Raw genomic sequence first — 56708 nt, forward strand, 5'->3', positions numbered from 1 at the left:
TTTTATTTAATAAAAATGTATTTTATATAACAAAACTATATCTTATATAATGAAATAATATAAATAAATGAATTTAATTAATTAAATAAATAAATTATTTAATTTAACTAATTAAATCAATAAATTATTTAATTTAATTAATTAAATAATTCGAGATGCATTTTTAACTAAAAAAGAGATAAATCCTGCAATGCCGAATGCAGCCTTAAACTCCAACTTTGTCATAACCTCTCATCTCTCATCTTCATCTTATCACAACATATTCGCATCTTAGCCACACATCACTCTTTTTATCTCATTACAATATCCCTTAATAGCATAATTGGATTTAATTCTCAAATGGAAATTAATTGGAACCGAAAATGACACAAGGCGGTGAAGTGACATTTAACTTTCCTCTCGTACACGGACTGCTAGTGTTAAATCAAGACAAGTAGTCCAATATTGGACTAGATAATGTCAAATAATTGTGGGATCCACATACTTAATGACTGTCAAATTGCAATCAACGTAAATTTTGAGTTCAGACATGTATTGGGCAATGGAAAGATTCCTTCACTGTTTGAAGGGTTCAACTTCTGGTTAGAAAACTGCAGCATCAACACGACATATATACGACAAGGGAATCATAGCAAATCCTGACTGAAAGTCTGAAACGAAAAGATAAGCATCTCTGATGAGAACCATGACATAAGAGATTAGACCGCATTCTCATTTGTATGTATATGATTTATATGTAAAAACAATCGTCTTTCTAGAATCTAGTCTAGTGTCTCCATTCTCAACCTCTGTAAAAGTTTTTGCTCCGACCGATCAGTTCCGGAGAAAAGTTGAGTGGATCCTCCAAAAACTTTCATGGGTCCAGAAGATCGTCAACTTCATGTCTTCCTCTTCCCTTTTATGGCTCATGGCCATATGATCCCTTTTATGGACATGGCTAGACAATTCGCGCTGCGTGGGGTGAAGGTCACCATCGTCACCACCCCCTTGAACGCCATCCTTCTTTCCAAGACCGTCGATCGTGATAGAGAGTTGGGTATTGAAATCGATATTCACTCAATCCCATTCCCTACCAAAGAGGCAGGGTTACCAGAAGGATGCGAAAATGTTAATTACATAACCACGCCTGAACTGAGTTCCAACTTCTTCAAAGCTCTAAACATGCTTCAACAACCGTTCCAGAAGCTCCTTGAAGAACACCACCCCGATTGTATTGTTGCAGACATGTTCTTCCCTTGGACCACCGATGTCGCCGGCAAACTTGGAATTCCAAGGCTGGTCTTTCACGGTAGCTGCTTCTTCTCTTCCTGCGTCCCTGATAGCATCAACCGTTATGCACCCCACAACAACGTTTCATCGGAAACAGAGACCTTCGTCGTGCCGGGTCTTCCAGACCCCATAGAGATGACCAAGTCACAGTTGCCTGATCACATGAAAACCCAGAACGACTTCACAAGGGCTATGGAGCAAATAAAGGAGGCCGAGGTAAAGAGCTACGGCGTCTTGATGAACAGCTTCTACGAGTTGGAACCAGCTTACGCAGAACACTACAGGAAAGTCATGGGAAGGAGGGCATGGCATATAGGACCGCTTTCACTTTACAACTGGGAAAAAATAGGTAAGGCGGCTCAGAGTCGGAGGGGAAACACAGCCTCAATCGATGAAAATCAGTGCTTGACTTGGCTCGACTCAAAGGAGCCCGATTCGGTTCTCTACGTGTGTTTCGGAAGTGGGCCTAGCTTCAGTACCGATCAACTAGTGGAGATTGCAATGGGTCTCGAAGCTTCTGGCCATGCATTTATTTGGGTGGTGAGGAAGGATGAGACGTCTGCAGGGTCTGAGGCAGAAGTGGAGCCATGGTTGCCTCAAGGGTTCGAGGATAGGGTTGGAAGCAAGGGACTGATAATAACGGGATGGGCACCTCAGGTTTTGATTCTTCAGCATCACGCCATCGGAGGGTTCGTCACTCACTGCGGCTGGAATTCCATACTGGAAAGCGTGTGCGTGGGGGTGCCCCTGATAACTTGGCCCGTTACTGCGGAGCAGTTCTACAATGAGAAGCTTGTAACCCAGGTGCTGAGGATAGGAGTCCCGGTGGGTGTCCAGCATTGGAATTCATGGTTGGGAAAAAGAGAACATCTAGTGAAGAGGGAGGAGATAAAGAAAGCGGTGACTCGGTTGATGGACGGTGGAGATGAAGCAGCGCAGATGAAAGGTCGAGTAAAGGAGCTCGAAGAGATGGCAAAAAGGGCTATTGACCAGAATGGATCTTCTGATACCGATTTCACATCTCTGATTAACGAGTTAAAGCTGCATGGAGATATGGGTGACAAGTTTGATCTTTGATGTGCCTAGCTACTGCCTAATACACTGTCGATCGTGGTTTCCTCTTTTTCTTTTTCCTTGTTTTTTTAAGGATACTTTAGGATCGCATTTTCCTAGTTATCCCAAGTCTCAACGCAAAGAAACGCCTCGATACGAAAAACTTGTGTACTTCCTCCTCTGTAATCGATATCTCTTTCTTTGCTTTATCATAGCTTTTCATATTTGTCGTTTTACATTGACCCTTTCGTCATCCATGATTCAGCACCCACCACCATCAGCAGATGGGTTGACAGTGTCATTATATGGACAGCATGTTGCCTCGGAGAGGTCTTTTAAATTTCCGAAGTATTATTATTCAGGATCTCGATAAAAAGCAAAGGGATTTCTTACGCACAAATATCAAAGAGAAGAAACAGCTACATCTCATTAATTGAAACCGAGTATGCCCTTTTATGCATTGGGGTGGACTTGGTCCGAAGAATGAAATCTGCTTTGAGAACAGCAATTTGGTGATTGAATGGTGGACTTCTTTGGATGGTAATGTTGTGTCCTAAGAGTCCATTTGTGAAAGAAAAAATTGTTGTTTTAATGCGTGGCATATTTGGAAGAACCGAAATAACGAGACTTTCAATAATAAAGCAATTCCCCCTCCCATAATCAATGAGAGAGCTAAAAACTCTTTTATGGAATCAATTTCAAATTTTGATTGAGACTCAATGATTGGACCTAGTAAATAGATCATCCCTGTCAAGTGGGTAAATCCAAAAGAGGATGTTATCAAAATAAACTTTGATGCTTCTTGCATTAACAACTGATACACCATTGCTTGTGTGGTCAGAAACAACCTTAGCTAGATTTTGGATTTCAAAGCCTCTGGAATAGGAGTTATGACTATTAATCTAGCTGAAGCGTGGGCTGCCTAGGAAGCTCACAATCTCGTTTTCAATTTCAACGGAGACTCCATCATCATTGAGGGTGATTCAAAGTTGGTTATTGATAGTTTGAAGGACCAAATGGACCCTCCATGGAGACTAAGAAGGATCATTGAAGGCTGTAAGTCTTTGATCGAGAGAATGGATGGCGATATTGAATGCGGGCACATCTATCGGGAAGGGAATCGGGTTGCTGATTGGCCTGTTAATTGTGCTCATTTCAACCTTTCTTCTCTTGCTTTGCCCTTCTCGTTAAAGTGTATTTCTTGTGCTGACATTTGGGGATGTGCTACCCCCCGCTGTGTGTAGCCCCTTATCATTTGCATTGATAATATGAGGGTGGCCAACCTGGACGGTTTTATAGGTGGCATTTCATGAATATTGCAATACAAGAGATATGTTGCAAAGAGCACCTACAAAAAGTGAATCGGAGAACACAAGAATGATTCTAATTTCTCGGACGTTTTATTTTCTAGGATTATTAGGTATTAAAATCATTCAAAAATCAAAAACACTAAAAAATATATCCTCTATTTAAATCACGCCGATTCTTAAACCAGAATGTAACCCCAATTTCACTCTCCAATCTGGATTATGCTTTTGCATGAGAGGCCCACTGGAAAAATGTGAAAATCAATTTAATTCCTATAAGGCAGTTTCATAAGGACAGAGGTCAGTATATCTGCATCAGCATTAAACCATACAAAGGGTCAACCATGAACCAACCACTCGTAAGTCATAAGTCAGAACACACCCACACCCACCAGGCCCCAAATTCAAGCTTTAATAAGAACTGAAAGAAAATTTACTTAAACTTCTATCCTTTTATATAATGGCTCTTGAAACACTTCCAGCTTTGTAGAAATAAGCCTTAAACATCCCCTAGCATAGATTCCCATTTGAAAGTTTGAAACATTTGTCAATGTTAATAAGCTTGCATTTAATCAATTCGGCTGTGTTCGATTTGAAGCTTGGGTGAGGAAAGGTAGGGATAGAGGTGTAAATTGGGCCGTGCCATACGTGGCCCAATACAATAGATTGTGGGCCATGCCAGGCCTGGGGTTTCAAGCCCATGAACTGAAAAAAAAAATCATATAAAATAAAATTTTACAATCTTTTTTATGTTAAATTTTTATTATTTTGTCATTTAAAAAAAAAACACGACTTAACCTGATCCGCAGCCCAGCCTAGCCCAAGTCTCATCCCACGGCATAGCACAGACCTGTTCAGGCTCAGGCAATGAGCCGTTTCGGGCCGATCCCCCAAAATATCCCAAGAGAGAAGCACGGCCCAATTTATACCTCTAGGCACCTAGAGCCAAAGAAAAGAAAAAGGTAACAGATATCCAAGCAAGTCTGAAGTCTGGAAAACAAACATAAGTGAAGAAAGATGTCCAAACTCCAAAGTCTATTTCGAAAAGCAGATTAAGTTTCAAACTTTCATCTAATCTCAAAAAGTATAGTAAAAATCACCTAAAATAGCATCACCGTCTAGTTCAGCTTGGACGGATTCTACTCACCTGGATCCCACATATGTCGGGAAGAATATCTGTATAGAGAGATGCTTTTAAGTTTCAAATGAGTTCGATATCATGCGATTGGGGAATGAGATTTTCCCGTTTTGAACAGTTTAATTTTATTATAAATTGATGAAAGCAAAATCATTCAGGTTAGCAAAGACGCCCTTGATTATAGCACCTTACAATTTCGACTAGTTGATGGTTTCGGTTCCTAGAAGTTAGAAGACTTGAACATTAACACGTTGTTTAAACTTGGGACGCATCTCCATCATACTTCTGCCATCATGAGAGGAAACCAAATTTGCCTAGATGTATAAATCTAACCTAAACTGCATGGGCAGGAAGGTCTGATCTGCTCTAAATTGCATGTTAAAGCCAACCTAATTCCAAGGCAAATCTTCAAATGAGCGTTCTTTTGAGTTTTTGACGACACCCCATAACTCCCTCGTCCCTTTGGTTTCTAATACCTTCAGGGTCCGTTTGGTTTGCAATCGGAACTGGAATCAAAATCCTCAAAAACCGGAATCGGAATGGTCCATTCCCATAATCTGTTTGGTTCAGACAAAAATAAGAATGAGAATTAAAATCAGCAGAAATGGAATTTCATTCCCAAGGGAGGGGCAAGGAATAGCCATTTCCTCAAATGGGGGAACACCATTCCAGAAGCAATAGGAATGGAATTCCGATTTCACCCAACCAAACAGTTGGAATCGGAATAGCCCATTCCGATTCCGATTCCAGACCCCTATTCCCGTGAACCAAACGGGGCCTCAAAATTCCGTGGCTTTTAAAATTTTAAAAGGGTAAAAAAATCAAATATAGGGCTATTTAAGTTCACAATCAATTTACTTTCAACTAATCATTGCCTTTTATTTATGGGAATCTTATAACATTAGTCTGTCCATCAGAACACAAACCATAATAACACTATTAGTCTACTACACAGCCAGACCACATATACATCCATCAGGTGAAAGGAGAGTTCACAAACCATAATAACCATTGCAAGGACATGAGAACTCTAGTAAAATTAATGACAATGAAGCATCCTTTTTCTCATTTTTCTTTCTTAAGTTCATCTATTGTCAATAGAGTTTGTCCACTACCATAAGCGTTTCACATACCCCAAAAAAGCGTATATTATGCAATCTTTAAATACATAAGAGAGATCAACAAATGTACCAATTATCTTTAACCAGCATAGTTCAGCAGCAACATTAGACAAGAGGCGGATATTGCTTCGCCTGCTGTCGGACCCTTCTCTTATACTCAACTGGTTCCTGCAAAAATTAGTATCACAATGTCACTTGCCAATTAGAAACAGGAGCAGCACACTTGTGCTGCTTCCGGTGAAAATTGACACAACTGGTAAGAACCCTCGTTTATTGGTGGCAACATACCTGAATGAACAGTTGATATCCATCTGTTTGTGCAGGATCTGCGGGGTTTGGCTGGTCCAGCAAATCCTGTATGCCCACAAGAATTTGCTTCACTGTGATAGCTGGTCTCCACCCCTACACATAATACAAAGATGTTCAAAGTAGCCAACCGACTGGTACTATATAATCAGCAATCATAATTAATATTATTTGGTTTTGGTTACTTACACTGTCTTCATTGAGAATTGATAGGCACACAGTTCCCGAGGGATAGACATTGGGGTGAAAGAAACCTTGAGGGAACTTGCACTTTGGTGGTTTACTAGGGTAGTCTTCACTGAAAAGGAGTGTAATCGGGAAGTAGCCACCCTCCCAGTCAGTCTGCACAGGTGAAGTTGTTGATGGCCCTCAGAAGTCAGAACCAAATCAAAATTATAGTTACAGGAATTAATGAAAAGAAATGAAAAGGTATTTTCTTTTTTTATATGTAAAAAGAAAAGGAAGATGTTTCCAGTAATTTCACAAGTAGGAAATTGAAGAGATATCAAGTGACAAATATATCCACTAAATATCTCAAGCATGTTCTACTGCTTTAGTGTATACGCTTCATATGAAAGAATAATTAAAGGAAATGTTCCAGATCAATGGAGAAAAGAAATAGAACTGGAGCAACAATATTACTAGTGGAAACAAGTAGGTAAGTTGCTGACATTTGTATATAAGAGACTAAGAGAGCAATCTCTATTAAACCCAAATATTTGTTCAGGAGACAAGCAAAAAAATCATTACATTAGTGGAAGTAAACTAATAGAAGAATAAGGTCCATCATCCTCATAGAATAGGTTAATGTTTCTGTTATTCTATTCTCGTTGGACAAAGGAGAATAGAACTATTTATATTGTGCTCTCAGATCTACAACATCTATAACAAAATTTGTAACTTCTACAATTTCGTGTAATCTATCACGCTCATCCATGTACCCCATCTGACTGACAAGCTAGACCTAGCATCAACATAATGCAGGTCTCCCTCCTAAAAGAAATACCTAAAAAACAATTATAAACCATGAGCAGCAGAGAAGGTTAAATTAGTAGACCATGAACCCAAGGTAGGTTTATCTTGGGGACAGAATCCACAAGAAATTGGTCAAACCAAGAAGTCAAAACAACTAATGTTGGCTGAGCTGAACCAAGAAATAGACCAGTTTTGCCTTAGAACTTGTGAAAAATATTGAAGATGTCAACAGCCCCACCCAAACTGTGTCAGTTATGAAAACTGTGGTACCAAGTAGATCCTACAGATTCACATAACTTTCACAAATCTGTTCTCCAATACATATAATAAGTATCTTTACCATGTTCTCATACCTTCCTCCCACCAAAAGAAGAGAATGCATCCCTTCACAAAACTGCACCCGATGCTGGCATGGAAAAGGGGAGAAAGAAACCATAGAAAAAATCATCCTTTTTTTTTGAGGGAAAAAAATCAAGACCAACTGCTGAACAAAAAACAAAATAAATCAAGACGAACTTTTGTAGCATTCTTTTACCAAAAAAAAATGGCAATTCGATTGGAAGTTGGAACAAGTTTAATTAGCCTAAAGAGTCAAAATAGTTAAAAAGAAACTCTTTTAAAGGTAAGATTTGTATAATTGCAATGCCAAAAAGGGGAACAATCCCAGAAATTACAATGGAAGCCCCCATAAGGAGGGGGCTCCCAGACAACACAGCATAATCAAAAAGCCGGACAGGGTTAAAAGGAATCTTATTACAAGCTTTTACATTTAAAAAAAAAAAAAAGGAATCTTATCCCTACTATCTTTCATAAGGGGTGGACAGGGTAGTTCAACTTCCATCTGGTCATGGTTAATTGGAATAAGGTGTGCATACCAAGGAAAAAGCCAAAATGGTGGTCTATGGCTGAACCCATTGAAGACAGTTGATACTGCCACTTGGCAAATGGTTTTGAATGTTCAATGAGGATACAGGGAGTCCATAGAGGTGAGTCATAATTGCTAGGTATGGCAACTAGGAATCTTGAATTGGTACCTGGAATTGGATAGCTTATCTTTTGAATGCATGGTTTGGAAAGGAATTGAAAAGTCATAGCAACAATATGTTGAAGTGAACAAGTATAGAATTAGGGATGGCTCGAGGATGAGCTTTTGGAAAGATCCTTGGTGTAATGATCGTCCACTCATGGAAAAGTTCACATTTGTTTATGGCTGCCAGAGACACAGAGGAATCAGTGGCTGACTTCTATGGGTTACAAAATAATGAAGCCATTTGGACTCTACAGATTAGAAGGGATTTGAATGATGAGAAGTTGAACCCATGACTGAACAGCTGCAGAAAAGTGAGCACCATGTCAGTCATGGGATGAAAAGTGAATCCATTCTCACACCAAGATAGAAGAATGCAGTCATGGGATAGATTAGGGTTGACTCGGTATGGTCTTTCTTTAAAAAGATGAACTCCCCTACAAACAGGTACATTTCCTAATGCAAGGATAAAATCTCCAGTCCCAAAGGTGGTTTTCATAACATGGATAGCAGCAGCAGAGAAATGTGTAATGGCTCCTAGCCTCATATGGAGAGGTCTGACATTGGACAGAAGCAACTGAGTACCATGTGCAGATGGTACATGTTGAAGGCCCTTTGTAAACAGTTGATTTTTTATGAATAACAGAAATTTTATTAATAAAAGCATAGAAGTACAAACAGAGAATTTATGTTCATCTCATTACAAAACCCATAGCTCATTACAACCCTTTGAAATCTTTAAAGAATTCCCTACCCAAAATTTACAAAATGGCCCGAAAAAAGATGTTCTCTATTAACCTCTCAAGTAGTATGACCAATTTAAATTAGAGTGCTAATCTGTTACAATTTACGAATTTATACTCATTGTTTTTGATGAATGTTAAACATTATTCACCATCCATAACTGATCTTTATCTCCTCTCTCCTGGAAATTCACGCCACTAAAGCTTCACTACAAGGATTAAAATATCAATACACCTGATACCCTAAGTTGCATATCGGTGTGCATTGACATAACCAATTCTCACTTTCTTTTTTTTCCTATTACGTTTTTATTTAACAATCATTAGAGGGTTCCAACCAAGTATTTTAAAGTTTAAATGTTTAAAAATGCCTTTGTATTGGTGTATCCATGCGTATCTGGATGCACCAAGATGGACGTATCGTATCAATATTTTAATCCTTGCTTCACCATTAAAGCTCTAGGTTATCTCTTCCTTTTCCTTTTTCCTAAACTTGTCTGTAAAATAAGGACTTCCCCCAACTGCTCTAATAACTGTCCATTTCTGCCAATTTTTGAGGAAAACTACTAGACTTTTAATTTGGCAACAACAGCAACGCACACAAAGCCAACACAGCGAAACATCTTACTAAGTTGCTGACATATGGATCACTTTTCAGTTTCCTAAATCCTAATATTGTGGTACTGAAACCTTCTTCCTTTGATTAGACCCAAAGATTTACAACTAACCTTTTGAAATGTATTTGCATCACTTTGTCTTTCACATTGGCTCATCCTAAACAGTACAAACATGAAACACAGCCCTTATTATCTAATGAAATTATTAGACTAATAAATATTACACACACATACATGATTTTGACAGTCAGAATGGTCTTATCTAATCCTTATTTGTCATTGTAAACATAATGGTGTTAACCCTATACCAGAAAATGATTATGAAAGTCTCCTTCCTTGAAAATATCCAGCAATATGGGGCTTCCTATGTGAACCCCACTTCCCCATTCCACTTAGTGTCATATCCATTGTTAAATTATAGGCCTTCAAAATCATTTCTCACTACTCCAACTCATTTCATTTTGTCATGTGCCTATTTCTTCTAGACCCTTCAGCTCACTTCTTCTCACTAGTGCTGTAGATGGTTTCCTCTAATGTGACTAAACCATCTTAATAAACCTCCCCTCATTTTATTATCTACTTGGGCCACTCCTTAGTTCCTATAAATATGTTTATTCCTGATCATATCCTTTCTAGTTTTCCCATTCATCCATCTCAACATTCGCATTTCTGCTACACTATTTTCTAGACATGTTTTTTGACTGCCACAATCTAAGCACCATATACCTCAAAAGAAGTACTGAGAAATAATTGGCTTCCCCATATTTATTGTTAGTCAGCAATTGATCTCCCAAGTGTACAATCACATACTATTCCAACTTCCAACCATTATTTTAGTGAGACTCAAGAGTCTTCCAAAGTTGGCATAACAAAAGAGAGAGGATAGACAACTAATGTTAAACAAATTGGATGCACACACTTGATGGGTCAATTCTTGATTCTCATAGATCACTCTGAACGTCGATTTCTTTCAAAGAAATATCATATACGTCACTTGTTCTTACATCTGATCTTATTCTTTTTAATTGATGATAAACAAAAGGAAAGCATTAAAATAATGAAAATGATATCCTACCCCACTAATGAGGGGATTGGAAGAGCATGAAGATGGAAGGCCTCACCTGAGGCACCTACATACAGATTAACCAACGGAGCAACCAAACAGAAGGAAACAGGGGGAAATCAAAAGAAACAAGTATCCCTTGGGCAGGGCCCCAACAAAACAATTCTCCAACTCCTCCCTCAGCAGCTCACCTGCAGAAGGTAGTGGCCGAATGTTTGCATCCAACCAAAGAGAAGTTCACCATAGATAACAGATAATATGTACCCTTTCTAATGAGATGACAATGAGTCCCAAGGTGCATTTGCTGCCTGTCAAAGCCATTCTAATAATAAGTTGAGAACCACCTTCCAGTTCAAGGTGATCTACATCTAATGGAAACACCAGCCTAAGACTCTGAACCAATGGCTCAGTTTCAGCTCAAAAGTACCCCATGCCAAGGGCTCCTAAAAGTGCCTTCAAACCCCAAAAGTCAATAATTAGCAGCCTGTTACTCAAATTACAACAGTGAAATAGCTCTAAATTTTGCCACTAATTACAAGCCAATATGGAACCTTAGAAATCAGTACAAACATACCACAAGTGCAAGTTATCTAAATATAACTTACAATGTAGACTCTCCAGTCTCCACACAATGCCCTTCCTATAACTAACCACTACTTCCCCTTCAGTTTCTATACTCTCTTCCAAAATAACAAAATAAGCTTCTTTGTTGTCTTTTAACCCTACCAGTGTGAGCTTGTCTTACACCACCAGTCCAAATCCCAGATAAAGGAGGAGGATTGCATCAGGTTGGTAGCTGGGATAAAACTTCTGCCAAACTCTTATGGTCATGGATACTGAATTGTGTTTGGAATGGTAAAGTGAAACAGGATTCATGTAGCCAACTGCATATAGTTGGGATAAGGCTTAAATGATGATAATGATGATGATCTCCTTTGCTATTTTTATTGCTGAAATCGGGTCAGTTTTCTAATATAACAAAATTATAAAATATATTATTTGAAGATCAATTTAAACATCATATGGAATGTAGACAAGGCAATGGACATGATAAAAAAGGCATTTTTCTGCATCTAGAGAAGAATATAAAAATAATGCTTCTGAAAGTAGCTTCTAATGCCAGGTTCACAGGAATTCACCTCCTTACCGAGGAGATAGTGATTCCTTGCACTACCCAACAACAAAGAGACACAGAAAACAATTCCATGTCAGAGATAAACTATTACTCACTACATTGAAGTCAGTACTGACAAATTTGTACTCCAACAAGATTGGGTGACCACAGTTGACTTCCTAGGATCAAGGAGTAAAGGTAGTCAACATGCACACAAACACATATGCACATAGTACTACCAACAATATGCATAAAAACATGGGCGTCTACAATTTACATGCGTGCAGACATATGTAAAGTTTAGCCACCATGACATTATAGACGACAATAATAAAAACAGAAGGCCCCAACTATACTGTTAACATTTAGTTTATAGAATCCCCAATACGAGTAGAATATTTAATAAAACATTGTATAATGTTCGATTTAAACCCTAAACATCCAATGATCCAAAATTAGGTTATGGTCCATCACCACTACCAAAGAGAGAGGGAGAGTCACGCGCAAAAAGTAAACTCCAATAATGATCACGGTCAACTGATCACTGTGAGGTACTAAAACATATTGATTAACATTAGAAACAACACAACAATAATTGGAAAACAAGTAAAAAATGACTAAAAAATGAAACCACATAATCGAAGATAAAGAGAGAGGAAAACAAGAATTCCAGATGAAAGGTTCGCAGAGGAAGAAGACGACTTACCCCAGGCTTACCAGGGATTGTACAGTTCCACACCATCAAATTAACAGAACCATCTGGTAGAGTCTCTGGCTTAGCAACGAAACCCTAGAAAGAAATTCATAAACAAAAAAAAAAAGAAAAAAAAATTAAATAAAATCAACAAGGCAAATGAAGCAGAGAGGGAAAGCAAAATAAAAAAGAACCAAAGTCCTCGACGAGAGAGATGTACGGACATGAGGATGATTCTTACGCCAGGCTTTTCGCTCCTCGGCGAGACGTCCACGAGCAATACCTCCCGACATGTTGTCTTCTTGTCACTCTCGCAGTCTCTCTTGCACTTCTCTGTGTTTTTGTTTTTTTCGTGATTGGAGGGATGAAATGCGAAAACCCCTGCGTCTCCTGAGACCAAACCACTCGTCTTGTGATTCTGCCACCATCCACCACCCTCTTTACCTCTTTATTATTTCCTCCGTGGGGAAATTACAAGATACCACCAGTCATGACTCATGAGCGTGGAAACATATACAACTATATTCCATGTTTTCATATATTTTTTTAAAATGAAAAACAATAATTTTACAATTTCCTCTGCTAAAAGTCAACTGCATCTTGAGCGTGAGAATCACGCATACTATCTGGTCCCACACCAGATGAACGGTTGGTGTTCTTTGTACGGCTTTACGGTTTCTGGAATCAAAGCACAAACGAATCCCGTGCCGCCCGAAGTACGAGATACGAGAGCGAATCTTTTCCTTTTCGCGAATTCGTGTGGATTCCACCCAAATTAACGCCCACAAGGATTCAATCTCACTTAACGCACCTCACACTGACCTCAATTCCCCATCCTATTATGTATGCCATGAATAATAAAACACGGTGGGATGAAGCTGTGCGGTTCTTGTGCGGTGCGTTGTGTAAATAGCAGATCCCGTCTTGGGTTGGTGGCATTTTTTTCAACAACCTCTAGCTTAAAGGCGTAAAGTTTCTTCTTTTCTACTTCTGATTTCAAATTTTCTTTTTTTTTTTAATAATAAAAGCATTTAAAAAGCAAAAAAAAAAAAAAAAACTGGATTCCTTATTAATACAATGGGTATGACATTATTTCATATAGAAAGTTTTACCTTGGACCCTACATTGCTTTCCTTTTCTTTTCGGCTCAGCATAAAGTAGTTTCCCTTCTCATATTTCCCAAAAGAAATGGGGCGCGGCATGACATGGGCTTAGCACTTTATTGGATTACTAAACTTTGTTCAAATGCTTTTTTTTCTTCATTGATGAATAATTTCCCCCACAAGGCCCCAAGATAAGTTATCTTCCTAAGCTCGTAATGTGAAAAAAAAAATGGAGGCAATTGCAGACGGACAGAATAAATATCACAGAGTGGATTTTATGTTAATGGGTTGGAGTGAGCATCATTATGAGAAATTATATGGGAGAATTTGTCATGAGCCGAGCTGTATTGGTAATTGTGTAATGGGTTTAAGTGCAACTCAGCTAAGGATTTTATTTATTTATTTATTGGGTAAATTGCTAAAACCTTTCTCAAGTTTAATCCTCTCCTGAAGTTTGGCAATTGCATCACCTCCCATTAATGTTTTAACGCACTTACAAGTAGATGGTCAGAATCCTCCAACAACGGGCATAAAATGTCCAAAATACCTATGTAGTTATTATTATCAAAATGTTTATTTTCTAAATTTTTTCCTCATATCAATCGCTACACCAACCTTTGTAATCTCTTCTCCAAAATTGATTTATTTTTCAAATTTGCCCTTCATATCAAATTATCAATCACTCAAAGGTAAGGCTACAACTTTAAAATCTCTTTTTTTTGTTGTTCATAATACTTGTATTGTTTTTTTTTTTTCTTTAAAAACCATGCTCAATAGTAATTGCATTGGTATCTTGGACATTTTTGTGCCTCGTTAGAGGATTATAATATAGAGGATTTACTTGCAACTATGTCATAAAAGCTCAGGTGAGGTGATTGCAATTACCAAACTTTGGGGGAGGTTTATGATAGCAAAAGACATAATACGGAACTCAAAAGAGGTTTGACACCCCGTGAATTTTGATTAGTAGCACCTGTTTGGTCATCTCTTTTATTATGCCAGTTGATGGCTATGAGTTTTTATGATATCATGTCTTTCTGCTATTGTAGTCAAACCCATTTATTTCACACAATGGGAGCAACCGACAACCCATCCCCAGGGTCCATAAGGCCATAACCTATCAGGCTACCAATTGAGCCACTATTAGTTGGTAGCGAATGAGATTGAGGTATTGGAATTCACATAGGGTTGCAAGTCGGGTAGATTGGGTCGGGTTTATCGTTAACCCGAGCCTAACCCTAGAATTTGGGCTTAAGGCTCAATCCTAAGATCAGACCCGATCTTCTCAACCCGAGCCTAGACGCACTGTAATTTGATGCACTTGGGTTGGGCTTGGGCCTAGACTATGAGACAAAGATTATTTCTGATTTGATCTTATCTATCGAGGGTCCATTTCAGCGTCACAAACTTTTTTGTTTTCACATCAAAAGTACTTTTCCAATATTTATGTTAGGTTCTCGAGTTGGTCATATATATATATATATATATATATAATATCTATAAAAGTGCGAATAGAGGCATCTTGGCTTCTCGAATTTTTATTGGATAGCTTTATCTCTATATCTTGAGGTTTTTGGAGGGCATACATGTAACTATAATTTAATAAAATGTTGCACATTAATTGACATGATTAAAGAATGAATATAATTGGCTTTCGATTTTGTCTAAAAAATAGCCAATTAATAAATATAGTTGGCGTTACTTTTTTATTTATAATTGATATAATTAATTGAGACTGGTCGCTTTAGCATATGAAGCTAGGAAGAAACACTTAATCAGTTTTTACACCCTCAACTCTAATACAGCTACTAACCCTCCTAGAGAGAGAACATCCGTTTACTAAACCTCCTCCCTGCTCAGGAAAACATGGCGATGCTTCATCTCTACACTTCTCCAACACTGGCACAAAGTACCGACCCACCAACCGCTTTGCCTTCAGCTTCAAGCCACATTGTCTCGAACGAGTTGGCCACTCCTTGTTTAGCGTAGTTTGATCTTACAAGGTGACAATTGAGCACGACGGTCGCGCCACAACCATCGATGTAGACCTAGATGAAACTATCCTCGCCAAGGCACTAGACTCTGGCTTGACCATCCCACATGACTGTAAGCTTGGTGTGTGCATGACGTGACCGGCTCGACTGGTGAGCGGCGAGGTTGATCAGAGCGAAGGCATGCTCAGTGACAATGTCATTGTGTACCTGCTGCTCTGTGCTTCCTACCCTCGATCTGATTGTCACATTCGAACCATCCCTGAAGAAGAATTGTTGTCGCTGCAATTGGCAACTACAAATGATTAGGTGCAAAGCAGCGGATGTCTGTACCTATTACCTTTTGTAATTTGGACACTTGGAGTGAATAATAGAATGAAGCTTGTTATTTTAATTCTACAACCTCTACTACAGTTGTTTATGAGTTTTGAGAGAGAAATAGATTGATTGAAGATTATTAGTTTTGTTCTTACAAAAAAAAATCCCCCTTGCAACTCACACAGAACAATCTATATCCATATAAGATTTTAAAATCAAAGAGAGAGGACAAAACTTAATAAAATCATTGCAAGGTTGACCTTGAATCTGACACTGTTTACCCCTTCATCTTAAGACCCGAAACTGGAATCAAATCCAATTGTCCGATCGAAGGCATTTTGATCTTAAACCTCATTCTATGTCAAATCAGAAATCCTAAAACACAAATATGTATATTTCATAAATCCAAATCCAACGACACCAAGATCACCCCGTTTACCCCATCATCCTAAGACACGAAGCCAAAATCAATTCCGGTCATCCGATTGAGATTATTTTGACCATGAACCTCAGTTCATGTCAAATTAGAAATTTGACACCATAGGTACATAGAGCCTAAAAATCCAAATCCAACGACACTCATATCACTGAAATCCGACACCATTTACCTCTTCATCTTAAGACCTGAAGCCAGATTTGATTCTGAGCATCTGATCAGAGTCATTTAAATCATAAACCTCATTTCACGTCAAATCATAAATCCAAAATCATAGGTACAGATCCCAAAAATCCAAATCCAACGACACCAAGATCACCCGAATCTGACATTGTTCACCCCTTCATCCTAAGACTCGAAGCCAGAACCGATTCCAATTGTCCGATCGAAGTCATTTTGATATTGGACCTCATTTCACATCAAATCATAAATCCAAGACCACATGCACATGGACCCCAAAAATTCAAATCCAATGACACCAAAATCATCTGAATCCAACATCGTCTACTCCTTCATCTTAAGACCCAAAGTTGGAACCGATTTCGATAATTCGGTTGGAGTTATTTTGATACTGAACCTCATTTCACATCAAATCTTAAATCTAAAACTATAGGTAGGGAGAGCCCAAAAATCTAAATCCAACACTAATTACCCCTCATCTTAAGACCCAAAACTAAAATTGATTCTTTTCGTCCAATCGGGATCATTTTGATCCTGAACCTCACTTTATGTCAAATTAGAAATCTGACACCATAGTTACATAAAGCCCAAATCCAAATAACATATATATATATATATATATATATATATGTGTGTGTGTGTGTGTGTGTGTGTGTGTGTGTGTGTGTGTGTGTGTGTGTGTGTATTATTTGGATATGTGTGAATAGGTGTCTTTGATTTTTGAAAATTTTATTGGACCACAAATGCCCCTCTCTAAAGTTAGAATTGGAAAACAATATAAGTAAAAATTGTTATTTTACATCTTCATTTAAAGCTTTTATACTATTATTAAAAGTGTGAATAATGGTATGGAGCTTTTGTATTAGAATACCCTTATTTTTTATTTTAATTCCTCTGTAATTGTGAGGGCACAAAATGTAATTTGAACTAAATTTCTTCTCATTAAATTCCATCTCATTAAGTTGTATTATTAACTCCCATTCCTTTATTGAATCCCATATTTAAGATATTATTTTCACAAAATAAAAGAAATATAAATTTTGTCAGTTAGATTTACATGCAATGCTTTTAACGATATAAATACATGTTTTTTTTTTAATTTATCCTAAAATGGAACTATTTTTCCATCATGGTGGTGAGTAAGCAATTCAGCCATCTAAGTCAAGTGGGCTAATCCATGAAAAAAATAAAAACTTAATAGAAAACATTTGGACACATGTCTAATATTTATATTAATCATATTAAAAGTTAGACACAATAAACAATAATTGTTTTTAACTTTTTATTGATGATATAAATAAAATTCAAAAATCAAAATTAACTAACTGGTGAAATTGTTTTCTCATTTGATGGTAGATCAATTCAACACTTCAGATCAAATGTATTAACTTGTGAAGTTATAATTAAATAATAAAATTTTGTTTTAAAAAGATTAAACACAAAAGTATACAAAAAATATATACATTATATAGAAAACATCTAGGTATATCTCTATATTAATAAACCATAATAAGTGTGACAAATAAGAATAATTTTATACACATAAAAATATAAAAAATTATAAAATTTTAGAAACATATTATATATTATCATCATTATAAAATTTGTCACGTGCAAAGCACGTAAACAAATACTAGTACTTATAGAAGTGTGAATGAGGAGGTATTGGCTTCTGAAATTTTTCTTTACTGAAATACCCCTCTTCTTGAATTTAGTTCATCTCCATTGAAATGGCAGATAATGTAATTAAGAGAATAACATTAAGTACATTCAATTACCTCTCATTAAGTCTCACATTTAAGTCATTAAATAAATCGCATTCTCTCTCATTGAACCCAACATTTATACTTTTTTTTATCATCATTAAATTCCATTAATAAATCTAATGTTGTGCAATCCAAACACTCCTAGCTGGCGGACGTCTGGCTCCTAGCTAGCCGCGGATGGTACTTGAGAAGAGGAAGGTGAAGGATTCCCGGGGGACTTGCCCGGTGGAAATACTCCGATGCTTAAGTTTGAACACTTAAGAGAGCTGTAAGGAATGCAGAGAGAGCCAAGAGTGCAGGTCACGCTAGATCAGTTAAAGTTCAAGATTAATTCAAAATCAATTCAAGATCCCTTTGCCCCTTCGACACAGGGGCCTTTAAATACAGGTGTTCTTGTTAAATCAGGCGTAACCGCCACTAGACCTCTGTCACAGCCGTTAATTGCCAGGGCTGCGCAGGTAACCGTTGCAGAGTACTGCCCAATCGAATGAGAGACACGACCCAGAAAGGACAGACACGCCACCATCTACCGAGAGACGTGGGTGCAGTCTGCTGGGCTGGTAGGGACTGCATCGTCAGTCAGGAGACGTGGTGCAGTCTGACAAGTACAGTCTCGTCAGATAAGAAGCTTCCTGAAAATGTTGTGTCGCTTTGTAGTGAGCTATCCCATAGTGAGCTGCCTTGTAGCGAGCTCCTGAAGGTATCCCAAGGTGACTCCACCTTAAGTTGCCTTTGAGGCAGTCTTCTTGCCCAAGTATTGGAGCGAGTTAGTTATTTGTGCTCGCGAGCTGGGATAGACTTGACTTGGAGTATTCCCTTTCAACATACTGGGGTCCTTGAGCTCGCGCTATAGCGAGCTCGTTCCGTGACGAGCTGTAATGTAGTGAGCTATCTTGCAAGGATCTTAACAAGCTTGTTACTCAGTCGCAACCAAGCTGTCATGCTGAGTTGTTGCTTATGTTGAGTCACGTCCATGTGTCGCCTTCGTAGGAGGTCGGGGCAAATCACCCTCCTTCAATTGCCCCCCGCTCCTTGGGCTAAGGATTCTACCTTGGTGCGAGGAGTTCATGGAGTGTGACGGTGGATTTGACCCAAAATTCGAACTTGATTGACTGATCACATTAAATACACACGTGGATGTCATGCGATTTCTAGACTTTTCGAATGCCAAAAAATGCACCAAAACGGCTCTCAGTTTCGAAAGACGTGCAGCCGGCATTACCTTAATCATGGAAGACGTGCATCCAGTCACATTTTGGTTTCAGAAGACGTGCGATCAGCTTGACTGCGAACCATCAGATTCACCTTAATCCGAGTTGTCGATTTGTTGGCATAGTGGCTATAAATAGGAGGGCCCCATGCCTCATTTCCTTTACGCCAACTTGCCTTGCTTTCGGATTCTGTGGTCGCGCCTTCATCTAGTCGCTCAAGCTCTTCTCCTGTTCACACCTTCTTTTCAATTCAACTTTTCCCTAGTGATTCTTATCACTTTGTCAGCATGCCTGGGTATCCGTACAACGTCTTTCCCCAAGGCGGTAACCAAGATGACGCCCCTTCGAGTTCAGGGGGACCTTGGGGGTAGGCTCTAGAGGCTTGGGAGGCCTCCGACGAGATAGCTTCCACCTCCTAGGGCAAGGAGCCGAATAGCTTTGGTCTTTCCTCCATGTCAATGGAGAGACTTAGGACCTTGGTTCTTCAATTCAACCTTCCTAGAAACCTCATCTACAGTCTCCCATCCGGTGACTACCCTTGGGAATACGATTACGATGAGATCATGATCTTCCAAGAACAGCTCATCACTGGCCTTCGTCTCCCTCTGCATCCTTTGATAGTGAAGGTTTTAAACCATTTTAACGTTACCATAGACTAGCTTCACCCCAACTCAATCCGAAATGTAGTTGGGACAATTTCTTTGTTTTATGAATACTGTCTTTCTCTTGACCTCGACACTTTCTCCACCATTCTTTCTATCAAAAATGCTTCCCCCGGAGCGCCTCCGGAAAGGCGTTCCTACTACTTTTCTCCCCGTCCCGACTTCAAGCTCTTACACGAGCTGTCGAACAAGATCCCGGTTTGGAAGCGGGATTATTTTGTAGTTCGCAACCCCGAAGGGTGGCCCTTCCCAACCCATTGGAGGGCCGCCATCCAGGATTCGGGGGCTGACTTGGATCCAAAAGTTCGGGAAACGCTACAATCCTGGGCAGCGGTTGACTTCCATTGGTCGGACTACTTGACCAAGGAAAAGCTCGCGCAGGCTGGCCTAAGCCCCGGTAGGTTGCCTTTTAGTTCACGCAATGCCTTGTGATTTTTTTTTAACTGGACTAATGCCTTGTGATTTTTGGCAGCCAACATGTCTGGTGTAGGTGCGCGCCGCCTTCTATCGAACAACCAAAAGTGCAGGGCGAAGAGGTCGTGCCCTGATCGAGCTTCCACTTTCGAGAGTGCTGAGTTCGAGGCTGCTAATCCAGCCTTCATTCCACCACTACCTGAGGTCCCACCGGTCCCGTTTGAGGGAGTAGCCACGGAGGGTGGCACAAAAGAACATGAGGTCCCGACGCAAGGGCAGTACCCTCCGTCTGTGCAGTCCCACCCCTTCGCCTTCCCGCAGTTCCCTACCAGAGGGTGGGAAAGCGTCACCGACTTCACCGTGGCTTCACGAAGGAGTCGGAAGGTGGTCACCCACGAGGAGGTCGCCAATTGGGGAGGGATGGACCCTAAGTAGCTTGCCAGGCTGGCCTCAGCCTACTACATGGTGGTAAGTGGCTGCTTTTTGACGACAGATGAACTCCGCCATTCACGCCATGGCCCTCCAGACCAACATTCACTCCACCAATGCTCTCGCTTAGAGGTCAACCGAGCAAAAGCTCCAGGGCGAGCTTGACTGGGCCCGAGGTGAAGTCCTTCAGGCTCGAAAGGGGAGCGAGGCCTAGGAACTGCTCGTCTAGGACCAGGAGGCACAGATCGCCCGACTGTCTGAGGAGAGCGCTCGCTACAGAGAGGAGTCATCGAGGGTGGTAGCAGAGAGGTTGCTTCTTCGCCAGCAAGTCCAAGACTTGGAGTCCACACTTCAGGATCGGACTCGGAACTTCGATGCCATGGTGGAGGCTGAGCGAGCTAAGGCGGTGTGGGACTTCAATGACTCACAGGAGTACCACGACCTCCAGGCAGAGTAAGGCTCTAGCTCCTACCGTTTTGGATTCAAACTCTATCGCTGGCTAGTCCGGAAGAAGTTCTCTGGGCTTAACCTTGAGGGCATAATGATGAAGGGTCTGGATCTAGAGACGGCGAACATGGCGGAGGAGGAGGAGCCTGACTCTCCGGAGGATGATGAGGACGTGGAGGCGGCGGATCCTTGAGGCTGGTTGCTCTTGTTTTTCTTTTCTTTGACTAACTTTCTGAAGTGGTGGTTCCCGGGTGTCTGAACCTAGTTTTAAGTATTTGTCTCTTGTTTTTTGATGAACTCTTTTGGGTGGTTGGGCCCAGTTTTTTTTTCTTGTCATTTTTGATCTAGTAATGAAATGTCTTTTATTTTCTGCTAAGTGTTGTGTACTCTTTACTTTCTATCGAAGCAACTTTATCACTCGAGCTGTTAGAGTTACATACCCGAAGTAGGGCCTTTCGGTAGTTGCTACCCCGAACTGTTCCCTAGTACTTGAGGTAGTTTTATAGTGTACCCCAAAGTGTTTATCATATATGCCCGAACTGTTCCTCCCTTATTGGGTTCAACTAGTATACCAAGGCGAGCTACGCTCCATAGGGTCCACACCCGAGCTACTTGTGCCTTCGGTATTAATACTTAGCCTTTGTCGATGAAACAGTTGTCTTACACAGTGCTAAGGTCTTAGTTAGCTCGGTGTTTTAGCCCTTAGGCTAAGGGAGTGACATATAGTCCACTCTTTTAGTTCGCCCATGCCATGGAGGCAACTGGGTCTTATCGCGCCGAGGCCTTCGTTAGCTCGGCATTTTGGCCCTTAGGTTGAGGGAGTGACTTATAGTCTACTCTTAGAGTCCGCCCATGCCATGGAGGCGACTGGGTCTTATCGTGCCGAGGTCTACATTAGCTCGGCATTTTGGCCCTTAGGCTTTGTGAGTGACTCGTGGTCTACTCAGTAATTTATAGGTAATATTGCCTTAAGTTGACAATATTCTATGCCCAAGGTACTTGTTTCCCTTCTAGGGTTTCGAGCTCGTATGTTCCTTCCCGAGCACCCACTTTACTCGGTAGGGTCCTTCCCACTTTGGCCCGATCTTACCAGCACCGGGCTCAAGCACCATAACTTTACGGAGGACCAAGTTGCCGACGCGGAGGTTCCGCTTCTTGACCCTGGCGTTATAGTACTGAGCTACTCTCTGCTGGTAGGTCGTAGTCCTAATATATGCGAGGTTTCGTACTTCGTCAAGTAGGTCGTGGTTGGTACACAACTCGTCTTCATTTTCCTTGTCATCATACGTTTCTAGTTGTAGCGAGGAGACCTCGATCTCGGCTGGGATGACTGCTTCAGTGCCGTAGGTGAGGTTGAAGGGGGTCTCGCCTGTAGCGGTCTTCACTGTGGTCCGATAAGCCCATAGAACACTGGGTAGATCATCTGCCCATAGTCCTTTAGCTCGGTCTAGGCGTGCCTTCAGTCCGCGGAGGATAGCTCTATTCGTGACTTCCGCTTGACCTTTTGCTTGAGGGTGTATTACTGACGTAAAGTTCTGTCGAATTCCCATGTCTTGGCACCAGTTCTGGAATTTAATGTCCTCGAACTGCTTACCGTTGTCGAAGATCAGTACCCGAGGTAACCCGAAGCGGCACACTATACTTTTCCAAAAGAAGTTCTGCACGTTCCGAGCTGTGATTGTTACGAGGGGTTCAACTTCTACCCACTTAGTGAAATAATCAACTGCTACCACTAAGAACCTCCTCTGGCCTGTTGTTGGTGGAAATGGTCCAAGTATATCGATCCCCCACTGTGCAAAAGGCCACGAGCTGGTGAGATACTTTAAGTCAGCCACATGTTGATGGTGGATATTGGCATGCTTCTGGCACTTGTCACACTTTCTAACGAGCTCGATCGCATCTGCTTTCATTGTTGGCCAGTAGTACCCCTGTCGTAGCGCTTTTTGGGCGAGGGCCCTGCCCCCCAAGTGTCCACCGCACAGGCCCTCATGAGTGTCATGGAGCACGAGCTCGGCTTCAGAAGGTCACAAGCAACACAGGTAGGGGAGTGTGTAAGATCTTTGGTACTGTCGTTCGTCTATCATGACGTATTTGGCCGCTTGACGCTCTACCCTTTTGGCGGATCAATCCAGCTCGGCTCTGCTTGAATGACAAGAGCGACCTCCTTTACCTCCCCTGAGAATGCTAGGCCGAGGCAGGTTCTCTATGTACACGGTTCTCATGGTGTTATCACTAGTGCTGGCTAACCAGGACAGGGCGTCAGCCTCGTCATTCTCCGACTTCGGGATTTGCTTGATGAAGTATGACTGGAAGTTCAGCAGAGCCTCTCTTACTTTGGCTAAGTAGACAATCATAGTTGGTTCACAAGTTTCGTATTCGCTTGTGACTTGGTTAACCATGACCTGGAAATCGCTGCAGATGACGATATGCTTGGCTCTTACTTCTTTGTCTAGAGTCAGCCCGTCAATTAACGTTCGTACTCCACTTCATTGTTGGATGTCGCAAACTCGAAGCGTAGTGCGTACTCCAGTTTTGTAACGCTTGGGCCGTATAGAACGATTCCGTCTTCGCTGCCCTACTGGTTTGAGGAGTCATCTATGTGAAAGATCCAGGGCTCCTTGTCCTAGTTCGCGCTTGGCCTAACTAGGAGAGATGCCACACTGGCTGCTTGCTCACGGTGCTCTAGCTCAAACGGCCTGAGAGCTTCGGGCTCGCCCGAGCTGGGGGCCTCGTGCTCAACCGGCCTAGGGACTTCGGAGCCGAATGTGCATTCCGCGATGAAGTTTACTAAGACTTGGGCTTTGATAGCAATTCGCGGCTTGTATTGGAGGTCGTACTCGCTGAACTCAACGGCCCACTTCGTTAGTCTACCAGAGACTTCGGGCTTGAGCAGAACTTAGCTCAGAGGTTTGTTGGTGAGGACGATGACAGTGTGAGCTTGGAAGTACGGACGAAGCTTCTGGGCTGCAATAACTAGTGCATAGGCCAACTTTTCTATCTCTGGATATCTTGTCTCTGCTCCCTGCAACACTTTACTACATAGTAGATAGGTCGTTGGACCCGATCTACCTCTTTTATCAATACCGAGCTGACCACTTCATCACTTGCCGAGAAGTATAACTCTAAAAATCGCCCTCCTCGGGCCGGGTTAAGACCAGTATACTAGCGAGGTACTTTTTGAGCTCGTCAAATGCGAGCTGGCACTCTTCGGTCCATTCAAAACCTTTGTTTTTAATTGCTTTAAAGAAAGGTAGGCAGTGGTCTGCCGACTTGGACATGAAGCGGCTCAGAACAGCTATTCGGCCATTCAGCCTTTGAACCTCCTTTAGTTTTCGGGGTGGTTTCATGTCTAGGATGGCCTTTATTTTGTCCGGGTTGGCCTCAATGCTGTGCTGGTTAATGATGTACCCCAAGAATTTATCCGAGATGACACCAAAGACACTTATTCGGGTTCAATTTCATGTTAAATCTACGCAAAATTTAAAAAACTGAATGTAGGTCTTGTATTAAATCATGCAAAAATTGGGTTTTGACGACCATGTCGTCTACATAAAATTCTATTTTTCTGCCAATCAGTGGCTCAAACAATTTATTTATATGTCTCTGAAAGGTTGCTCCGGCATTCTTTAGCCCAAAGGGCATGACCTTGTAACAGTACAGGCCAAGCTCGGTTATGAAGGCAGTCTTTTCTTCATCGGTTTGGTCCATCCTGATATGGTTGTAACCTGAATAGGCGTCTAGAAAACTCAACAACTCGTGTCTTGAGGTCGTGTTCACCAGGCGGTCGATCCTGGAGAGTGGGAAGCAGTCCTTTGGGCAAGCTCGGTTAAGGTCGGTGTAGTCGATGCACATGCGCCATTTACCGTTAGCCTTTTTTACCAGAACGGGGTTGGCCACTCAGCTCGGGTAATGGACTTCCCTGATAAAATTGACTGCAAGGAGCTTCTCGACCTCCTCGTCAACTAGCCTCCACCGCTCTGGGGCTAAGTTGCGTTTCTTCTGTCTAACGGGCCTAACTACAGGATCAATATTAGGCTTATGAGTTATGATGCTAGGGTCTATGCCGGGCATCTCTGTCGCGGACCATGCAAAAACATCTAAATTTTCAAGTAAGAAGCGTACCAGTTTAGATCGCAGAGGCTCCTCAATGGAAGCACTGATCTGAAGTGTCCAAGTTGGGTCCTCCGTCAATGTCGGGATGGAGAGGGACTCTTCTGTGGGTGCAGCTTGTTCCTCGCACTGCTCCATAGGTCGCTCCAGCTCGAGGTTGTTGCCCACCTTGGCTTTCCCTTTGAGGGTGACGACGTAGCATTTGCGAGACTCAAGCTGATCACCTCGTGCTATCCCGATTTTGAAGTCCGTGGGGAACTTCATTGCCAAATAGTAAGTGGAGACCATAGCACGTAGGGCATAGGTGATCGGCCAACCTACTATGGCATTATACGGGGAGGGGGTTGCGACAACTAAGAAGTCGTGGTTGAGCCTCACTATGCTAGGCCAAGTGCCGACTTTCACAGGTACTGTAATCTTTCCCAGGGGCCTGACTTCCTCTCCATTGAAGCCTACCAGGGGAGTATTTGCGGGCTTTAGGTCGCTTTCTTGAGCTGAAGTTGGTTTAAGGTTGCTTTAAAAGAGGATATCTGCTGAGCTGCCCGAGTCGACGAGGACACGCCTGACTTCAAAGTCATTGATCTTTACCCTTATGATGAGCGCGTCATCATGGGGGTAGTGGACCCCGCATGCATCGTCCTCTATGAAGAAGATCGAGTCTTTCGTCCTTGGCCGCTTCAGGGGATTCTGTTCTTCCCTGGCGGCCTCACGAGCTGATGTCCGAGCTCAGCTGAGGTGCAACCCGCCACAACCGAACCTCCGACAATCACGTGGATGGTCCCCCGAACTGGTCTCTCTTCAGGGAGCTGCCTCTGTGGTTGTTCTGCCTGCCTACTGGAGTCGGGAGCATCTCTACCCTGCTCCCCCTGTCGACCTACTTTATTATTATTATTAATACTTTGTACAAAATTTCTCAAGTATCCGCGATGGATAAGCTCCTCTATCTCGTCGTGGAGGTTTTTACAAATTTCAGTGCTATGACTGTGGTCTTTATGCAAACTACAATACAAATTTTTATTTCTTACATTAGGATCTGCCTTTAGCCGAGGTGGTCACTTCACATACAGGGCATCCTTGATCGCCATGAGTATCTCAGCCCGCTTCGCGTTCAGGGGCGTGTAGTCCATTCTTTCGGCTGCTGGAGCTTGGAAAGGCTGACTCGGCCTTGCCCCCCGAGCTTGGTCCTTCTTCTTCTTGCTATCACCTTGAGTTGAGGGCTCTATTTCCCTTTTTCTTTTCTCAAGGGCCTGTTCACCTTTCTGGTTGATCTCCTCCTTTGTCCCTATAAATTGATCCACGGGCTTGAGGAACTCGGTCATAGTCTTGGGCTGATTGACAACCACGTGCCACTTGAATTCTTTGTGGGTAATGCCTCGCTTGGCCGCAGTGAGATGAACTGCGGGGTCCAGATCGGGTATTTGTAAACAAGCATCATTGAACTGCTTGATCTAACTCCGAATGGACTCCCCTTCCTTTTGAACTATGCCAAGGAGGCTCTCTTGAGTTCTTGGGCATCTCTTGCTGGTGACAAAATGGAAAACGAAGACTTGCACGAACTGTGCCCAGCTTCTTATCGATCCGGGCGCAAGGATTCACTGGCCCTTGCCTGGTGCATCTAGGATTGGAATGCATCCACATGGTCATTTGGATCGAAGGATCCCTCATACTTATCCAGAGGAGGGAGCTTGAAGTCTTTTGTAATAGGAACAACAAGAAGTTCCGGCGACAGAAGGGAAGGAACTGAAAGGAGAGGAGTAGCTTTTACTTCATATGAACTTACCTCCTCCTTACCCCTGAGCTTAGGTAGGACGCGAGTAGCAGTTCGGCAAGCTCGTCGGCGCCTCCGCTGCTGCTTCGTTGGCTCAGTATTGGTGTTGCTTTCTTCAGTATTACCGAGCTCGATGGGCTCAGACTGCTGGTGATAGCTGTGAACCGAAAGGCCCTGCCTGTAGTCTGCAGTTAAGACCTCAAACTGGTTTTCTGCGAGCGGGAGCTTGTATTGAGAGTGCTGGGGTGATGCAGGCTTGACCGGCTGGGAGGCCCCCAACCTGCTTGCAGGTTGCGAGGCGGGGGTGACTGGTCTCTCCTTCTTGCCGTGGGATGAGGCTTGGCTCTTGGAAGGATTCTGGGTTTGAGAGGCCTCTCCCTGGCGAGGACGTTTTCTTCAATGGGAGGCCTTGACTTGCTTCGTGGCCGGATGCCGAGGAGGAAGCGGCCGCTGGGCCTGAGGCAGTGAAGGGAATTGCTGTTGGTACTAGTACTGAGAAACTTGATGCAGCACTTGCTGTTGGTAGAGTTGAAACAGTTGGAACTGTTGCATTTGAGCTTGCATAGCTCACATGCACTGCACCAGGTCTTCCAACTGGTTTTGGTTGGTTACTGGGGGAACAACGAAAGGTTCAGTGAAGGTTGCTCCAATCGTGGAAGGGAATGGAGCATTCGCAGGTGCCACTTTGTGAGGCACGTTCAAGGTAGGAACTCCGTCCATAGAGAGGGGGATTGTGAACTGTCCAATGTAGACAGTGGGGAGCTGAGGTTGTTCCCCATAAGCATTCTGGTCGGCACCACGTCTGGCATTGCTAGAGGAAGCCATGAATGTTGAGTTCTTAGAGAAAGTTGTTGAGATTAGAGGAAGGCTTTTTGAAGCGTTTCCCACAGACGGCGCCAAATGATGTTGGGCAATCCAGGCACTCCTACCTGGTGGTGGACGGCACTTGAGAAGAGGAAGGTGAATGATTCCTGGGGGACTTGCTCGGTGGGAATACTCCGATGCTTAAGTTAGAACACTTGAGAGAGCTGTAAGGAATGCAGAGAGAGCTAAGAGTGCAGGTTGCACTAGATCAGTTAAAGTTCAAGGTTAATTCAAAATCAATTCAAGATCCCTTTCCCCCTTCAACACTGGGGCCTTTAAATATAAGTGTTCTTGTCAAATCAGGCATAACTGCCACTAGACCTCTGTCGCAGCTGTTAATCGCCAGGGCTGCACAGGTAACCGTTGCAGAGTATTGCCCAATTGGATGAGAGACACGACCCGGAAAGGACAGACACACCACCATCTGTTGAGATACGTTGGTGCAGTCTGCTGGGCTGGCAGGGACTACGCCGTCAGTCAGGAGACGTGGTGCAGTCTGATGGGTACGGTCTCGTCAGATAAGAAGCTTCCTAAAAATGCCGCGTCGCTTAACAACGAGTTACTTTGTAGCGAGCTATCCCATAGTGAGCTGCCTTGTAGCGAGCTCCTGAAGGTATCCCGAGGTGACTCCACCTTAGGTCACCTTTGAGGCAGTCTTCTTGCCTAAGTATTGGAGTGAGCTATTTATTCGAGCCCGCGAGCTGGGATAGACTTGACTTGGAGTATTCCCTTTCAACATACTGGGGTCCTTGAGCTCACGCTGTAGCGAGCTCGTTCCTTGGCGAGCTGTAATGTAACGAGCTGTCTTGCGAGGATCTTAACGAGCTCGTTACTGAGTCGCAACCAGGCTGTTATGTTGAGCTATTGGTTATGTTGAGTCACGTCCACGTGTCGCCTTCTTAGGAGGTCGGGGCAAATCACCCTCCATTAAAATCTATACACAATAATTATTAATAGAACAAAATTTTATATTTTTAAAATAAACATAGAAATGAAAACATATTTTTCATCTAGGTGATAGGTAAGTAGTTCAACCATTTGGGTCAAATGGATAATTTCATGATGTCATAAATAAATAATACAAATTTAGAAATATGAAAAATACTTTTGTTTATCATCATTAAATTCCACTAATAATCCATACACAATACTTATTAATAGAATGAAATTTTATATTTTTAAAATAAACCTAGAAATAAAATCATATTTTCCATCTAGGTCATGGGTAAGTACTTCAACCATATAATACAAATTTAAAAATATAATAAATACAAAAATATAGAAAAAAATGAAATTTTGAGAAAATGGACATGTTTCTATTATTATATATTTGTCATAATAAAAAATAACTATGATAAAATAGGCATAATTTTATTAATGATGGACATCAAATATACAACTTAACACTAATGAAAAATTAAATCATCTTCCTATCTAAGGGTGGGTTAGTGGTTCAACCTTTTCTTGTCAAATAGGTTAACCCATGGTGTATAATTAAAAATATTTTTTTTTAAATAGAACGATACAAAAAATATGAAACAATTTTAGGCAAATATATAATATTATATACTAATAATGTAAACAAAAATAAGTATGATAAATAATAATTATTTTATCAATGATATAAAGGAAGAATGACCAATCAGCCCAGATCAGAATTTTATAGGCCCATAGTACAGGTGGAATGAATCCTTACCGTGAATTGATGCCAAATTCATGAGTAGGATGTGGTTTATAGGGGGTAGAGGGCTATTAGTAGGGGGGCTGGAATTCCGAATTCTGCATTGGGTGTATCCATATTTCTCCGATGATATAAATGAAATGCAAAATTTAAAACCAGTTTGAAAATGAAACCATTTCCATATCTAGATGGCAGGTAGGCCAATGATCTAACATTCTGGGTCAAATGGGTCAATCTATGATGTCATAACTAACAAATATTAAATACATACATACATACATACATACATACATACATACGAGAAGAAGGGAGGCAACGATGTCTGTGAGAGGGCTCTTGACAAAATTTTCTTGCCCTTTTTCCTTTCTCAATGGGGTCTCACCAAATTAGTGCGACCCCGATTACTGATTTTTGGGAACCCCCATCCTTGGTGTTTGCTTTCCTTTCCCATGTTTTCATTTGAAATAAACAAATGGAAAAAAGAATATTCTTCAAATATGCTTCCTTTCCCATCTGTTTCTCAGAAACCAAACACACCATAGGAGAATGGATATTAGGAAACGTCTTTCATCTTCTAATAGAAAAAAAAAATTCAAATTGAATATGGAAATTGAGAATAAATAAGATAAAATTCCACAAAAGGGGATTCGGTTTCTAAAACCAATGCCTTCTTTTGTGGGAAGTGGAGGAGAGAATATAGGGGAATTATGAGTGGGACTCTAGTAAAGAGGAGTGGTGCCACATGGCCACATGGGAGAGGTTGAGAAGAGGAAAGGAGGAAGAGTTAATGAGGAAGGTGGTTGAGAGTGGGAGGAGCTAGGGGTGCTGAGATGGCAAATTGAGAATGGTGGGAAGGGAGAGAGGAGAGAGTCAAGGAGAATGCAGGATTAGGGTAAGCTAACAAGGAGAGGAGAGAGTCAAGGAGAATGCAGGATTAGGGTAAGCTAACAAGGATTAGGGGTCCCTCCCTCTCTCTTTATCTCTCTCCCTGCATCATCCGAATCGGTCCCCTCATTGCCCTACTCTATCTCTCGTCTTCCCTGCAATTCGAATCAATAGCGACGCTAGAAACCAACCCCCATTAGTTCTTCTCTCTGGCTCATTTTCCATTGGTTCCTTGTGATTTTTTTTTTTTAATTTCCCACATTTTCCTCTATCCTGTAATAACACAGTCGCCCATTCATTATCAACACCTCCTTGTTCTCCAACTTCCTCAGTTTTGCTTGTTGCTACAACCCAAATGAGCAACAACTATCGAATTTTTTTCTCTCTCTAGTAACTCGATCATTTACCATCAAGAATTGATTCTAATATGTTCTTGTCACTGTTGGTGTTGTTTAGAGGAGGGACACAAGATTCAGGAATTTGGTGGAGTCAAGACGCTAGTTCAAGATTCTAATGGCAGTTTAACTATAGAGGAGAAGAAGAAGAAGAAGAGGGGGAGAGAAAAGAAGGGGCAATCACCGAACTGATTCAATGGTTACCATGCTTGATAGTGACGATGGTGAAGAAGAAGAAATAGAATGAGAGAAAGGAAGAGAGAAAAATCAGAATTGGTGAGGGTAATTTGGTCCATAAAAGTTAACTTTTTCCCCGCTCACTGTTTTTGTAATTTGTTTGTAAACATATTTGATTTTGTTGATTGAACCAACTTTATTATTTTTTTTTTGTAAAAAGCCCTTACTATTATTATTGTTGTTGTTATTATTAAATTTTGTATTCCATTTCTAGCATAAATAAAAATATTTTTTTAGTAATTATTTTTATTTAATATGATGAATATACAACATTCGAAATATTCCCAAATGTTTTCCACAAAATTCTGTACTTTTTCATTTTTTTTGTTCTATCTTTTTGTTTAAATATTTAGTATTCAATTATGACATCATGACTTTTCTTTGAAAAGTTGGATCTTTGACCCACCGTTTACATAATAAAATAGCTTTGCTTTCTGATCAGTTTTAAAATATATATTTCATCTATATTATATAAATAATTACTTATCACACATGATTTTTGTTTGATATAATTAATATATAATTTTTTATATATTTTTTTATTACTTGTAATTTTTTTATTTTTAAAATATTTATTATTTAACGAATATATCACGATTAATCTATTTGACCTAAAGTACTAACCCACCACCCAAAAAGAAAAATAGTTTGATTTCTAGTTTAACATTAACTTTTGTATTGCATTTCCATCATTGATAAAATTATTTCTTATGTATAATGCTAATTTTTGTGAAATATAATGAATGCATAATATTAGAGATGTACCCAATATTTTATTTTTTTATATAACATTAGATATGTGCCCAAAATATTCTCTATTTTTTATTTTAGTGATTCTTTGTATTTTCTATTTTAAAAATTTTATTATTTGACTATGACATCATTTTATTTTTATGTTGATTTTAAATTTGACATTCCATTTTCATCGCTAATAAAAATCCTTCTTACATTTCATACTTATTTTTTGTTCAGTATAATGAATATACAATGTTAGAGATATGACCAATTCTTTTTTTTTTGTATTATACATTTTATTTACTTATTATTTAATTATGACATTGTTTATTAACCTATTTGACCCCAAATGGTTGAATACCTGAATAGCTTATCCACCAGTGGGAGGGAGGAAAACAGTTTTGTTTTCAAATTACTTTTCAAAAAATATATATTTTTATACCATTAAAATTAATATTTTAGATTTAATTAGTAGAATTTAATGGTAAGAAAAATATATCTTAAATATAGGATTTAATGAGAGAATATACCTTAGATACGAGATTTAATGAGAGAGAATAGGAAAATAGTTTTATTTTCAATTGGTTTTAAATTTTACAATCCATTTCCATCATTAATAAAAACATTTATTATTTTTCATACTTATTATTGTTTAATATGTTGAATATATGATGTTAGAAATGTTTCCAATTTTTTTTTTTAATTTTAATAGCTTTTTACATTTTATTTATTATTTAATTATGACAACATGGATTGTCCTATTTGACCCAAATGGTTTAATTTCTTACCACTTTGACAAAAATACTATCTTTTCTATGTAGATTTTAAAGTATAAGTTTTTTATGTTATTGAAATTATTAGTTTATTATGTATGAATTTAATTAATAGAATTTAATGATGAGAAGAAACAAAAATACCTTAAATATATGATTATGTGAAGGTGAATGCAAGTTAATACCTTAAATGTTGGATTTAATAAAAGGGAATTGAATGAATTAAATATCTTAAAACTACCTCTTTTCAATTCCTTTAATATCAGTAATAAATTACCCTAATTGCTCTCATTTTTCATCAATAAATTTAAATATGGAGGGGTAAATTTTGTCCTCTATAAATTCCAGAAATGTTCTTGAGACTATTTGTTCTTTTTAAAGTAGTATAAATATAAATATGAAGAAACTTAACTTGTATCAAGGAACAATTGTTATGTACTAAAAAAGAACTTCCTAGCTTGTAAAATTTCAAATAAAATAAACTCTTACAACCTGGAAAATGCGACCACTAGTCTCTATAGAAGCATGACCACCTATTTTTTAAAAGGTTTTCTCCAAGATTCTCTGGAGAAATTGACAAAAATTAGAGTTCAAGCCTCTTTATGCTTGATTTTTCACACGAAAAATGTCATATCTGCTTATTTACTTGGTATACAACTATAGGAAGAGAGGGACTCTGGTTGCTAGCTGAAGTAGAAAGCCTTGCTGCTACTTCTGATGGACAAAAACAAAATACACAAGATGATATTCATGCCCATAAACTAAAACACTCGAGACCCAAGTGATAATTCAAGCTCCTGAAAAACTGGTGAGTATGTTATCATGATCTTGTTCAAAATTTTGAAACAATCGACAATTTATATACTTGAGATTTTGCATCTCAAGAATAAAGAAGAAAGCCAAGTTGAGGTTTTAAAGCAAAAACAAAGGAGTGATTAAGCAGCTAGCAAAGCGATTGCAAGATGAAATACAATTTATCAAGGCACAGAAGGTTGGCTCTAATTTTAACCTCTAGTTATCATGTCCTCTTGTATTACAACTTATCATGTGATTGTGTTGTTTGCTAATTGGTTCTGAAATTATTGTAGGCTCAACCACAAGAGAAGATAAAACAAGAGGCTGAACAATTTTGGCATCAATCTACGGGTAGGATTCAATCTACCCCTAGAAATCTTAGCTCCACCCTGGTGGACTGAACTATAACCCCCCCTTTTATTAACTGCCTTCAGCAAAAGATACTTGGTCCCTCATGTTTGCTCTTAGAGAAGCTAATGCTCTAGAGGCCCTCTTTAACCGCTCGTTCAGGTAGATCCCTAGATCAATTAATGCCTTAGCTGAGTTTCTGTTTCCATTCAAACTTGTTCTATTTTCTGTTCCCTGCAGGGGTTTTGCTTAACATTAATAAAATCAGTTTATGATCATTATTGATAAAAAAGTATTCTTTTCTCTAAATTTAACATTTTCACTGGACTTCTACTACAAGTTTCTGTGACAAGTGCCTTACTCTTAACAATTGTGAAATCACAATAGAACTTTTTAGTGTAATAGTTCCACTTCTAAACCTAACCACATGAGGAATTTGGTATCCATGACATTTCATGTAAAGAATTGTGTTTATAGGAGAGAATGTGCTGATAACAAAACATCATCTATCAAAATTAAATTTCGTTTCCAAGGGAGTTTCTTTTCAAGATATAGAACATCTTTGGTCATCTTACCCTATTCAACATGTTTTTAGCCATACCAATACCTTGCATGCAAAGATTTTTGAACTGCCATATTTCTTTGGTTTCACCAAAGAAAAGTGTAACAGGGCAAACTACACACATGATAATGAGATTCCCAAGTTGATTAACTTATCAAAAAATGGGTATCAAGACCAATTTAGCATGGGTGAAAAAATGAACATATATCTAACTATTTGTATAAAATCTTGATGAGAGTTCAAATTCTTGTCGTAATGCATTAATAAGTGGAGAGAGATACATATAGCTAGAGATTACAGAATAGAGAACCCACTAAGTGACAGTTGGTAAGAGGGCAAGTGGGCCCGATTGTACAAGTAGAAACATAACAGCCTAACAAATCTTAATGAATTCCAGGTAAGTTGGCATAGGAGGAGGCCGAACGTCCAACTTGGGTGATAGGAAAGCAAACTGGTCCTAACCTATAGCCTTAGTTAAGAGATCAGTCAATTGAAGTTTGAATGAGATGTGAGCTGTAGTGATGGCGCATGATTGAAGATGAGTATGAATAATTAAGTGGCAATCTATCCTTATGTACTTTGTTTGCTCATGAAACATTAGCTTAGTAGCAATATGAAGAGCAGCCTGATTATCACAACAGAGCTGCATGGGGCAGAGGATGTTGAAGCCCAAGGTCAGCAAATAAATGTTTGGGTCATAGCAATGGTGAAACAGTTGATTGTTTCTTGGACTTCCACGACAAAGGTGAACTTCCCAAGGTAACAATGTATCCAATAGTAGAACGGAATGTAGATGGACAATTAACCCAATTTGAATCATAGTAGGCCTGAAGCACAAGAACAGATGATGAAGGGAAAATTACTCTAGGTCAGGAGAAGACTTGAGATACCAGAGAACATTCATAGAAGTATCTAAGTGACGCTGTCGTGGATCACTTAGGAATTCAATAAGGATGTGAACTAAGTACATGATGTCCGATATGTGATAGTCAAATATACGAGATGTCCAACTAATCTCTTATACTGGTCAGGCTGAGTGACTGGTGGTTTATTATCAGGTCCAAAGTATTGTTCCATAGGAAAAGAACTTGGGCGACAACCAAGCATGCCGACCTCCCTAAGAATGTTGAGAGTATAATTTCGTTGGCTTAGAAAAATGCCTAAAGTAGACTGAGAAATATCAATGCCCAAAAAATATCGAAGAGATCCAAAATCTTTGATGGAAAAACAGTTGCTAAGAGTGAAATGAGCATCATTTGTAGAAGATCGAGAGAATCCAAATTGCTTAAAGTCATGGGCCAAAGTTACAAACCAATTACATAAAGCTTATTTGAGCCCATATATAGATTTATTGAGTTTACAAACATGCTTGTCACCATCCGAAAGGAAGCCTAAAGGAGGCCACACATAGAATTCTTCATGAAGATTACCATGGAGAAAAAGCATTGTTTACATCCATCTGATGTAAATATCAATGTTGTGTTGCAACTAAAACCAAGAGGCATTGAATAATAACAAGTTTGGCTACCGGTGCATACATCTTAGTGTAGTCCACACCCTTAGCTTGTGTATAGCCTTTAGCTACAAGATGCGGTTATGACACTCTATGCTAGCATTTGGATTGGTCTTAATCTTATAGACCCACTTACATCCAATTGGAGTTTTACCAGGGGGAAGATATGCCGAAATCCATGTCTTAGTGGACTCAAGGGAAGTTAATTTTGTTGCCATGTCCTCACGTCAACAGGAGGGTTGTTGGGTTTGTTGGTAGGCAGTGGGTTTAGAAGGAGCTATATGGTCAATTGGACTTAATACTGGGTTGGGGTGAGGGAGGTAGTTACAGATAGGATGTTGTGTGCAATAAATCAAATTTGGCCCATTATTTTAACCGATCTTTATGGCAGAACACACACACAAGGCCTTTTAGTTTTGGTGGTGATCAATGCACCCTAGCAGGATACATATTTGCACAAATGCATACTTACATGTATAATTTTAGAGCGGGTTCATTAATAAACCTGAGTGCATAAAAAATTACAATGCAAGTTGGGCTCGGCCCGTGCTTTGGCCTTAACCCAAAATTTAGGATTGAGTCTAGGTTGACCATAAACCCAGCCCAACCAACCTGACTTGCACCCCTAATCAGTATTATGGGCAACCTCTTGCAGAAGAGATTGGCTTTTAACATGAGTCTGTTTATTCTGATTGTATCATGGACAACTTAGTCTAAGCCTGAAGTGGGCCCACAGTGGAACTATGGAAGATGACCGATCATTTGTTGGTCTTGTGTCATGTAATGTAGCTGATTCAAAGGGGGATGACTGGTCATCTCTAAATAGAAGAGGCACCAGAACTGTAGAAGTATTCTCAAAACCGATGAGAGGAAGTTGATCCTAAAAAAGAACAACATCACGAGATACAAATATCTGAGCCATGTTCAAATTGTAAACACTGTAATCCTTCTGGCCTTGTAGATAACCAACAAAAATGCAACATTTAGAACGAGAGTTGAATTTACCCCTGAACATTAGTCACAAGTAGTACTGACATTTGAAACTCATGACGATCTACTCTAAAGGTGGAGGACTACCTTTTATGGTATTCTTCAAGGGAGGTTTATATGATTATACTATCAATGGTAAAGTGGAAAACCATGAAGAAAAGTATTTTTGGGGTATGCAACAACATTTAATATCTCACTGCCTTTCTCATGAGATCAACTTCACCCAAAAACCTGGAGGGATCTGATTCCTGTCAAATTTAAGAGAAAAGATTAATTTTAATTAGAAGAAAATTTTGGGTTTACTTAGAAAATTGTCATACTTAAAACCTATTGCCTACTCAAAGATAAATGGCCATGTTTACTTGATTAAGAGAATGTATCTGATTTCTCCGATCTTTAATGGATAGATAGATGCGTACTTTGGGATACTGGGAAAATTTAGTGAAAGTTAAGTTCACCTCCTACTCAGAAGGTGAGAGATTATCTTCTTGAAATATCTTAGTGGACTTTGGACACTTTTATTTCTCTCAAAATTCTCAACTTTTCTATGTAATGGAAAAAAAGGGCAAGAAGGCTTAAAACATGGGGATTTCTAGGGTTATAAATTCATTCCTTTATATTTTGAAAATATTGGTTATGCATTATTCTCCAGATGATTTCTTGACTCTCTATCTCAAGCTTGCCTAGGCACTATTGTGTGCTTGAAAACCTTGTTGGTTTCTAAGGCCATATTTGGTTCAGTTTTCATTTTTTCTCATTCTTACCCAAGATAAAATTCTAAAATGGACAAGAATGGGTAAAAATAGGCAGAATGAGAAAATAATACTATGAACCAAACACTTTTTTTCCTAACAAATGGTTTTTTTTCAGATTGACAAGTGTCTTATGTTTATCATTTTCATTCTTCAAAAAAAAAGAAAAAAAATTGTGCCGATATTCTTAAACTGCCAGCTTAAGTCCCCAACAGTCAATGTTTACCAGTTGGCATAGATGTTTTGTAAAAGTGCTTTATAAAAGTACTTTCATAAATGTGTTTTTATAAATGTAATTTCATAAAAGTGTTTTTATAAAAGTAATTTCGCAAAAATGCTTTTATAAAAACACTTTAGTAAAAGTGCTTTCATAAAAATATTCTATAACAATGCTTTTATAAAAGTACTTTCATAAAAATGTTTTTATAAAAATAATTTTGTAAAAATGATTTTATAAAAACACTTTAGTAAAAGTGCTTTTGTAAAAATACTTCCATAACAATACTTTTATAAAAGTACTTTCATAAAAATGTTTTTATAAAAGTAATTTTGTAAAAATACTTTTATAAAAACACTTTTAATAAAAATACTTTCATAAAAACACTTCCATAACAATACTTTTATAAAAGTATTTTCATAAAAATATTTTTATAAAAGTAATTTCATAAAAATACTCTCATAAAACACTTTGATAAAAATACTTTTATAAAATTGTTTTTATAAACCATTCAATAATATATTTATATTAACAATCTGTTTATCATCCTCAAATTTTGAACAAGATATAAACTGTCCATTCAACAATTCATCGTCAAAGTTTTAAACAATTAAATATCAATACCCCCCCCTCCCATGAAATTACTCTTTTGGGTTTTAAATTCATCAAGCTAATGTAACGAGTCCGGTGACAATGCGAAAAAAGTTGGGGGTGGGGGGGTAAGCCATGGGTCCCTCAAGGCTAGCCGTCTCCGAATCCCTCAAATCCTCGTGCCCGCTTTGACCAAGTGGATACGATCCTATCCCCGCTATATCTAGCAGGAGGCTTTACCAACACGCCATCTTGTTACAGTTCAAAGCAGGCTTAGCCTTGCCTACGCTTGGTAGGCTTATGTTAGGGACATGCCTGTCATTTTCGCCTGTAAGACTTTTGGGAGAACTGATGTCATCTTCAGGCAGACCACCAAAAGCTTAACGTACTCTTTGAGGAGGGGTAGTCGACCTCCTTCGGTGCCTAACCTTGGCACTCCTAGACCTTCATCCCCTTGCGGGGCGGCCCTGGTTAACGGCTAGCATGGCTACCAGGGTTCCTCATGGGCGCACACTTGCTCATGGGGACAGTGTTGGACCGGCACTGCGCTACCGTTTCTCAAGGGAGGCTTGGCACGCGGGTCTGGCTCAAGCATGTCCCTTCACCTTGCCAGCCCCTTGCCCAAGCTGATTGAGCTATCCCGTTGCCCCTAGCGCACGGATGTGTTCCGGCCCAAGCGGTTGCCTATCATCATGGCACACAGGTGCCTGTCATCATCGGCATACAGGAGACCCTACACATCGGTGCCAAGTCACCTTATCGGCGCATGGTCGCCTTCCATTATGGTTGTTCCCCTTTAGCACGTAAGCGGCGCCTCCCATGGACCGGTCTGAGCCAGGAGAGTGCCCCGGCCATTGGACTTGAGGTCATGATCCAGTGCTACTGACTTTGGTGGAGCCATCCCATCGGGCAATTCCTAGCCTCTAAGCGCATAAAGGCTTGTCCTGGCCTGCCTTGACCAGGACGCCGCACGGGTTTCTTCCGCTGTAGAATTACCCCCGTGACAATCTGGCACCTTATCCATGATTCATAATTACCCTTGGTTGGTTTGAGAGTACGTACCTCTCTGGTTCATTTTGTCATTTTGAAAAGCTTTCGATTTGAATATTGAAATTTGGCTCGGACGATGGTCCAATGAAAGAGTATGGACCAGTAAGCACACATTGACTCGCATTGATGTGAACCCATTTGCATGAGATAAGGTCAGTCAGATACAGCCAGCCATATTCATTTAAGTGGGACCACCTTCTCTACCAACCCATAATGTTGACTGGTCTCTTCCTATCTATTCTTTTGCTTCTCATGTTACCATCAAACAATTTCTTGCCCAAATCAGCCTGCTTCTAAACCATATGTCGCTTCCCATGTTACCATCAAACAATTTCTTGCCCAAATCAGCCTGCTTCTAAACCATGTCTATATATATATATATACATGTAGTACATTAATTACTATCTCTTTAATCATCACTTAAACCACCCATTACATCCAGCTTGAAGTCTTGAATCCCCGCAAAACTTATCTTTATTGCTGACTGCAGAGCTTATTTAGCAAGAATTAATAGAGATTAGAGCTTACTTAGCATCTCATTGTTTAGCCAATTCAAGCATATATGGTTTATCCCTTTACCAGAAACCAGAATGGATTATTAATTCAACTTGATGGCTGGCTAGCTGTATTACAATTTACATGCCGTGTCCTGTCTCCTGCGGGGTCTATCATAATTCATAACGCCCCACGCCCACGCCACCCTGTAAAGTTCACATTAAAGCGCTCGCAACTTGTTGGTTCCTTCATTTTCTTTGGGTATTCCTATTCCTTCTTGACGCCTTGAGAAGCCAGACAGGCTTATCAGTCAATTACAGCTTTTCTTAATGCCCATTTTCTTTCCTTCTCTTTCAAATTTGTTGTGCCTACCGGATCCGGTCCCCTCATAACTCATAAGCGCAGCCGACGGCGGCCCGTCACAAGAGGCTTATATGGTTTGAGTCTTTATTGGCCTATATATGTATATTCCTTGGTCCTCCTCTAACAACAGTAGTGCAAATTGAGCAACAAAGCAAAGCAAGGATAAACGAGCGAGAATGCTGTTTTCATCAGCGTCAGTTTCAGTCCCACCTCTCTCCATCCTCTTCCTCTTCATCTTTCCCTTCTTATTACTTCAAGTTCAAGCCACTGTTCCCCCATCAAAGACCTTCAAGTATGTCAACCAAGGCGAATTTGGTGAGTACGTAGTAGAATATGACGCAAGCTATCGTGTATTAGATGTCTTCACGTTTCCTTTTCAACTTTGCTTCTACAACACCACCCCTGATGCCTTCACCCTTGCTCTCCGAATGGGTACTCGTCATTCTGAGTCCATCATGCGTTGGGTCTGGGAAGCCAATCGTGGCAACCCTGTACGCGAAAATGCTACTCTTACATTTGGCCGCGACGGCAATCTCGTCCTGGCCGATGCCGATGGCCGGGTGGCCTGGCAGACTGCCACCGCTAACAAAGGTGTTGTTGGCTTCAAGCTACTCCCAAGTGGCAACATAGTCCTACACGATAAGCAAGGTAGGTTTGTATGGCAAAGCTTCGACCACCCAACTGATACACTTCTGGTAGGCCAGGAGCTACGACCTGGTGGACCCACCAAGATTGTTAGCCGTGTGTCTAGTGTTGATGGATCCCAAGGACCATACAGCTTTGTGCTGGAGCAGAACAGAGTTGCTCTGTATCTCAAGAGTAGCAACTCCCCAAAGCCGTTGCTTTACTACTACTCTGAGTTGGGGAGCGGGCAACCGGGGCAAGAGCCCCTGGCCTATGTAAAGTTCAACAGTGAACCTACAACAGAGGAAGCTTATGCTTTTTATTTGGAATTTGATTATGCCATGATCAACTCCTCCTCAGTGTCGAGTCGTATCTGGGCCAGACCAAAATACAATGCCACCTACTCAATGCTTCGAGTGGAATCGGATGGTAATCTTAAGATCTACACCTACAGTGACAAGGTCGACTGGGGTGCTTGGGAAGTAACATTCACCCTCTTTGACAGAGATGGGAGAACGAGCGAGTGTAAGCTGCCTACCAGATGTGGATCACTCGGAGTCTGTGAGGATGATCAATGTGTAGCATGTCCTACGCCTCTTGGCTTGACATGGTGGAGCAAAAGTTGTGCACCCCCCGCTCTTCCTCCCTGCAAATCCAGAGCCAATGTAAATAATTATTATAAAATTGTGGGTGTTGAGCATTTCCTGAACGAGTATACCTCGGGAGATGGTCCAACGAAGCTGGCTGAGTGTAGGGACAAGTGTAACAAGGACTGTGGGTGCCTAGGTTTCTTCTACAGGGAAGAATCCTCCAAATGCTTGCTAGCTCCTGAACTTGGCACTCTCACTAAAGTGTCCAATACATCTCATGTAGCTTTCATTAAGTTCTCTAAGTAGATATCTTAGTGACATGATTAATTAGTTCCTCTCATGCAGATCGATGTAGTCTTGCTTTAAATTTGAACTGAGAAGTTTGTATGTCCGTAGTAAATAGAGTGCAGCTTTGGTCAATTCAGGCTGCTAGTGGAAGAGCTGCCTATTAAATAAGTGTATTTGCGAAGCTATTAATAAAGTAGAAGCAGATGTTTTGAAACTTTCATAAGCTCTGCTAGCTCTCTTGTTGCTCAACCTGTTCACAGATAAGATTATTGATAATTTTCTCCCTGTAAAAGTTCTATTTCAGCAAACTTCTGATGATGCTATCAGCCTATCATGTGAAAAGTGAAAACTATTTAGAAATGGGAAATTCAAAAAAGAAGTCCAATTACCTTGTCAATATATATATATATGCTCAGACCATATTAGCCTCAGCATCTTATAACTTCCCCACCGCAATCTATTGACCATTTGTTATCCATATGGATTTCTCACTTTAGGCTCAGTTTGGAAGGAGTATAAATACAAATAAGTAGAGTGCAAAATCTTGTATTTTGTATTATTTTATATATATTTACACTGTTTGCATTTGTATTCCTTCCAAATTGAGCATTAATTTCTCTTTCTAGAAGCCATACATGGCAAGTTATCAAATTTGGGAAGATACAAATGTTTGAAAATAACCCGATGAGGAGAAATGCTTGAAACCAAATCTGTCCAATCAAAATTCAAACGTAAATTTGGTACCATGAAGTCAAAATGCTATACATGGCAGACTGACTCTAAACGGGAGCACCAAAAATGTCATCCCAAACGCCCCCAAAACAAACCAAACGCCCCCAAAACAAACCAAAAGAACGTTAAATTCTTCAGGGCAGGAACCTATTGGTGGTTGGGTAAATGGGTACCTCATCACTCATCAGATCCGGACATAGTAAACCCAGTATCAACCCAATTATTAATTTGTTATTGGGCCTCAAAATAGAGCTGGGACCGTCCAAGAATTACACAATAGGGTTGGATTCGGTCTGCCAGGTGAACTCAGCTCACTGACAGCCCTTTGGAGCAAGGTCGTTCCCCACCCGGGCCAAGATCCGAAATCCCATCTCATCCCATGACTTTGCTTCAAATTCCTCAAGACCTAAATCCCAAAGCCCCTTCCTCACCTACATCTATTTTTGGATTAAAGAGAGACATTGCTTTCATACATCTCGGGCCAAGGCCCACGGGCTGAGGCTCTCACCCTTTCAAAAGCGTCTTCTATCTTCTTTTCATACTTGAGCTCGTTACTGCTGTGTTTTTGACAAGAAGGCAAGAACCATGAATTGTCAAGAAACCTTTGGCGAGGTATCTCTTCCACATACCAACTTGGTGGTCTCGGGTCGGACTTTTGTTAAATTTTTGAATTGGCCCAGCCCGAATGCCCAAGCCTAAACCAGTATAAAATGCTAACTTGGGCGATACCCAAATGGGAGGGCGTTAAACTCCCTCTAGTAGATGGATGCTATTTTGTATTTTCAAATAGAAAAAATTGATACCCAATTCTAGCCCTAATATCTGGGTTTTGGGAGTGGTGAATTAAATACAGATATAAACCTCCTGCATTATATATTTGATAAGTGGTAAAAAACAAGGAAAGAAGCAAAACCCGAAATAAAGACAAAAAAACCTCAAGCAACAGCTCTCATAAAAAATAACCCATCCCAGCAAACCAATCAGCAGCGCAGTTCCCTTCTCTGTAGGTGAAGTTAATGGCAATATATATGGATATGGACTTGAAATCTTCAAGCATTTCCATGGAGGCTCAACTTTATCTTGGAGGGCTTCCATAACTACTAATTTGTGGGCTTGAGGGACTTGGAGAGCAAGTTTGTGGGCTTGTAGAGCTGCCCACATTTGTGACACTGTACTCAATTTGGCCCATCTTTGCCATCAAGATTTTGCCTGTAAAATCTCTCATGATGCAGCATAGGCATGGCACACCTCCTTCATTGAGGCATCGAAATTTATCTTAATTCCATCTAACGGAGGAGCGGAGTCCATCTCTTATCCACCACATAATAGATCATGAGCTCATTCATTGTACTTGTGGCTTTCTCTTCAGCTGCAACAGTAAAGTATTCTTCCATGCTCTCCCTCACCTTTTTCACTATTTCTTGGGAAGAATAGTTTTTATTCTTGAACACTTTTTCTTTCCTATTTTTTTTCCAAATGTACGTACCAGAACGTATAGCTTATTTTTTTTCCCAAAACAATTGGGCTTGATGATCCATCTTCTCCTCCATCATATGCTTAATTCCACCAACTTTTTAGGTTCCATCATGGATCCAACAACCTTCGAACTACTAAGCCCTCACTTAGGGTCCAAACTTGTTGGGCACTTGGGCTATCTGGCATTTTACTATAATATGATACATGGTTTTTAAAAATGACCCGGAGACTGAATCGGTCAGGGGTCCGGTTACCGGGTTGAATGGTCAGACCTTTCGAATCGAACAGTGCCCATTCTAACAAAAAAAAAAAAAGATAAAAAAACAGTCAAAACCATTGAAACGGTTAATCGCCTGTGTCAGCGATTTATTGACCAAAATTAACGGTTTTAGACAAATTTCCGATTTTGAGGAAAACTGAAACCAGTCACCTAACCGATTCCCAGTTTTTCCGGTTTGACCATCCGATCCAGTCCGGTTTTAAAAACCATGATGATCTCTATCCTCAGGTTCAGGTTGGCCATAGAAGGAACAGCAGGGGAGATTTGGATCCTTCTTTTTATTAGATTTAATTTCTTAGGGATTTTATGTAGTATAACCAGCCATACAAAGTCCTTGTTTTTTCTTTCTGACATTTAAAACTTCTAGTTCTAATTAAATCTTGATTCGTTCGGTACTTGTAAGAAGTCATTAGTGCTAGGGTGCCCTTTGTTGACTGTCTTATCCTCCTTTTCGATCATGGGGATATAGATGGCTCTTATTTTATTTATCACATTTTGAAGGATTAGAGCACTAAATTTATTTTGATCCCACGTTTTTTTTTGTCCCAATTACTTTAAAGAATGTTAATTATGATTATGGAGCTAAGATCATCATCATCCAAGTCTTATTCCAGTTATATGGGGTAGGAGTTCACATCTGCACCCCACAATGTCCTACAGCACATCCCCGCCATGCATTAGGAATATCTCTCGATGATAATATCATTCCCGATGATGTTATTATCGGGAGATGTTCCAATACACAGTGGGGATGTACTGTGGGACACTGTGGGGCGCCTCCTTGGGGTGCAGATGTGAATTCATGGGGTAGGTTATTCATGATCATGAATTTTATTGCCAGCTATCAACATGACGCAACCTTCTCTTTTATATGGACTTAAGACCAGTAATTTAAGACAAATGCATACCCACAAAGTTATTGTAAAACTAAGGCAAAATTCCTGATTTGTGGGTCTAATGCTACTTTGGTCCCCCAAAGTTTAAAATACGACAATTCAGTACCCAAACTTTTAAAATGTGACAATCTGGTACCTGCTATTAATTAACTGTTAACTAGCTGTTAAGTGACATTTGAAAAAGACACAAATGCCCTTCAAGTGTTAATTAGTTTTCTTTATCAATCATCTAAATGTTGACAAAAAACTAATAGTCCCAAATCTTTGCCTTTTCCATTCAAGAAATTTGGGGTTGCATTTGAGTGGGCACTCTGGTGAACCTAACTTTCTTGAATGGAAGAGGCAAGGATTTGAGACTATTAATTTTTTGTCAATGTTTGGATGGTTGATAAAGAAAACTAATTAACACTTGAAGGGCATTTGTGTCTATTTCAAATGCCACTTAACGGTTGTTTAACAACTAGTTAACCGTAAGTACTGGATTGTCATGTTTTGAAAGTTCGGATACTGAATTATCGCATTTTAAAGTTTGGGGACCAAAGTGGCACCAGGCCCAAAGTACATGGTACTAATCGGAAACTTTCCCTAAAACTAATTAAACTGGTCTGCCATTAAAATATTATAATATAATAGATGTAGTTTCTTTATAACACATTAACTATAATAAAGTAGTATTATTTCAAATTTTTAGCTAGCATAAAAAAATATTAATGCATAGCTAACATTTCTAAGGAAAACCAACCATATCACCTTTATAAAAAATAAAATATTTAGAAAATTAGAATGGACCTAAAGCAGATGCAAGCAAGATACATATAGACACAATCTTGTACTTGAATATAGAAATAGAAGAGAAAAAATTTATTGATAAGACAAAAGAAAAAGAAACATAAAAAAGCAAAAAAAAGGAAAAGAATAAAAAAAATTAAGAATCATATTTTTGTTCTTTTATTTTTCTAACCTATTATATAAACTTATAAAGTGGTTAATTGTAATTAGTTATACTTAAATTTTCACAAAATGGATCATGTATCAAAATATCATATTTAGTAAAAACCGTCTCAAAATAAAGATTCTCAAAATAAAACCAATTGGCTAAGAGGGTTTTTGACAAATCTTTCTGCACGATCTTTTAGGTTTTTGAAAGTTTGGAAGACGAAAATTTGGTCTTTTGTCACTTGATAATAAAAAATGGGAAATCGGAAAGACCTACATCCAAGAAAATTCACAGTTTCATGTTTTAAATCTTTTGTTTGACAGCTCGATAGACCACGGTAGACCGGAATACTCATCTAATGGTCTTCAACTCTTGCTCTTTAAAAGCAAATAAAAAGATCAATACATGAGTTGTCGAAAATCTTCTTTAAAAAAAAACTTACCAAAAAATGCATCTAAGATTTGGGTGAAATACTCAACAATATAATTCAATAACCCTGGCATAAGCCGACCTTTTTTTCCCTTCAATTGTGTATCTTATCAATTGAATTAGTGGGCCATGACCCAAGAGTTGAGAATTGAGACAACTATCCATGGTACTGTAGATCGAAATATATGCCACCTGGCAAACAATGGCAACCAATCACATGAGGGAATGGTCTCTTTTTACATGTGCTTAATTGGTCTCTTAATATTATTATTATTTTCATGTGGTATTATATCAACATACACTCGTGGCCTGGCATCATTAATTAGCCTTAAGCCTTATATAGATGCATATTCTTCTGTCTACATTCTCACCAACACAAAGAATTGTTGGAAAATAATAAAGAAGGCTGGATGGAATTTATTGGTAATCGCTTTCTAAACCGAGAATTTGTGGAACTGTAGTGTTGCAGAACTGTAAATCTAAGAAATTGCAGAGAGAAGGATGGCTGAGCCGTGCCATTTGGTCACTCTCCTTAAAATCGCATTTTCCCCTTACGATGTAGTCAGGTGACTTGCTAACCTACCAACCAACTTAGTTCACCAGTTCTTTAGTGTTTTTTTTTTTTTTGGAACATTTCGGCCCTGTTCCCCTCTTGGAATCATGAGTATTTTAGAGAGTCAGACCTTAGATCTCTTTTAGACACGGCCACATTTCACACTCACTTAGGTCAATTATTTAGCGTACACTACACGCACTATTCTTAATTGATTAAGAGCCTTACGCTCAATCTCCTCAAACTGTAGTGAGTACTAGTCCTTTTCAGACCTCACAAAATTCGGAGCGATTGTACCTTTACTGAGGCATTATCTTACTAGGTTATGCCTTAGGCAGATATGCCTCCTTTTATCGTTGTAAGTTTTGTTCTTGTCTCTGTATTAGTCCAAACAATCATTCATTGAGCTTTTTTTATTTTTGCCAATCCAATACAATAATTCATGTTTTGAGCATTCATGTCTTAAACTAATGCTTCAATGTTCTCCCTCAAGCTAGGGATGCAAACAGATTGGATCAGATTCAAACTAGGGTATATTCAAATCCGATCTAATATGCTGTAGATCTGATCGAATCTCATAAATACAAATTGGTTGGAATTCAAATCTGACCAGGATGTCAGATATCCTAATATGATCCGACCTTATTTAATTTTTAAAAAATTAATAAATTGTTAAAATGAAAAGAAAATATAACAGTTTAAATAAAGAAAAACAAAAAATACAAGTATTTTTTCAACTATTTTCATCATATATATACATCTTTTTTATAAACAAACAAATAACATAATATATATATATATATATATATTGGATCAGATCCTTTCATATTGGATAGGGGTGATCTGATATGATAAATCCAAGGTAGGGATACTCAAATCCGACAATATAAGATCAGACTGCGGATTGGGTCAGATCTGATCATGATCTGATCCATTTGCGCCCTATCCCAAGCTACATACACACAAACACATGCACCTCTGGATGTGTTAATATGCACATGCTTTAGGATTTATAGACCCTACATGGTTAGGCATTTAACAAAGTGGAATCGCCATGTAACTAACCAATATTATTGGTGATGAGGCCGTATTTGGCCCTCCAATGACATTATGACACCTAGCACCTCATGACAAGTAGACAGCTCACCACAGGCAGCTCGCCATTATGTAGCTTGGCACCTTACAGACAGCTTGGCACTCACAGGCAGTTCGCCACCATGCAGCCTGACACCTTACGGGCAACTCGTTTCCTAGTCAGACCGACCACCGCATGACAACCCCGAGGAGGTCACCACCGTACCCCGCATTTTACAAGATTATGACTTGTAACGGCTATATTAGCTCACCCACTCCCCGATTTAGGCAGAAATGGGCAACCTCACCAGTTGGTGGCATTATCCCCACCTAACACAAAAACAGGTCCCATCACAGCGGGAATCCAAGAATTGCTCCACCAAACCCGCGAGGACTCTAGTATATAAAGACCTCACCCCCCAGGGGCGAAGGGGGGAGGAAAAAAGAAGAAGAAATGGGAGAAAAATGAAGGGTGATCTTTGCTCTCTAGCTCTCTCATTCTCTAATATCATTCTCAGCTCACAACTATGTGCTAACTTAGCCATCGAATGTCCCCGCCGGGTAAGCCACCCCGGGTTCTCTGATTCAGTTCTTGTAGGCAACTAGTTCCCGCTGTCTACAAAGATGAGCAGATCACCCCCTGTAGACGGGATGACGAGGTATTGAGCCAAAAAATGATACGTGACCAGAAATGGTTACATCAATTGGCGTCATCTGTGGGAATCGCTACAAAAAGCTAAGTTCTCATCCAACAAAAACTAAGTCCTCTTCTCCTAGAAAATAAAACCTCACTAGTCCTCTTCGTGAGGTCCCCTCTACAAAGATGAGCTCTTCATGGCTTCTGCGGAAGTTGGCAGCCAACAGACTACATGGGTGCCCTTGCTGGTCGAGCCTTCTAAGGCTCCCGTGCGAGCTGGCGACCTAAAGTCAGTAGTGCTACTCCCGTTGGTCGAGCTCCTTGCAGCTTCTTGTAGGAGTGGGTGACCGGCACCACGAGGCTGATGCAGTGCAATAATAGCTCTCAGGCACCCACCCAAAGAGGCAATTGGGTCTTAAGTAGTGTTGTTTCCCTTAGGCTTTGGGAGTGACTCGTAGTCCACTCCTAGATTCTGCCCATGCCGAAGAGGTGACTAGGACTTATGAAGTGGCGAGTTGCTTGTGAGGTGTCGAGCTACCTGTGAGGTGCCGGGCTGACCAGGTGTCGAGCTGCCTGTAAGGTGTCGGGCTGACAGGTGTTGGGCTAACCAGGTGCTGACCTGCCTGTAAGGTGCCGGGCTGACTAGGCCCCGCGCAGGTCATCTAGTGGGCGCCTTAGAGCTATGATTGCACTTCATCAACCTCATGGTGCCGGTCACCCACTTCTACAAGAAGCTGCTAGGAGCTCGACCAATGGGGGCAACACTATTGACTTTAGGTCGTCAGCTCGCACAGGAGCCTTGGAAGGCTCGATCAGCAAGGGTGCCTATGTAGTCTGTTGGCCGCCAACTTTCGCAGAAGCCACGAAGAGCTCATCTTTGTAGAGGGGACCTCACAAAGAGGACTGATGAGGTTTTATTTTCTAGGAGAAGAGGACTTAGCTTTTTGTAGGATGAGAACTTATCTTTTGTAGAATGAGAACTTAGCTTTTTGTAGCGATTCCCACAGACGATGCCAATTGATGTAACCGTTTCTGGTCACGTATCATTTTTTGGCTAAGTACCTCGTCATCCCATCTACTCCCAAATGGCCGATGACTCAGGGGCTGAAGTGGAGCTCCCTAGTATAGTGCAACCCAGCTGCTACCTACAAGGGGTGATTTGCTCATCTTTGTAGACGACGAGAACTAGTTGCCTGCAAGAACTGAATCAGAGAATCTGGGGTGGCTTATCCGGCGAGAACACTCCGATGACTAAGTTAGCACATAGTCGTGAGCTGAGAATCATATTAGAGAATGAGAGAGCTAGAGAGCAGAGATCACCCTCCATTTTTCCCTCATTTCTTCTTTTTTCCTCCCCCCTTCACCCCTGGGGGGTGAGGTCTTTATATGCTGGAGTCCTTGCGGGTTTGGTGGAGCAGTTCTTGGATTCCCGCTGTGATGGGACCTGTTTTCGTGTTAGGTGGGGATAATGTCACCAACTGGTGAGGTTGCCCATTTCCACCTAAATTGGGGAGTGGATGAGCTAATATAGCCGTTACAAGTCACAATCCCATAAAATGCGGGGTACGGTGGTGAGCTCCTCAGGGTTGTCATGCGGTGGTCGGTCTGACTAAGAAACGAGCTGCCCGTAAGGTGCTAGGCTGCATGGTGGCGAGTTGCCTGTAAGTGTTGCATGGTGGCGAGCTGCGTATGAGTGCTAGGTTGTCTGTAAGGTGCCAGGCAACATGATGGTGAACTGCCTGTTGTGAGCTGTCTACTTGTCATGAGGTGCCAGGTGTCATAATGTCATTGGAGGGCCAAATCCGCCCTCATCAATTGGGTTATGGTTTAGTTTAGTTGAGCTGAATACAAATGTTTTAGACCCATTACGCGGGGAAGACTGGGTAGGGACTTAACCTTTGGCATTTTTTGTATAGGCCTAACTTTTAATAACCTAAATTCTTGTTTGGTGCTTTTTCCTCAAAAAATTGGAGAATGTTCTTTTCTTTTCCTTATTATTTCTAAAATTTTGTAAGTTGGAGAAATGTCTGGCATTAACCTACATCTTGATCGGAACATTTCACTTTAAAGGTTCAGAACAAAGAAATAGAACTAGTTCAACATAACTATGCAACTAAGAAGTTGAGTCTTAGGCCCTGTTCGCTTTTCGGTAAGTTATTTACCTAGGTAAATACACTTACACAAGTAAGTTTTTCTAGGAAAGACTTACTTGGGTAAGTGCATTTACCCATGTTCTTTTATTTCCCATGTAAGTAAGGCCAAGATCATTGTACCCATAAAAATCAATTATTAAAAGGGGCATTTTTGTCCCATTCAAGTGTTAGCAACTTTCCCCCAAGGTGGGAAAGTTATTTATCCACTTAGGAGACAGGGTAAGTGACACCCAGGAAAATAAACTTTCCCTGGTCCCTACGTAAATATGAAAAAAGAACATGGGTTTCTTGGTCAATGGGAATCAAAATCCCATTGACTAACTTTCCACCCTCTCAATATCCAAAAAAAAGAACACCCCTTTAATTATTAGTTCTCGTAGTTATCAATATTTTGTGGATGTTACAATTGATAAATAGAAGGAATGGAAACTAATCATGAGAAACTTCTTTTTATAGGTTCTTCAGAGAAAGAAGAGGCTACAATGGCTACCAAGAGGCTAAAAGAGTTGCTGGAAACTAAGAAGTTGAATCTTAAACATGTTTAAATCTTAGGCCATGGGAAACATGGTACTTAAATCTGCCATGCACATTAGCATTGATTTGGATGTGTCATGGGGCCGTTGCATTCATCACAATTAGAAAATAGGGCTTGTAGTTGTATGTTATGCACATAGAAATTGCTCAATTATTCTATAGTTAATTTGTTTAGATAAATAAAAGTTGCACATTTTCACCAATATCAACAAAAGAACAAAAGACAAAATGCACCTCTATTCCTTTTGGCGAGTTAAAAAAAGAAATAAGGAAAAGTCATATGCATCCACCAACTGTAGATACATACTGGTTACTAAGACCCTCAAAGTACAAAAGGTGTCAAACCAACACTACACGAACGCCTACGATGAATCCAGAAGCCATTGCATGTTTGTGAAGAGTTCATTACAGATCCACAATTGCGATAGACTCATACTCGGGATAGGTTGAGATGAACTTTGGCTAGTGCGAATCTGCGGTGAAGCCAAGACACGTATAGGTTTGCGATGAACCTTGGACACACACAGATTTCTGATGAACCCGAACACGCATAAAGCTGCGATGAACCTGACACTATTACAAAACCGTGGAATCACAGTATATCGAGAATAAATGCTGGTTACATGTGCGTATTTAAATTACGCATGTGGGTTCAATAAAAGTACACCCACCAAATGATGACATCACCCATGCCACATCAGTATAACAGGGTCACATATAGAGAGAATCTAGAAGGGATAGGATTCTCTAAAAATGATCCCTTAATAGTCAAACTAAAAGAAATATCTCATTTCCTAAAAGAAAAGATTCCCTTTCTAACAAGAAAGAACTTTTTCCTTAACTTTCTCTTTATAAAAGGGAGAGAGCAATTCTTCCCTAGGGAGACAAAAGAATACAACCTTGACCTAGGGTTTCTAAGAGAGAGGCAACTCCCTTCTCTCATCTCTTCTCTTCTCTTCCCCACATCTCTCTCTTTCCCGTCATAATCTTCAAACATTCGGAGACTGACCAACTTCCGCCTTACCATGGTGATTACATTAGAATCTCAGATTAAGTCTCCAATCTCTGAATAAACGCACATCTTTCACCGATCACCCTTTTGGCAATCAAGCTTTGGTTATGCTTCCGATCTCTAAGGGCATATGATGTTTTCTAATGTTATGCTTCCGATCTCTAGGGGCATATGGTGTTTCAAATGTTCATATCGTGCTTCATCATGGTCTATTCCTTACGCCGCCCCAGAACTTGAAAAGACTCCCTTTCTTATGGACGCCTTCTCTTTGTGCTGCTATCGGATTCGAATTTTAAAATCTCCAAGTATCAGATTCCTAATATGTAATGTTTCTTATTCGCGTTCGAGAACGACGTTCGGTTGCGACAAGATTGATCAATGATCAACTAGTGGGGATCAAGACAAGATTTTCCCGGCAACCAAGGTCTTACTAAGGACATACCTTGGAGAAGAGTTCCAAAGGCGCGGATCCCTCCACTCAAACTTGTTGTCTATCGCAACAAGAATTCTGGGTACCTACAGTAGGAATCAGTATGGAGTTCTCTGGCTCATATGTACATGAAATGTGGGTTTGTGGAAGAAGGGGAAAGAGTAATAAAGGAAATGTCTGTTCATAATGTTGTTGCCTGCAATACCCTCATAGCTGGCAGGGCACAAAATGGGTGTTCTAAAGAAGTTGTGGATCACTATAACCTTACAAAGATTGCAGGATTTAGGCCAGACAAAATTACCTTTGTCAATGTTATCAGTTCCTGTTCAAAATTGGCAACCCTTGGACAAGGGTAGTAGATTCATGCTGAAGCTATTAAGTCTGGAGCTGCTTTGACAGTATCCATGGTCAGTTCATTGATTAGCATGTACTCAAGGTGTGGGTGTTTGGAAGACTCTATAAGGGCCTTATTGGAATGTGAAGATGCATATGTTGTCTTGTGGAGTAGTTCATTATTTGTAATTGAAATTACCTTGTAAATTCTTTTACAAACCAATAATTTTTTTTAAATATTCAAGTCTGATTATGTATTTGTGATTCAAATATTTTGAATAGAGAATTTTTTTTTTAATTTTATTTGTAATTGATGTTTATTTATTTTCATATTTCATTTCTATTTAAATGGATACAGAGAAGAGAACGGGAAATTTGAAGAGAATTAGAAAAAAAAGGTTATTTGAGTATATATATAGCAGCCACGAAAACTGTCGCTAGAACATTTTAGCGACAATTGTTTTAGTAGCAGTTTGCCGACTGCTGGTAAAGCTCTAGTGGTAGTTTTAGGGACTTTTAGCAGCAGTTTTGACTGCCGCTAAAAGTCTTTTTCCTTGTAGTGGTAGAAAGTTTTTAGAAGTTAGGGGCTTGGTGAAGACATCAACAAGTTGATCTTTAGTCTTGATAAATTTCAATTCAGTCTCTCCTTTATTAGTTGACTCTCAGATGAAGTGGTGTCTCAACTCAATATGCTTTGTTCTTCCATGAAAAATTGGAATTTTGGTCATTGCAATAACTGAAGTATTGCCACAATAGATTGTAGTTGGGCCATCTTGCACAAATTAAAGGTCTTTCAAAAGTCTTCTAAGCCAAATTGCTTCACAAGTTGCACTAGTGGTTGAAATGTATTCTACTTCAGTTGAAGAAAGTGCCACATTATTTTGCTTCTTAGATGACCAAGAGATCATTTTACTTCCCAAAGAGAAAACATATCTAGTTGTACTTCTTTGGTCATCTATGGAACTAGCCCAATCACTATCTAAAAATCCAACCAGCTTGCAGTCATTTTCACTTTTATATTTCAACCCAAAGTTCTTTGTTTCTTTCACATATATGAGTATTCTCTTTGCTGCCCCCTAAATGAATTTTACTTGGCTTGTTCATGTATCTTGAAACAATTCTCATAGCAAGAACAATATTTGGCCTTGTGTTGGTGAGATAAACCAAGGAACCAACAAGGTTTTTGTAGATTGATGCATCTACCAATTCTGCTTTACATGTTGAAAAATATAAAACCTTTTTAAAAAATCATCAACATAATTCTCCTGGGACATAAAAATTTTACATTTTCTTTGCTTTACTTGAATCCTAAGAAAGTATTTCATTAACTCCAAATCAATCATCTCATATTTTTTGGTCATTGCTAATTTGAATTCATTCAACAATTATGGGATGTCACTTGTATAAATCAAATCATCAACATAAAGACAAACATGAATAAAATCATGCATACCTTCCTTCTTGACATAAAGTGATGGATCATTTGGACTTCTTTCAAATCTATTCTTACGGAAATATTTATCAATCTTGTTATTCCATGCTCGAGGTGCTTGCTTTAAGCTATACAATGCTTTTCAAAGCTTGTAAACTTTGTCCTCCTTTCCTTCTATCACATGTCCTTGTGGTTATTCAACATAAACTTCTTCTAAGTCTCCATTTAGGAAGGCTAATTTCACATCAAATTGAAATACTTGCAGTTTTAGTTGAGTAGCAAGTGTAAGCATAGTTCTAATTGTTTTCGTTCTTGCAACCGATGCAAAAGTCTCATAGAAATCCACCCCCATCTATTTGGCATAGCTTTTAGCCACTAGCCTTGTTTTATGATTTGGATTGAGCCATCATCATTGAACTTTGTTTTATAAACCCATTTCATTCCAATTACTTCTTTTTCTTTGGGTTTATTAACCAATTCACATGTCTTATTCTTCTTTATCATTTCAATTTCTTCATCCATAGCTTTCACCCAAAATTCTTTTGAAGCTTTTTCAAACTTTTGTGGTTCTAATGCAAGAAATGCAACATTACAAGAGTCAAAGATTTCCTGAAGTGAACGTACCTTTCTTGGTGGCGTTGAGTTTGAACTCGAAGGATCCATTCTTGGATAGTAACTTGTTGAGCTTTATCTTTTTGAGTTTGTTGGCGTTGCATTTGATGTAATTGTATCATGTTCATGGTCATTGGGCATCACTTCTTTTTCATCTTCTATAACATATTTATTTGTTTGTGGGGAATTTTCTCCAAAGTTTCACGCCCCCTCTTCATCAAATATTACATCTCTTGAAATTACCAACTCACTTGTAGTTGGATTCAACAATTTATAACATTTGGATTCATCACTATAACCAAGGAAGATACATTTCTCACCTTAGCCATCAAACTTCTCTCTTCTTTGAGAAAATGTGAGCATAAGCAATGCACCCAAACATTTTAAATGAGCTAATAACAGGCTTCTTTTTGTGCCTTGCTTCAAAAGGTGTTTTATTTTGCATGACTTTGGTGGGAAAGCAATTTAATATGTGGACAGCAGTATGAACTGCTTCAACCCAGAAATTTTTGGGAAGATTTTTTACCTTGCATCATGCTTCGTGCCATTTCTACAATGGTTCTATTTCTTCTTTCAGCTACCCCATTTTGTTACGGGGTATGCCTTACTATTAACTCTCTTTTTTGATGTCTTGTTCTTTACAACACTTCCCAAATTCTTTCCATATAAACTCTTTTCCTCTATCAGTCCTCAAAACTTTTAGGGTCCGTTTAGTTCGTGATCGGAATGGGAATCCCTGGGAATCGGAACCGAATGGTCTATTCCGCCTACCTGTTTGGTTCATATAGGAATCAAAATCGGATCCTATTGATGTTGCTTGGTTCATGAAGAGGCTGTAATCAGAATCAACCATGATTTCTAATTTTGCCCCTAATAAAAATAAAAAGGTAGAAAATGTATGAAAATACCAAAAATGAAGAAATTATAATAATTTTGTAGGGAAAATGCAGAAATTACAACTTTGTAGAAAATTCAAAAAATGCATGAAAATACTATAAATTTTGTAGAAAGTTGTAGAAAAATGCATGAAAATACTTGAAATTTTGCAGAAATTGCAGAAAAATGCAGAAATTGCAAGGTAATCAGAAAATTGCAGAAATGACAATCATTTTGCAGAAATATTCAAAAAAATGCAAGAAAATATCAGGAATTTTGCAGAAATTTCAAAAGTTGCAGGA

General features: G+C 39.8%; 3 protein-coding genes across 3 annotated transcripts; 2 read left to right on the plus strand and 1 right to left on the minus strand.

Annotated features, from left to right (window-relative positions):
- Window positions 1-341: 341 nt before the first annotated feature.
- On the plus strand, window positions 342-2531 carry LOC148877221 (putative UDP-glucosyl transferase 73B6). The gene has a single exon (XM_088983099.1). The coding sequence runs from the start codon at window positions 856-858 to the stop codon at window positions 2344-2346; it is 1491 nt and encodes a 496-aa protein (XP_088839225.1). The 5' UTR covers window positions 342-855; the 3' UTR covers window positions 2347-2531.
- A 3275-nt stretch (window positions 2532-5806) lies between these two features.
- Window positions 5807-13241, minus strand: LOC148877222 (SUMO-conjugating enzyme SCE1-like). Its single transcript, XM_088983106.1, has 5 exons — window positions 12652-13241; window positions 12440-12523; window positions 6384-6536; window positions 6177-6290; window positions 5807-6056 (listed from the first exon to the last, which is right to left on the minus strand). Exons 1-5 carry the CDS (start codon window positions 12718-12720, stop codon window positions 5994-5996), a joined length of 483 nt encoding a protein of 160 aa, XP_088839232.1. The 5' UTR covers window positions 12721-13241; the 3' UTR covers window positions 5807-5993.
- Window positions 13242-40406: 27165 nt separating this feature from the next.
- LOC148877223 (epidermis-specific secreted glycoprotein EP1-like) lies at window positions 40407-42259 on the plus strand. Its single transcript, XM_088965317.1, has one exon. The coding sequence runs from the start codon at window positions 40685-40687 to the stop codon at window positions 42026-42028; it is 1344 nt and encodes a 447-aa protein (XP_088821443.1). The 5' UTR covers window positions 40407-40684; the 3' UTR covers window positions 42029-42259.
- The last annotated feature ends 14449 nt before the right edge of the window (window positions 42260-56708 follow it).

Source organism: Nelumbo lutea, chromosome 1 (assembly GCF_056320005.1).
Source record: "Nelumbo lutea isolate HS-2025 chromosome 1, American lotus-T2T, whole genome shotgun sequence".
NCBI classification, from domain to species: Eukaryota; Viridiplantae; Streptophyta; class Magnoliopsida; order Proteales; family Nelumbonaceae; genus Nelumbo; species Nelumbo lutea.

What these genes read in the sequence shown, in the direction of transcription:
- LOC148877221 (XM_088983099.1), top strand. Translation starts at nt 856, where the DNA reads ATGGGTCCAGAAGATCGTCAACTTCATGTCTTCCTCTTCCCTTTTATG.
- LOC148877223 (XM_088965317.1), top strand. Translation starts at nt 40,685, where the DNA reads ATGCTGTTTTCATCAGCGTCAGTTTCAGTCCCACCTCTCTCCATCCTC.
- LOC148877222 (XM_088983106.1), bottom strand. Translation starts at nt 12,720, where the DNA reads ATGTCGGGAGGTATTGCTCGTGGACGTCTCGCCGAGGAGCGAAAAGCC. An exon ending in CAATTCTCAATGAAGACAGT is followed by an intron (nt 6,291 to 6,383) that starts GTAAGTAACCAA and finishes TATTATGTGTAG; the next exon opens with GGGTGGAGACCAGCTATCAC. An exon ending in GATATCAACTGTTCATTCAG is followed by an intron (nt 6,057 to 6,176) that starts GTATGTTGCCAC and finishes TAATTTTTGCAG; the next exon opens with GAACCAGTTGAGTATAAGAG.